The following is a 67852-nucleotide window of genomic DNA, read 5'->3' as shown; positions in this document are numbered from 1 at the left end:
CAGAAGAAGAATCCAATTTCACCTGTCAGAAGTGTAGACTAGTGGCCCTTTTAGAAGAAAAGGTGCGGGGTCTGGAAGAAAGAATAGCAACTTTGAAACTCATCAAAGAGAATGAAGACTTTCTAGACAGAACAGAAGCATCTCTACTGGTCACAGAAGGTGCAAAAAGTGTCAGAGAACCTCCAAAAGCAGATGAGTGGAAGCATGTGACCAAAAGAAGCAAGAAGACCATGGAGAAATCACCAACCACACAACTGAAGAACCGATATCAAATCTTTGTAGAGGATGAAGATGGCACACCTAAGAATGAAGCAATACCAGCAAGCAAAAAAGAAAAGGGCACACAGCAACAAGTGACAGCAAAAAGTACAGCCAAGAAGCAACGAAGAGTGGTGGTGGTGGGAGACTCACTACTGAGAGGCACAGAAGCAGCCATCTGCAGACCGGACATAACTGCAAGAGAAGTATGCTGCCTTCCAGGTGCGATGATCAAGGATGTGACCGATAGGATACCAAAGCTCTTCAGCTCCAAGGACGTCCACCCATTTCTTCTGATACATGTTGGCACCAATGACACGGCAAGGAAGGACCTACCGACAATCTGCAAGGACTTTGAAGAGTTGGGGAAGAAAGTAAAGGAACTGGATGCACAGGTAGTTTTTTCTTCTATCCTTCCAGTAGACGGGCATGGCACCAGGAGATGGAACAGGATCCTTGATGCAAACAACTGGCTAAGACGATGGTGCAGACAACAAGGATTTGGATTCCTGGACCACGGTGTGAATTACTGGTATGATGGACTCCTCGCCAGAGACGGACTACACCTCAACAAACCTGGGAAACACACATTCGCCAGAAGACTCGCTACACTCATCAGGAGGGCGTTAAACTAGAAGAAGAGGGGACGGGAAGAAAAACATTAGACTCGAACAAAGACGACCCAGGAAAACATACTCAGAAGGGAGGTAAGAACATTTCTAAAACAATCCACAGTGAGGAGATTGGAACAAAACAAAATCCTCTAAACTGCATGCTCGCAAACGCCAGAAGCCTGACAAACAAGATGGAAGAACTAGAAGCAGAAATATCTACAGGTAACTTTGACATAGTGGGAATAACCGAGACATGGTTAGATGAAAGCTATGACTGGGCAGTTAACTTACAGGGTTACAGTCTGTTTAGAAAGGATCGTAAAAATCGGAGAGGAGGAGGGGTTTGTCTCTATGTAAAGTCTTGTCTAAAGTCCACTTTAAGGGAGGATATTAGCGAAGGGAATGAGGATGTCGAGTCCATATGGGTTGAAATTCATGGAGGGAAAAATGGTAACAAAATTCTCATTGGGGTCTGTTACAAACCCCCAAATATAACAGAAAGCATGGAAAGTCTACTTCTAAAGCAGATAGATGAAGCTGCAACCCATAATGAGGTCCTGGTTATGGGGGACTTTAACTACCCGGATATTAACTGGGAAACAGAAACCTGTGAAACCCATAAAGGCAACAGGTTTCTGCTAATAACCAAGAAAAATTATCTTTCACAATTGGTGCAGAATCCAACCAGAGGAGCAGCACTTTTAGACCTAATACTATCTAATAGACCTGACAGAATAACAAATCTGCAGGTGGTTGGGCATTTAGGAAATAGCGACCACAATATTGTGCAGTTTCACCTGTCTTTCACTAGGGGGACTTGTCAGGGAGTCACAAAAACACTGAACTTTAGGAAGGCAAAGTTTGACCAGCTTAGAGATGCCCTTAATCTGGTAGACTGGGACAATATCCTCAGAAATAAGAATACAGATAATAAATGGGAAATGTTTAAGAACATCCTAAATAGGCAGTGTAAGCGGTTTATACCTTGTGGGAATAAAAGGACTAGAAATAGGAAAAACCCAATGTGGCTAAACAAAGAAGTAAGACAGGCAATTAACAGTAAAAAGAAAGCATTTGCACTACTAAAGCAGGATGGCACCATTGAAGCTCTAAAAAACTATAGGGAGAAAAATACTTTATCTAAAAAACTAATTAAAGCTGCCAAAAAGGAAACAGAGAAGCACATTGCTAAGGAGAGTAAAACTAATCCCAAACTGTTCTTCAACTATATCAATAGTAAAAGAATAAAAACTGAAAATGTAGGCCCCTTAAAAAATAGTGAGGAAAGAATGGTTGTAGATGACGAGGAAAAAGCTAACATATTAAACACCTTCTTCTCCACGGTATTCACGGTGGAAAATGAAATGCTAGGTGAAATCCCAAGAAACAATGAAAACCCTATATTAAGGGTCACCAATCTAACCCAAGAAGAGGTGCGAAACCGGCTAAATAAGATTAAAATAGATAAATCTCCGGGTCCGGATGGCATACACCCACGAGTACTAAGAGAACTAAGTAATGTAATAGATAAACCATTATTTCTTATTTTTAGTGACTCTATAGCGACAGGGTCTGTTCCGCAGGACTGGCGCATAGCAAATGTGGTGCCAATATTCAAAAAGGGCTCTAAAAGTGAACCTGGAAATTATAGGCCAGTAAGTCTAACCTCTATTGTTGGTAAAATATTTGAAGGGTTTCTGAGGGATGTTATTCTGGATTATCTCAATGAGAATAACTGTTTAACTCCATATCAGCATGGGTTTATGAGAAATCGCTCCTGTCAAACCAATCTAATCAGTTTTTATGAAGAGGTAAGCTATAGACTGGACCACGGTGAGTCATTGGACGTGGTATATCTCGATTTTTCCAAAGCGTTTGATACCGTGCCGCACAAGAGGTTGGTACACAAAATGAGAATGCTTGGTCTGGGGGAAAATGTGTGTAAATGGGTTAGTAACTGGCTTAGTGATAGAAAGCAGAGGGTGGTTATAAATGGTATAGTCTCTAACTGGGTCGCTGTGACCAGTGGGGTACCGCAGGGGTCAGTATTGGGACCTGTTCTCTTCAACATATTCATTAATGATCTGGTAGAAGGTTTACACAGTAAAATATCGATATTTGCAGATGATACAAAACTATGTAAAGCAGTTAATACAAGAGAAGATAGTATTCTGCTACAGATGGATCTGGATAAGTTGGAAACTTGGGCTGAAAGGTGGCAGATGAGGTTTAACAATGATAAATGTAAGGTTATACACATGGGAAGAGGGAATCAATATCACCATTACACACTGAACGGGAAACCACTGGGTAAATCTGACAGGGAGAAGGACTTGGGGATCCTAGTTAATGATAAACTTACCTGGAGCAGCCAGTGCCAGGCAGCAGCTGCCAAGGCAAACAGGATCATGGGGTGCATTAAAAGAGGTCTGGATACACATGATGAGAGCATTATACTGCCTCTGTACAAATCCCTAGTTAGACCGCACATGGAGTACTGTGTCCAGTTTTGGGCAGCGGTGCTCAGGAAGGATATAATGGAACTAGAGAGAGTACAAAGGAGGGCAACAAAATTAATAAAGGGGATGGGAGAACTACAATACCCAGATAGATTAGCGAAATTAGGATTATTTAGTCTAGAAAAAAGACGACTGAGGGGCGATCTAATAACCATGTATAAGTATATAAGGGGACAATACAAATATCTCGCTGAGGATCTGTTTATACCAAGGAAGGTGACGGGCACAAGGGGGCATTCTTTGCGTCTGGAGGAGAGAAGGTTTTTCCACCAACATAGAAGAGGATTCTTTACTGTTAGGGCAGTGAGAATCTGGAATTGCTTGCCTGAGGAGGTGGTGATGGCGAACTCAGTCGAGGGGTTCAAGAGAGGCCTGGATGTCTTCCTGGAGCAGAACAATATTGTATCATACAATTATTAGGTTCTGTAGAAGGACGTAGATCTGGGTATTTATTATGATGGAATATAGGCTGAACTGGATGGACAAATGTCTTTTTTCGGCCTTACTAACTATGTTACTATGTTACTATGTTACTATGTTAGTCTGATTTGGGAAGATTTATTTTGCAAGTATGTGGTCATTAACAAAAGTTCATCTCAATATTTTGTTATCTATCCTTTGTTGGCAAAGACAGAGGTGAAACGTTTTCTGTAAGTCTTCTCAAGGTTGCCACACACTGTTGGTGGTATGTTGGCCCATTCCTCCATGCAGGTCTCCTCTAGCGCAGTGATGTTTTGGGCCTGTCACTGGGCAACACGGACTTTCAACTCCTTCCAATGATTTTCTTTGGGGTTGAGAGCTGGAGACTGGGTAGGCCACTCTAGGACCTTCATATGCTTTTTACGAAGCCACGCCTTCATTGGCCTGGTGGTGTGCTTGGGGGTCATGATGCTGAAAGACCCATCCACGTTTCATCTTCAATGCCCTTGCTGATGGAAGGAGGTTTGCTCTCAAAATCTCAATACATGGCCCCATTCATTCTTTCATATACACGGATTAGTCATCCTGGTCCCTTTGCAGAGAAAGAGCCCCAAAGCATGATGTTGCCACCCCCATGCTTCACAGTAGGTATGATGTTCTTTGGATGCAACTCTGCATTCTGTCTCCTCCAAACATGACGAGTTTTGTTTCTACCAAACAGTTCTACTTTGGTTTTTATCAGACCATATGACATTCTCCCAATACTCTAATGGATAGTCCAAATGCTCTCTAGAAAACTTCAGACTGGCCTGGACATGTACCGGCTTAAGCTGGGGGACACGTCTGGCACTGCAGGATGCAGTTCGCACGTGCGCAATGCGATCTTGCCTAGCAAACGCACAGTATGCTTTGCCCAACTGTGGGCAAAGCCGAAAAGCATTTCTGTGCATGCTCCAGCGCACTATGTCCCGGAACACCGTGAAATACTTCTGGGACCTAGCGTGCTGGCACATGCGCAGTAATGCTTTTTGGCTTTGCCCGCAGTTGGGCAAAGCATACTGCGTGAGGCAACATTGCATTGCGCATGCGCAAACTATGGAGGACACCTACTCAAATACCTGAAAATATTGCGGACAGCGGGGAAGGATGGGGTAGAGGAAAGAAGACGAAACACCGTCCATCAGACCGGACACAGGGCACTTACATAGCCCGCCAATTTGAGGTGACAGATTCCCTTTAGAGAAGAAGTTACAGGTCTGTGAGAGCCAGAAATCTTGCATGTTTTTAGGTGACTAAATACTTATTTTCCATCATAATTTGCAAAATAAATCTTCCCAAATCAGACAAGGTGATTTTTCTGGAATTGTTTTCTCATTTTGTCTCATTTGTGGTCTACCTATGATGTCAATCACAGGACTCTAATCTTTTTAAGTGGGAAAACTTGCACAATTGGCGGCTGACTAATTACTCCCCCCCCCCCCTTACTGTTTGTGTGTGTGTATATATAAATACATATACACACTGCTTAAAACAATAAAGGGAACACTTAAACAATATAAGGCTATGTGTCCACGTTGCAGATTCGTGTGTGGATTTATCAGCTCAGATTTTGAAAAATCCGCAGGTAAAACACACTGCATTTTACCTGCGATTTTTGTGCGGATTTCACCTGCGTTTTAACACCTGCGGATTCCTATTGAGGAGCAGGTGTAAAACGCTGTGTAATCCACACAAAGAATTGACATGCTGTGGAAAATAAACTGCAGCGTTTCTGTGCGGTAATTTCCGCCACATGTGCACTGCGGATTTTGTTTTCCTTAGGTTTACATGGTACTGGAAAACTGCTGCGAATCTGCAGTGCCCAATCTGCTGCGGATCTGCAGGCAAATCTGCAACGTGTGCACTTACCCTAACTCCAAGTAAATCAAACTTCTGTGAAGTCAAACTGTCCACTTAGGAAGCAACACTGTTTGACAATCAATTTCACTTGCTGTTGTACAAATCGATTAGACAACAGGTGGAAATTATTGGCAATTATCAAGACCCCCTCAATAAAGGAGTGGTTCTGCAGGTGGGGACCACGGACCACATCTCAGTACCAATGCTTTCTGGCTGATGTTTTGGTCACTTTTGAATGTTGGTCATGCTTTCACACTTGTGGTAGCATGAGACGGTCTCTATAACCCACACAAGTGGCTCAGGAAGTGCAGCTCATCCAGGATGGCACATCAATGCAAGCTGTGGCAAGAAGGTTTGCTGTGTCTGTCAGCGTAGTGGCCAGAGGCTGGAGGTGCTACCAGGAGACAGGCCAGTACTCAGGAGACGTGCAGGGGGCCGTAGGAGGGCAACAACCCAGCAGCAGGACCGCTACCTCAGCCTTTGTGCGAGGAGGAACAGGAGAAGCTCTGCCAGAGCCCTGCAAAATGACCTCCAGCAGGCCACAAATGTGCATGTGTCTGCACAAACGGTTAGAAACCGACTCCATGAGGATGGTCTTAGTGCCCAATGTCCACAGATGGAGGTTGTGCTCACAGCCCAACACCGTGCAGGACGCTTGGCATTTGCCACAGAACATCAGGATTGGCAAATTAGCCACTGGCACCCTGTGCTCTTCACAGATGAAAGCAGGTTCATACTGAGCACATGTGACAGACGTGACAGAGTCTGGAGACGCCGTGGAGAGCGATCTGCTGCCTGCAACATCCTTCAGCATGACCGGTTTGGCAGTGGGTCAGTAATGGTGTGGGGTGGCATTTCTGTGGAGGGCCGCACAGCCCTCCATGTGCTCGCCAGAGGTAGCCTGACTGCCATTAGGTACCGAGATGAGATCCTCAGACCCTTTGTGAGACCATATGCTGGTGCAGGTGTCCCTGGGTTCCTCCTAATGCAGGACAATGCTCGACCTCATGTGGGTGGAGTGTGTACGCAGTTCCTGCAAGATGAAGGCATTGAAGCTATGGACTGGCCCGCCCGTTCCCCAGACTTGAATCCAATTGAGCACATCTGGGACATCATGTCTCGCTCCGTCCACCAACGTCACGCTGCACCACAGATTGTCCAGGAGTTGGCGGATGCTTTAGTCCAGGTCAGGGAGGAGATCCCTCAGGAGACCATCCGCCACCTCATCAGGAGCATGCCCAGGCATTGTAGGGAGGTGATACAGGCACGTGGAGGCCACACACACTACTGAGCATCATTTCCATGTCTTGAGGCATTTCCACTGAAGTTGGATCAGCCTGTAATTTCATTTTCCACTTTGATTTTGAGCATTATTCCAACTCCAGACCTCCTTGGGATATTAGTTGTGATTCACGTTGATCATTTTTATGCTTTATTGTTATCAATACACTCCACTATGTAATGAATACAGATTTACAACTGGAGCATTTCATTCAGTGATATCTGGGATGTGGGATTGTAGTGTCCCTTTTATTTTTTTGAGCAATATATAAATATTTTATTTATTATATTCCCGGACTGGTGGTGTACATACCGGCCTCAATGCAGAGTGCCCCCATAACCAGTATGTGACAGGGCAGCCTCTTCGGCAACTATTTATCCTAGGTACAATTCCCTGAATGACCTGAGGGTAAGGTGGGCAACAGCGAGCTGTGACTGTGTACGCTCCGTCACAGATTGGAGACAGCAGGGGGATATCCGTAACCCCTGTCTTTTTCATGTGGGTTTTCCTTGCAGCCAGTATGGGGGGGCGACTCTGTGCGCCAGTATTGGGGGGCCACTGTGTGCTGGTATGGGGGGGTGACTCCATGCCCTGAGATGTCCGATATGATCTTACAGCACTGCAGCCTTGTACTCTCGCATCCTGAAGTATATAACCCTCCCCGCGTCCTGTGACCAGCGTGGTGTGTCCGGCGTCCCTCTCCTCCCTTCACATCCTGCTCTGGATCTGCGCAGGATGTCCGCCTTCCTGTCCTCCATCTGTGATGCTGGTCATGTCTGCAGAAGGTGAGTCTTTCATGTCTGCCATGATGTGTATATGATCTGTCTTACTGTATATATGGTAGATCTTCACTCCGTGTCCTGTGATCTATGGGAAGTCAGTAATGGTGTGTGTGTGTGTGTGTGTGTCACACCCCATGTGTGTGTAGTGTTTATATTGTGTGTGTGTATGTATATTGTATGTATGTATATTGAATGTATGTATAGTGTATATTGTGTATGTATTGTGTGTGTATACTGTATATTGTGTGTATAGTGTGTATGCATGGTGTGTATGTATAGTTTGTATGTATAGTATATGTATATTGTGTGTGTATATTCTATGTATGTATATTGTGTGTATGTATACTGTGTATGTATTGTGTATACTGTGTATTGTGTTTATAGTGTGTATGTATAGTTTGTATGTATAGTATATGTATATTGTGTGTATATTCTATGTATGTATATTGTGTGTATACTGTGTATTGTGTGTATAGTGTGTATGTATAGTTTGTATATTGTGTATGTATGGTGTGTATGTATAGTTTGTATGTATATTGTGTGTATAGTGTGTATATTGTGTATGTAGTTTGTATATGGTGTGTGTATATAGTGTGAATGTATAGTTTGTACGTTTAGTGTGTGTATATTGTGTGGATGGTGTGTGTGTGTGTGTGTGTATAGTGTGTATGTTTATGCTGGGACAAGTGGTTGTTGTGTTTACTAATAAGGGTGGCTTATAGGGTTAGTCAAAGAGCTGGGCAGGAATTGGCTAACCACACATGCACCGCCCATCCATGGGGGCGGTTACAACCATATAATGTGACTGAGGTCTGGTCAGATGAACAGAGTGTTTGGACCTGAATGGTCTGTGTTGTAGATCCTGAAAGAGGTCAGGTCTGTGTTGGAAGCTCTGGCGAGTGGAGACTTCCTGAAGAGCACATGGCGAGACCGTGGACCTGGATGGTCGCTGTTGGAAGCTCCTGTGAGTGGAGACTTCCTGGAAGCACCTGGTGTGACCATGTACTTGCAGAGCCTGGGACGGCCTCTGTGTTGGCGAAGCCAGGACTGGCAAGGCGTCAGCCTGTGGAGCAGGAGCTCCTGAGAGGTAACCCCGGGTATGTGGAAAGGACTATGTGCACTGACAAAGGACCGTTACGGGTGACTGGAGAGATACAGGCATGACTAGTGAATGCTTTGTAAAGCCATACGTGATGAAGTAATGGACTGTGTAAGCTGGTGATGTGCAGCCTGGCTTCCGGTGCGGTTTGACGCTAAATAAACCGTATTGACTGTTTTGTGTTGAATAACCGTGCCTGACTACGTTAATCCACTGCCAAGCGAGTGTTCCCCAACACAAACAGTAGGTGCAACGCCACATTATGTATAGTGTGTATATTGTATGTATGTATAGTGTGTATATTGTGTGTATGTATAGTGTGTATGTATAGTGTGTCACGATAATGTAAAAATGTCATAATATGAGATTAGTTCTGGAAAGTACCATGGTACAGACATGCTGTGGGTCATTCTGACCCCCCTCTTTTTACTCTGCCTACTGCTATGTGTGTAATTCAAAATCCTCACTAGAATCACTGAAGTTTTATGGCTAAACGCTGCAAATTCCAGTCTCCCTAGACTCCTCATTCTCCCCTCCCATCAAATACTGGCCAAAACTGGTATAGCCACTTCCATCCTGCAGGCATTTCTTTGTTCAATTAATGGGATATCTTGGGGCACTAATCTGGGCTAGAAGTATAAGAATTAAATATTCCGGATGTCCATCGATAGATCTATCACTCACTGAAAGCGCTAGCAGCTAAATGCAACAAGGGCAAAGTGCGGATTTCTCAGTAAGCGGTTCATGTAATTACTTTGGGTTTACACTTAAAAGTATTGCCCCGACGTGGTGCACCTCGGGAACCTGGTGTATTTCATATACGAGATTCATACCACGAGCTAGGCATAAAAATAGTTTTTCTAAGTAAAGGGGAGGTTTCATCCCCTAAGTGATATCACCAACAGGGGGAGTGCCTGTGCTAGAGGCTAGGAAATATCTGTGTGAACCAGGAGGCTTCAGCGTCTTTGTGTCCGGAGGGGGTCCTGCTGCTATATAGATGTGACATGTATCTAGATGTGTGCATCCTACAAAGCCCACAGGCCAGCCATGAGGATATGAAATGATCTGAAAAACCTGTAAGTGTTATTTTCAATTTTAATCTTTCTTTTATTTGTAATTGTAATGTACACATGATTTTGTATTCTTTATAATATCCTTTTATGCTTTGTAACCACACAAAAAAATTATTTACATCAAAATATAGAACTGGAAGCCATATGCCATAAAATAGTAAAAATTTTATTAGTACAATATTATAACATTTTTAAAGATAATAAAAAATGATTGACAAGGGGACAACAATATACAAAAAAAAAACAACCCAAAATGGTACAGAATAGTGAGGGCAAATACCCATCTATAAGAATAGAGCTACTATCAAGTAAAAGGTAGAAAGCACATGTTCAAAAACCTAAGTTGTGGCGTAAGTACCTCCAATAAAGGTGTACCATATGCCGTATAGTAGTCAACATAATGGGCTTATCAGCAACACTGTTATATATATCCCATCATCAACAACAAGATAATAATAATGACCTATGTGTAATTAAAGTGCTAGTGCTATGAAAAAAGTCCTCAACTGAAGCCTATTAGCAGCACCTACACACACATATATATATATATATATATATATATATATATATATATATATATATATATATACTAGATGGCAGCCCGATTCTAAAGAATCGGGAGTCTAGAATCCATATATACTTTATTTATTCAAATGTAAGAATAATACAATTAATAAATAATAGTAAGAAAGAACAAAAAATGGCTGCACTCACCAGCTCTTGACAATTCTTGTTATTTAAGGTACAGTTACACAGGATCCATGAACATGCTTATGAGGGGAGGGATGAAAGACATCAGATGACAACTTTTGCGTGTATCCTCTGTACTCTTGTTAGCACGCTGTTTGCGCTTACGTGCGGCATCGGCATCTTTTTGCTCTGCATTATTAGTATACTTTCTATCAGACCTAATCTTACGTGCGCCATCAGCAGCTTTGGGCTCTGTGTCATTAGTATCCTTACTATTAGAGCTCATGTTGGCTAAGCTAAACAGCTTTAAGCGTGGTGGTGGCAAACAACAGGTTAATAAGAGGCAGTGTCAGGTAGTAGGAAAATAGCCAGTTAATAATAGGCAATAGTTCTTTGCAGGAATGCAGATATTAATAAATAGGCAGTTTATATTGCAGAGAAATTGCTGGGCAATAATGGACAATGTCCTTATGTGGCAAATAATAGAGCAATATACCCAATGTGGCAAAGAAGAGGTTAATAAACGGCAGTCTCTCAGTATAACAGTCAGTGAATAATAGGCAGTATATGGAGAAAACACCAAACAAAAGTTCAAAATTGGTGTGAAAATGTCACTGAACCACTTCACAACTAAATATATATAGTTTTGGTAAATGGTATTATCATTTTTTTGACGAAATTCGGCAGGAGCTTGAAGAGCAACGTCACTGGGCCGCCTCCACGCAGTAGAAACTTGCTGTGAGGTAAAAATTCAAAAATCACACCAAAATGGCGGGCGGAGTGTGTCACAGTACGGCACGTTTCTGATTGGTCGCTCGCAGCAGGCGGCAACCAATCAGACACTGGACACTGTTGACGTCACTTATCTCCGGACATTAGCTCCGGACATTAGCTCCGCACATTATCTCCGGACATTAGCTCCGGACATTAGCTCCGGACATTAGCTCCGGACATTAGCTCCGCACATTGGCTCCGCACATTATCTCCGGACATTATCTCCGGACATTAGCTCCGCACATTAGCTCCGCACATTAGCTCCGCACATTAGCTCCGGACATTAGCTCCGCACATTGGCTCCGCACATTATCTCCGGACATTAGCTCCGGACATTAGCTCCGCACATTGGCTCCGCACATTAGCTCCGGACATTAGCTCCGCACATTGGCTCCGCACATTAGCTCCGGACATTAGCTCCGGACATTAGCTCCGGACATTAGCTCCGCACATTAGCTCCGGAAGTTGGCACAAATTGCAGGAAGTAGTATTCTAGGCAATTAATCTCCGGACATTAGCTCCGGACATTAGCTCCGCACATTAGCTCCGGACATTAGCTCCGCACATTAGCTCCGGAAGTTGGCACAAATTGCAGGAAGTAGTATTCTAGGCAATTAATCTCCGGACATTAGCTCCGGACATTAGCTCCGGACATTAGCTCCGGGCATTAGCTCCGGGCATTAGCTCCGGACATTAGCTCCGCACATTAGCTCCGGACATTAGCTCCGGACATTAGCTCCGGACATTAGCTCCAGACATTAGCTCCGAAAGTTGGCACAAATTGCAGGAAGTAGTATTTTAGGCAATTAATCTCCGGACATTAGCTCCGGACATTAGCTCCGGACAAAGCCACGGAAGTTGGCACAAATTGCAGGAAGTAGTATTCTAGTCAATTATATATTAGATATAGATATATATAGATATAGATATATATATATATATATATGTACATATATATATATATATATATATATATATATATATATATATATATATATATATATATATATATATATATATATATATATATATATATATATATATATATATATATTTTGATATATAATTTATTGGCTTGTCACTCCCTGCTCTATAATGTACGGTCACGTGGTCTGAAGAGAATTACGCTACTGATTTGGGTTGGCTCCGGACCCTTCAATACTTTGAAAATCGGAGCTGGTGGCAGCATACTTTGTCCTGTGTGACTGGGAGGCTCTGTAGTGACCGGCGGAGTTGATAATTTATTGTTCCCGCCTGAGTGGGAGTAGTTATATCACCCTTGCTGCAGCGTGCCCAATAGACAGTACATAGCAGGCAGCCTTTCTGGTGACTAATTATCCTAGGTGCAGTACCCTGACTGACCTGAGGGTAAGGGGGCGCCAGAGAGCTGCAAGTTCCAAACCGGAGCTGGGAAGTTGGATATAGATAAATCCCCTTCAGAAAGAACCAGGGGCAACCAAACAACCTCGGTTCATGACAAATTGGTGTGAGTGGTGGGGATGATAAAGATATCTTCCCCATGAACCGTGAAATATTGGTGGGATTCCTGACATAGTGTGTATATTGTGTTTGTATGTATATTGTGTGTATGTATAGTGTATATTGTGTGTATGTATAGTGTATATTGTATGTATATGTAGTGTGTGTATGTATATTGTGTATATTGTGTGTGTGTATATTGTGTGTATGTAGTGTGTGTATGTATAGTGTGTATGTATAGTGTGTACATTGTATGTGTATGTAGTGTGTATATTGTGTGTGTATGTATAGTGTGTATATTGTATGTGTATATTGTGTATAGTGTGTGTATATTGTTTGTATTTAGCGTGTGTATATTGTATGTGTATGTATAGTATGTATGATTAGTGTGTATGTAGTGTGTGTATATTGTGTTTGTTTAGTGTATATGTATAGTGTGTGTTCATAACCCCGCCTGGTCCATCCCATGTTGTGTGATACAGATGAGATTTCGGCCCTGGAGAAGGCAGAGCATTTGGCACGAGGGGCAGCACTGAAATGGGCCTCGGGTATCTTCTGTCGTCCTGACCAGCTGATCCACCTCGCCCAGTACCGGAGGCGGGAGGCCCAGCGGAATAACTCCATACAGTCCCGGCTGAAGGTAAGAACTCTGCTTGTTTTTCTACAGAAGGTGCACACAGATTCCCCACCATGTTCATACAGAATGTCAGACCAGGGCTCCAATCATTACCAGCAAAGATCAAGAAAATGGCCCAAAGACACAAAGTTCCCCCTGAGAGTCCCACAAAGTCCTCCAGCTTTACCACAATCTGTGTGTATACAGGTTTTTTTTGCAGCTTTTTCACCACATCAGAATAAAACATTTGTAAAGTAACTTTGTATTTTGTTCAATTATCAATGCAAAGTGAATGAAGAGAAATGTAAATCCCATCAGAATCTGGTGACCGCCCGTCGCCTCCATCATCAGTATCTGGTGACCGCCCGTCGCCTCCATCATCAGTATCTGGTGACCGCCCGTCACCTCCATCATCAGTATCTGGTGACCGTCCGTCTCCTCCATCATCAGTATCTGGTGACCGCCTGTCTCCTCCATCATCAGTATCTGGTGACCGCCCGTCTCCTCCATCATCAGTATCTGGTGACCGCCCGTCTCCTCCATCATCAGTATCTGGTGACCGCCCGTCTCCTCCATCATCAGTATCTGGTGATCGCCCGTCTCCTCCATCATCAGTATCTGGTGACCGCCCGTCGCCTCCATCATCAGTATCTGGTGACCGCCCGTCGCTTCCATCATCAGTATCTGGTGACCGCCCGTCGCCTCCATCATCAGTATCTGGTGACCGCCCGTCGCCTCCATCATCAGTATCTGGTGACCGCCCGTCACCTCCATCATCAGTATCTGGTGACCGTCCGTCTCCTCCATCATCAGTATCTGGTGACCGCCTGTCTCCTCCATCATCAGTATCTGGTGACCGCCCGTCTCCTCCATCATCAGTATCTGGTGACCGCCCGTCTCCTCCATCATCAGTATCTGGTGACCGCCCGTCTCCTCCATCATCAGTATCTGGTGACCGCCCGTCTCCTCCATCATCAGTATCTGGTGACCGCCCGTCTCCTCCATCATCAGTATCTGGTGACCGCCCGTCTCCTCCATCATCAGTATCTGGTGACCGCCCGTCACCTCCATCATCAGTATCTGGTGACCGCCCGTCTCCTCCATCAGTATCTGGTGACCGCCCGTCTCCTCCATCATCAGTATCTGGTGACCTCCCGTCTCCTCCATCATCAGTATCTGGTGACCACCCATCACCTCTGTGATGAGGGAGCAGCCGCCATCTTGGGACAGGCATACTACAGATTGGCGTGACTCCATTTTGTCTCCTGGTCAGGTAGGCAGCCAGGAGTGCTCCTGGCCCCCACCTTTGCTAATGAATAGAGTTCCTATTAGTATGCTAACGGGCTGAGCTCAGTGTAAACTGTAGACGGTATTTTAAAAGCTCACTGAGGAAACCACGCCAGCAGGGGGCTTGGAAATGCTTGGGGACTTAATTAAAACACGCATGCCAAGTGGCCACTGGATACACATCTATTATGGCAGCCCAGCCGAACCGTCTCCAACATGGAATTGTGAATTATGGACGCATCGTCCGAGGTACAGGCTCATAAAAAATATTCTCCTTACCCTAAATAAATTGTGCATCCAACAGTGTGACTCCTGTGACGGTGGAAGGTCTGAAACCCGAGATATAGGGATCAGCCTCCCACAGGGACCGAATGGGTCCAGGTTTGATCCCAGTACGACCGGCAGAACAAACCACAGGCGCTGGTACTGCCCGTGTGCTGATCCGATCATCCTGAGAGAAGTTATCCCATTTATTAGATATTGGAATAAATCTTGCAGGGAGACAGAGGGGGTGGAGATTGCTAAGCCCCCCAGCTGCAGGCAGGGGGGCTCAGCCAGGTATAAGAAGACGCTGAGGTCACTGGGAGGGTCTCACTCCACAGAAGAAGATGATGATGATGACATCTTAAAGGCCCCTTCACATTAAGCGACGCTGCAGCGATACCGACAACGATCCGGATCGCTGCAGCGTCGCTGTTTGGTCGCTGGAGAGCTGTCACACAGACCGCTCTCCAGCGACCAACGATGCCGGTAACCAGGGTAAACATCGGGTAACTAAGCGCAGGGACGCGCTTAGTAACCCGATGTTTACCCTGGTTACCATGCTAAAAGTAAAAAAAACAAACACTACATACTTACCTACAGCGGTCTGTCCTCCAGCGCTGCGCTCTGCTTCTCTGCACTCCTCCTGTACTGTCTGGGAGCCGGAAAGCAGAGCAGTGACGTCACCGCTCTGCTTTCCGGCTCACAGCCAGTACAGGAGGAGTGCAGAGCACAGCGCTGGAGGACAGACAGCGGTAGGTAAGTATGTAGTGTTTGTTTTTTTTTACTTTTAGCATGGTAACCAGGGTAAACATCGGGTTACTAAGCGCGGCCCTGCGCTTAGTTACCCGATGTTTACCCTGGTTACCAGTGAAGACATCGCTGGATCGGTGTCACACACGCCGATCCAGCGATGTCTTCAGGGAGTCCAGCGACGAAATAAAGTTCTGGACTTTATTCAGCGACCAACGATCTCCCAGCAGGGGCCTGATCGTTGGTCGCTGTCACACATAACGATTTCATTAACGATATCGTTGCTACGTCACAAATAGCAACGATATCGTTAACAATATCGTTATGTGTGAAGGTACCTTTAGGAACAGGGTATGCCAGCCAGGGAGGAGCAAGCACATGCTTTCTGGGGGCTGCCCGGCAACTAAGTTTTTGGACCTGCGGAATGCTATGCCCCCCGGCTTCCACAAGCGACCTTCGACCTGGTAAATGGACCTCCAGCTTTATACCTTTAAGCCTTGTATTATTGTTGTTATATTGTACTCTGACTGTAACTCTTCATATATTGTGATTGTATATTTCTTGTAATTATCTAGTGCGCCCTTAAGGCAATTAAATCATAAATTAATTTTGGGCTGATCCTTTTACTCTGATTGCGAATCTTAGAATACCCAGGGTGGGTAACAGGGCAGTCTCCCCGGCGGCCATTTGCTCTAGGTGCAGTCCCTTTACTGACCTGAGAGACAAAGGGGGCGCCGGAGAGCTGGACCTGTGTAGTGACGTCACGGATTGGTGACGTGGGAGGAAGGGGTAATCCTTCACAACCTCCATCATCAGTATCTGGTGACCGCCCGTCTCCTCCATCATCAGTATCTGGTGACCGCCCGTCACCTCCATCATCAGTATCTGGTGACCGCCCGTCCCCTCCATCATCAGTATCTGGTGACCGCCCGTCCCCTCCATCATCAGTATCTGGTGACCACCCATCTCCTCCATCATCAGTATCTGGTGACCGCCCGTCTCCTCCATCATCAGTATCTGGTGACCTCCCGTCTCCTCCATCATCAGTATCTGGTGACCGCCCGTCTCCTCCATCATCAGTATCTGGTGACCGCCCGTCTCCTCCATCAGTATCTGGTGACCTCCCGTCTCCTCCATCATCAGTATCTGGTGACCGCCCGTCTCCTCCATCATCAGTATCTGGTGACCGCCCGTCTCCTCCATCATCAGTATCTGGTGACCGCCCGTCTCCTCCATCATCAGTATCTGGTGACCGCCCGTCTCCTCCATCATCAGTATCTGGTGACCGCCCATCACCTTCAACACTTTTTCTCGTCACTTGTGCACAGGTTATGGAGGATCTCAGCAGGTTGTGCCAAACATCTTGGAGAACTTCCCCAGATCTTCTGTGAATGAGTCTTGTGCGGATCCTTCTGTCTTGTCATGTGATCCCAGACAGATGTTGTGGAGATACAGGGTTAATGGGTGTTCTCGTCTGCTGGCCCGGCTGTCTTTAGAAAGACTGCATGGACCAGTGCACATACCACTGAACGCCCGATCTATCTCCCTGTGGGCAGAACACTACTCAGACAACACAGGGTGAGGGTAACACAGTGTGGCAATAGTTTATTGACCCACGACGACACAACGGCAAACAGAACACTCCCAGCAAATATCGAAGATGGTGCAAATTACCGGGTCTCACCCTTCCCCTGTCATGCTGGGATTAGAGGTGCTTCCGGGGTCCAGTACCCCCACCAGTGGCTCCCTGTGTTTGGTGGGCCCCCACAGTGAGGAGGTAACCACAAGCTTAGGAAGCGGACACTCCATTAGTGTATGAGGCCAGGTGACCGATTGTCCCAACCTGGGTTCTCTAAAGGTCTTTGAGGGTTCAGTGATGGTCAGTGAGGCAGCTCTGTATTTCTTCAGTTGGAGCCATGATGCCATGACTTCTGTAATGTAGAGTCTCTCTGAAAACAGGCAGATCCTCCTTTATATAGGTCACAACTTCTCATTCAGTCATTCCACCACCAGCCTGGGGGAAGATGGAGGCCGTCCCTCACTGCTGGAGTGTGCAAGCAACTACATAGATTGTCCTTCATATTGCAGAGCACCAATGGGGCATCAACATATTAACAACATTCACACATTGTGCCTTTTACATTTCTCTTTTCTTCAGTTTGCATTTTCTTAATAGATATTTTTTCTAGAGAGCTTCTATTTCTGGAATCTCTTTACTTTGCCACATTTTTTCCTGCTTCTTCATTTTCATATTAATAATTTATATTTTGTTCTGTTCTCATTTATTATTGAATGTACAGGCCCGACCCCTCTGTGTATGGGGAGAACTGCGATTATGGGGATTGCCCTCTTCTCACTTGTGGTATACACTGCTGTTACCCCACGCTTCACTGTACACTGAATATATGTGCAGTGTTGGGATCATATGAGCAGACGGGGGCTTCTCACAAAATTACAATATCATCAAAAAGTATCTCCTATATTCTATAGAGTCATTACACACAGAGTGATCTATTTCACGTGTTTATTTCTGTTAATGTTGATGATTATGGCTTACAGCCAAAGAAAACCCAAAAGTCATTATCTCAGTACATTAGAATAACTAACAATAAACCCCTGTAAAGGCTCCTAAGCGTTTATAAAGGTCCCTTAGTCTATTTCAGTAGCTCCACAATCATGGGGAAGACTGCTGACCTGACAGATGTCCAGAAGGCGTCACTGACACACTCCACAAGGAGGGAAGCCACTAAAGGTCATAAAGAAGCCGACTGTTCAGAGTGCTGTATCCAAGAATATTAATGGAGAGTGGAGTGGAAGGAGAAAGAGTGGTATATAAAAAGGTGCAGAAGCAACCGGGATAACCGCAGCCTGGAAAGGATTGTTAAGAAAAGCCCATTCAGTAATGTGGGGGAGATTCACAAGGAGTGGACCGCTGCTGGAGTCATTGCTTCACCACACGCAGACGTCTCCAGGACATGGGCTACAAGTGTCACATCCCTTGTGTCCGGCCACTCATGACCAATAGACAACGCCAGAAGCATCTTACCTGGGCCAAGGAGAAGAAGAACCGGACTGTTGTCAGGGATCCAAGGTCCCAGAGTCTGGAGGAAGAGTGGAGAGGCCACAATCCAAGCTGCTGGAGGTCTAGTGTGAAGTCTCCACAATCAGTGATGGTTTGTGGGCCATGTCATCTGCTGGTGTAGGTCCACTGTGTTTTATCAAGACCAAAGTCAGCACAGCCATCTACCAGGACATTATAGAGCTCTTCTGCCGACAAGCTTTCTGGAGATGGAAATGTAATTCTCCAGCAGGACTTGGCCCCTGTCCACACTGCCAAAAGTACCAATACCTGGAGTAAAAACAACAGTATCACTGGGCTTGATTGGCAGCAAACTCGCCTGACCTTAACCCCATAGAGAATCTATGTGTATTGTCAAGAGGAAGATGAGACACCAGACCCAACAATGCAGACGAGCTGAAGGCTGCTATCAAAGCAACCTGGGCTTCCATAACCCCTCAGCAGCGCCACAGGCTGATCGCCTCCATGCCACGCTGCAATGATGCAGTAATGCAGTAATTGGTTAAAAAGGAGCCGCGACCAAGTATTGAGTGCATTTACTGAACATACATTTCAGATTTTACAATCATTTTTCAAGCTGGTGTTATAAAGTATTACTGAGATAATGACTTTTGGGATAATCATCAACATTAACAAAAATAAACATGTGAAATAGATCACTCTGTAATTACTCTATAAAATATTCAGTTTTTGTATTGAAGAACTGAAATAAATTCACTTTTTGATGATATTCTAATTTTGTGAGATGTACTTGTATATGCAGTGTAGGCATGGCCTGGGTACATGCGCAGCGTGGGTATGGCCTGGATACACGTGCAGCGTGGGTATGGTCTGGATACATGTGCAGAGTGGGCATGGTTTGGGTACACGTGCAGCGTGGGTATGGTCTGGATACATGTGCAGAGTGGGTGTGGTTTGGGTACACGCGCAGCGTGGGTATATCATCTGCCCACTGCATACATCGCCCTCTTGTGGCCGCCTCGCTCCCCTGCCCAGCAGTAATATATCTTCTATCCATCATGTGCTTCTAGTCTTCGCTGCAGTCGTACCTAGAAGGTGTGGGCCATGGCTTGGCTCAGCTGCACGTGGCACTCTCGGACGTCCGTCATGTCCAGCAGGCCCTAAGTGAGGTGCGGGACATCTGGCAGGAGAATGCTTGTCCCCTCACCAAGCTACAACCCATCCGCCAGCTGGTGATGGAGCACGTCCAGCTGTCGGTGGTGATACAGAGCCTGCCGTACCTCCATGCCGGTAAGTGCAGCACTCCGTCAGGCCGAGGGGTTGGAGGAGATGCTGGCGGTGGCATACACCTTCTCCTAATGTTGAGCCTTTGTGTTTTTCTGATTGTTCCCCGTGTCCATCTAGTGCCAACGCTGATTGCCCAGTCTCGAGATCTGATTGAGAAGCGGCATCTTCTGGAGGCTCACGTCGCCCTCCGGGACCTGGAGAGCCTCAGGGATGGCATCCTGTACAGGTTACAGAAGGCTGGGGCTTCGCCAGACTCCACTGATGTCCACATTGATGATGAAGGAGCAGATTTAGTGCAGCAATTTTTTGCAGGCGTGCAGGAAGTGAGTGAGGAGCTGGGTGCCATACTGTTCTCTCTGGCCAAATCGGCAGTAGGAGTCGCCCGCTCAGACCCTTCTCTTCTAGTCTCTGCCATCCGTATTATTGAACGAGAAGAATTCCTGGATGCCGAGGAGACAAGAGGCTCCATGCAGCAGCTCTGGAGGCCCCCGGGGCGCCCCAAACACTGGAAAGCGCTCTTCTTAAAAGCTTTGGAGAAAGGTGTTTGTGATCGAGTAATGGCACCGGAGCCGCTGTGCGAAAATCTCAGCTCAGCTGATCTGGCCAAGCGTCTAAAGGCTCTGCAGGGTGGAGTGGTGGAGGAGCTGCAGAGTGTGGTCTCTGTCCTGGTGCCGTGTGTTCCACCACACTATGATCTCGCCCGTGGTGTGGCCTTCATGTGCCACCATGGCATTGCTCGTCATCTCCGAGAGATCCTTAGCCATGACCTTCCTCACCCGGCCTTGTATCATGTACTCCATTGGGTGACAACGGTATACCCCAGGTACGACCCGACCGTCAGAGCACGGCCATTGTTATGTAGTGCACTTTCTGCCATTAACCTCTTCACTCACCACAATTTCAGTGCAGACATGATGGGACACCCCAACTTCTCATCAGAGATTGATGTTTCAGAGCTGGGACCCCCCATTCCACCTGAAATGTTGGAGGAGCAGCTGATTCGTTACACGCGGTGTATTCGGGTGAGTTGTTATATTTTCATTTGGGGTGGCGATTACAGCCCCAACGCGAGAATAAGACGTCCTGGAAGCCATGTCTGCTCCCAGCATGTCCACCCTCGCTGCCTGCCCATGTTTACACCTCTCCATGTCCTCCCATACTACAGGCTTGCCTCCGTCAGTGGATACACAAAGCATTGGAGGTGGAGGCTTCGGACTGGATGAGGGAGCAGGAGCCCGACAAGGACCAGGACGGCTTCTATCTGTCCGGCTTCCAGCACGTCGTAATGCAGGTGAGAATGGAGGCATCGGACCCTCCGGGAGATGTCCAGATCAGGCCCGGAGAGAGGGAGCAAGGCCCTGTAGTAATGGAGAAATGGTAACGGTGCGCGTAATGTGTTCTGGTAGAGGTGAAAGCGTCCCACCACGACACGGTGCACCCAATCAGGACGGAACTACTCTTGTGGTTATGTCACTGTGATGCGGCTAGGTCCCGTGCCCATTGGGTACACCTTGTATCATTACTATTCCTTTCTTTACTGCAGGGGACTGGCTCATTTTATTTTTATTTTAACTTCTGTCTTATAAATGGCCACAGTGTGAATCCTATGTACTGCTCCGGGACCAACCAACGTGTGCAGGACCTATGTGCGGTCGCTCAGCTTTATTTGTTTTAGAAAATGATTGGACCAATATTTTATACCATATACGTCCCGCATCCTGTGCACATATCCCCCGTTATACCACCCACCTCCTGTACACATACCCAATTATACCCCCCTCCTGCTGTACACATACCCCGTTATACCCCTCACCTCCTGTGCACATATCCCCCGTTATACCACCCACCTCCTGTACACATACCCCTGTTATACCCCCCACCTCCTGTACACATACCCCATTATACCCCCCACCTCCTGTACACATACCCTATTATACCCCCACCTCCTGTACACATACATCGTTATACCCCTCACCTCCTGTGCACATATCCCCCGTTATACCACCCACCTCCTGTACACATACCCCTGTTATACCCCCCACCTCCTGTACACATACCCCATTATACCCCCCACCTCCTGTACACATACCCCATTATACCCCCAACCTCCTGTACACATACCCCATTATACCCCCCACCTCCTGTACACATACCCCATTATACCCCCCACCTCCTGTACACATACATCGTTATACCCCCCACCTCCTGTACACATACCCCTGTTGTACCCCTCACCTCCTGTATACATACCCCATTATACCCCCACCACTTGTACCCATACCCAATTATACCCCCACCTCCTGTACACATACCCCATTATACCCCCCACCTCCTGTACACATACCCCATTATACCCCCCACCTCCTGTACACATACCCCATTATACCCCCCACCTCCTGTACACATACCCCATTATACCCCCCACCTCCTGTACACATACCCCGTTGTACCCCCACCTCCTGTACACATACCCCGTTGTACCCCCCACCTCCTGTACACATACCCCTGTTGTACCCCCCACCTACTGTACACATACCCCATCATACCCCCACCTCCTGTACACATACCCCATTATACCCCCCACCTCTTGTACACATACCCCATTATACCCCCGCCTCCTGTACACATACCCCATTATACCCCCCACCTCCTGTACACATACCCCATTATACCCCCCACCTCCTGTACACATACCCCATTATACCCCCCACCTCTTGTACACATACCCCATTATACCCCCCACCTCCTGTACACATACCCCATTATACCCCCCACCTCCTGTACACATACCCCTGTTGTACCCCTCACCTCCTGTATACATACCCCATTATACCCCCCACCACTTGTACCCATACCCCATTATACCCCCCACCTCCTGTACACATACCCCATTATACCCCCCACCTCCTGTACACATACCCCATTATACCCCCCACCTCCTGTACACATACCCCTGATGTACCCCTCACCTCCTGTATACATACCCCATTATACCCCCCACCACTTGTACCCATACCCCATTATACCCCCACCTCCTGTACACATACCCCATTATACCCCCCACCTCCTGTACACATACCTCATTATACCCCCACCTCGTGTACACATACCCCATTATACCCCCACCTCTTGTACACATACCCCATTATACCCCCACCTCCTGTACACATACCCCATTATACCCCCCACCTCCTGTACACATACCCCATTATACCCCCACCTCGTGTACACATACCCCATTATACCCCCACCTCGTGTACACATACCCCATTATACCCCCACCTCCTGTACATACCCCATTATATCCCCACCTCGTGTACACATACCCCATTATACCCCCACCTCTTGTACACATACCCCATTATACCCCCACCTCTTGTACACATACCCCATTATACCCCCACCTCTTGTACACATACCCCATTATACCCCCACCTCTTGTACACATACCCCATTATACCCCCACCTCTTGTACACATACCCCTGTTGTATCCCCTGCCTCCTGTACACATACCTCGTTATACCCCCTATCCCCTGCCTCCTGTACACATACCCCTGTTGTATGCCCTGTACACATACCCCTGTTGTACCCCCTATCCCCTGTACACATACCCCTGTTGTATCCCCCACCTCCTGTCCACATACCCCTGTTGTACCCCCTATCCCCTGTACACATACCCCTGTGGTATCCCCCACCTCCTGTCCACATACCCCTGTTGTACCCCCTATCCCCTGTAAACATACCCCTGTTGTATCCCCTATGCCCTGTACACATACCCCTGTTGTACCCCCTATCCCCTGTACACATACCCCTGTTGTATCCCCCACCTCCTGTCCACATACCCCTGATGTACCCCCTATCCCCTGCCTCCTGTACACATACCCCTGTTGTATCCCCTATGCCCTGTACACATACCCCTGTTGTACCCCCTATCCCCTGTACACATACCCCTGTTGTACCCCCTATCCCCTGTACACATACCCCTGTTGTACCCCCTATCCCCTGTACACATACCCCTGTTGTATCCCCCACCTCCTGTCCACATACCCCTGTTGTACCCCCTATCCCCTGTACACATACCCCTGTTGTACCCCCTATCCCCTGTACACATACCCCTGTTGTACCCCCTATCCCCTGTACACATACCCCTGTTGTATCCCCTATGCCCTGTACACATACCCCTGTTGTACCCCCTATCCCCTGTACACATACCCCTGTTGTATCCCCCACCTCCTGTCCACATACCCCTGATGTACCCCCTATCCCCTGTACACATACCCCTGTTGTACCCCCTATCCCCTGTACACATACCCCTGTTGTACCCCCTATCCCCTGTACACATACCCCTGTTGTACCCCCTATGCCCTGTACACATACCCCTGTTGTACCCCCTATCCCCTGTACACTTACCCCTGTTGTATCCCCTATGCCCTGTACACATACCCCTGATGTACCCCCTATCCCCTGTACACATACCCCTGTTGTACCCCCTATCCCCTGTACACATACCCCTGTTGTATCCCCTATGCCCTGTACACATACCCCTGTTGTACCCCCTATCCCCTGTACACATACCCCTGTTGTACCCCCTATCCCCTGTACACATACCCCTGTTGTATCCCCTATGCCCTGTACACATACCCCTGTTGTACCCCCTATCCCCTGTACACATACCCCTGTTGTATCCCCCACCTCCTGTCCACATACCCCTGATGTACCCCCTATCCCCTGTACACATACCCCTGTTGTATCCCCCACCTCCTGTCCACATACCCCTGATGTACCCCCTATCCCCTGTACACATACCCCTGTTGTACCCCCTATCCCCTGTACACATACCCCTGTTGTACCCCCTATGCCCTGTACACATACCCCTGTTGTACCCCCTATCCCCTGTACACATACCCCTGTTGTATCCCCTATGCCCTGTACACATACCCCTGATGTACCCCCTATCCCCTGTACACATACCCCTGTTGTACCCCCTATCCCCTGTACACATACCCCTGTTGTATCCCCTATGCCCTGTACACATACCCCTGTTGTACCCCCTATCCCCTGTACACATACCCCTGTTGTACCCCCTATCCCCTGTACACATACCCCTGTTGTATCCCCTATGCCCTGTACACATACCCCTGTTGTACCCCCTATCCCCTGTACACATACCCCTGTTGTATCCCCCACCTCCTGTCCACATACCCCTGATGTACCCCCTATCCCCTGTACACATACCCCTGTTGTATCCCCCACCTCCTGTACACATACCCCTGATGTACCCCCTATCCCCTGTACACATACCCCTGTTGTATCCCCCACCTCCTGTCCACATACCCCTGATGTACCCCCTATCCCCTGCCTCCTGTACACATACCTCCATTGTACCTAATGTTTCTCATACAGTGATTGTGTATAAAGTCGTCCTTCTTGTGACAGATGCTGATGGAGAACGTGCAGCTGGCGGCAGCACTGGGTGAGGGCATGGAGAACAGGTTACGAAGTGCCGCGCTCTGTGAGATGGAAAACTGTCTGGTTTGGTGAGTGGCGGCACATATGGTGGAGGAAAGGTGACGGTATTTTTCAGTTGTCATCACACTGTCTCACCTGTAAGTAAGTGGCTGGGATTTATGTGCACAACGCTCCTCTGCAGCAGGCGACAATGGAGGCCTGGGAAATGTTATTTTTTCATTAGTGTAAAATCATCTGTTGAGACACGGCATTGTATCTTCATTAACTAGACCTCTATTATCAGCAAACCAAGAAGAATAGACTGTTATCTATATTTTGACTTTGGAATTTGTGTGATTCTTTCTGGTTGGTGAAGAAAACAGCAACTTTTGCTTGTTTAAGCCTGTAATATTGACTTGTACGTTGTCATGGAGCCTCTGAGGAGTAGATCATCAATGTATCTGCCAGTGAATGTGACACATGAAAAAATGTTCTTCCTCCTGGACTTCTGTAATTTTGGACTGGTAGTAAAAAATCCAGCACCAAGAGGTTGCACTCCAATAAGCTTTATTCCAAAATCTTCATATAAAAGCATATACAACCGACAATAGAAAACATGGCACAAATAGCAGGGGTCCCAGACACCGGTTTACACGTTTCTGGGCCAAATATGCCCCTTAGTCATAACCTAGTGTCACACCAGTGAGTCAGGGATTTATATTGACCAAGGATTCAAAAAAAACAAAAAAAACACCCGCCCCATCACTGGTTGTTACTTCACACCCATAACATTAGTACAAAAATACAAACTTCAACCCAACAATATGATACTGTCATTAAACAGCGTGAAAAGCTCAGTGCCCAATATTAATGGAAGAATATTCTATCTGCGCTTGTGTAAACCGGTGGGACGGGCGGTCTCCATCATCAGGATCCAGTGGAGAGTTTGTCGCCCCTTCTGAGCTTACTGACACTATCCATTCCGGAAACCGCTCAGATCACCGCTGTGCATTCGATAAAAATGTCTGGATCCATTAGAGAGATTAGGTCTCTGGTCACTGGATCCCTGAGGAGCTCACTGAGGCTGCCGGAGATCTCGCGTTGTGCAGCCTGTAGAGGAGAGATCTCAGATACTGCAGGTAACCATGTATATCACACACGTACTACTGCTAGTCACAAACTCACCAATAACCATTGTTTCAGGCCTCACTTTCTGGATATTTGATGCTCCACATCTGCCCCCGGAGCTGAAGAAACCTTTAGTGGACAACCAAGTCGTTCTACCAGGACCATCCATCACAGATTAGGAAGGAGCTCTCCTGGTGGAGAATATACCCCCTCCTGGTGGAGAATAAACCCCCTCCTGGTGGAGAATAAACCCCCTCCTGGTGGAGAATAAACCCCCTCCTGGTGGAGAATAAACCCCCTCCTGGTGGAGAATAAACCCCTTCCTGGTGGAGAATAAACCCCCTCCTGGTGGAGAATAAACCCCCTCCTGGTGGAGAATAAACCCCTTCCTGGTGGAGAATAAACCCCCTCCTGGTGGAGAATAAACCCCCTCCTGGTGGAGAATAAACCCCCTCCTGGTGGAGAATAAACCCCCTCCTGGTGGAGAATAAACCCCCTCCTGGTGGAGAATAAACCCCCTCCTGGTGGAGAATAAACCCCCTCCTGGTGGAGAATAAACCCCTTCCTGGTGGAGAATAAACCCCTTCCTGGTGGAGAATAAACCCCCTCCTGGTGGAGAATAAACCCCCTCCTGGTGGAGAATAAACCCCCTCCTGGTGGAGAATAAACCCCCTCCTGGTGGAGAATAAACCCCCTCCTGGTGGAGAATAAACCCCCTCCTGGTGGAGAATAAACCCCCTCCTGGTGGAGAATAAACCCCTTCCTGGTGGAGAATAAACCCCCTCCTGGTGGAGAATAAACCCCCTCCTGGTGGAGAATAAACCCCCTCCTGGTGGAGAATAATCCCTTCCTGGTGGAGAATAAACCCCTTCCTGGTGGAGAATAAACCCCCTCCTGGTGGAGAATAATCCCTTCCTGGTGGAGAATAAACCCCTTCCTGGTGGAGAATAAACCCCCTCCTGGTGGAGAATAAACCCCCTCCTGGTGGAGAATAAACCCCCTCCTGGTGGAGAATAAACCCCCTCCTGGTGGAGAATAAACCCCCTCCTGGTGGAGAATAAACCCCCTCCTGGTGGAGAATAAACCCCCTCCTGGTGGAGAATAAACCCCCTCCTGGACAATACTTTCCAGAGCAGGATCGCTCCTGAGCATTGCCGAGGATTTATTGAGGATCGTCTTTATCTGGATGTATTCTCTGCTATGGCTGGTGACAAATATGGGTTTTTGATCCTCCTGTTTTTTTGGTCTTTTTTAATGGATTTTTACCAGGTCGGTTCTGGCAATTTTTTCCAGTTTTTTTTTGCATCTTCCAAAGCTTAATTCTGATAACCTCTTTCCCTCCAGACTGCACAGATTTCTTCTCTCTCTTGAATATAGGATTAATGGTCACTGTGGCATCTTTTAGAGCTATTTAATTGTCCCCTAGGAATATTAACCCTCACATGTCTGGTGATGACCGGAATCCGCTCTCAGAATGGTGTTACCCAGAGTTCCAATGAGATTTATAAAGATGACTGCCTGAAGAGAACATGCAAATCTCCACAGTCATTGATGATATGGGGCTGGATGTCAGGTGAAGGCACTGGGGAGATGGCTGCCATTACATCTTCAATAAATGCACAAGTTTATGTTGATATTTTGGACACTTTTCTTATCCCATCAATTGAAAGGATGTTTGGGGAAGATGAAATCATTTTTCAAGATGATATTGCATCCTGCCATAGAGGAAAAACTGCGCAAACATTCCTGGAAAAAAGACACATAAGGTCAATGTCATGGGCTGCCAATAGTCCGGACTCAATCCAATTTCCACCAAAGAGTTTCAATTGAAGAAAATGGTCCATGACAAGGCTCCAACCTGCAAAGCTGATCTGGGGACAGCAATCAGAGAAAGTTGGAGGCAGATTGATGAAGAGTCCTGTGTGACCCTCATTAAGTCCAGGCCTCAGAGACGGCAAGCTGTTAGAAAAGCCAGAGATGGTGCAACAAAATACTAGTGATGGGTTGGAAGGGTTTTTATTTGTTTTGTTTTTCATGATTCCATAATTTTTTCCTCAAAATTGAGTGACTCCATAATTTTTCCCCTATGCTTGGTTAAAAAAGTAACCATCACTGACTACCACATTGTTTGTTCTTGATTTCTTTTAGTGTTTCTTAAAGCCAGAAAGTTGCCATTTGAATTGACTTTAGTTTTGTCCCATGTCTGTGATCGGCTTATTTCTACAAAATTAAACAACTGAATGAACATCCTCCAAGGCCGGTGATTCCATAATTTTTGCCAGTTGTTGTATACTGTAGAAACATGTGTTCTTTGGGGTTTTTTTTTATGGGACGATCCCTTAAATCCATGGACTTGCCCAGCTCAGAGTCCAAATATTGTGTCTTCCACAGGCTGCGAGAGGCTCTGGTGAAATATGGCATTGAGCACATGAAGGATCGGACGTGTCCCACCTATTACACACAATACTTACTGGCAATCATCAATGGATGCAGTGCCTTAAGGTAATACATCAGAAGGATGCATTAATGGGGCTCATCAAGTGGTTGTATAGCTTACTGAGGAAACCACCTAAACCTCGCTCCCCTTATATTCTATCCTACACCCGTCTCCCCACTCTGCTCCATCGTACACCCATCTCCCCACTCTGCTCCATCGTACGCCCGTCTCCCCACTCTGCTCTGTCCTACACCCATCTCCCCACTCTGCTCCATCGTACGCCCGTCTCCCCACTCTGCTCCATCGTACGCCCGTCTCCCCACTCTGCACCATCGTACACCCGTCTCCCCACTCTGCTCCATCGCACACCCGTGTCCCCCACTCTGCTCCGTCCTACACCCGTCTCCCCACTCTGCTCCATCCTACACCCGTCTCCCCACTCTGCTCCATCGTACACCCGTCTCCCCACTCTGCTCCATCGCACACCCGTGTCCCCCACTCTGCTCCGTCCTACACCCGTCTCCCCACTCTGCTCCATCCTACACCCGTCTCCCCACTCTGCTCCATCGTACACCCGTCTCCCCACTCTGCTCCATCGTACGCCCGTCTCCCCACTCTGCTCCATCGTACGCCCGTCTCCCCACTCTGCTCCATCGTACGCCCGTCTCCCCACTCTGCTCCATCGTACGCCCGTCTCCCCACTCTGCTCCATCGTACGCCCGTCTCCCCACTCTGCTCCATCGTACGCCCGTCTCCCCACTCTGCTCCATCGTACGCCCGTCTCCCCACTCTGCTCCATCGTACGCCCGTCTCCCCACTCTGCTCCATCGTACGCCCGTCTCCCCACTCTGCTCCATCGTACGCCCGTCTCCCCACTCTGCTCCATCGTACGCCCGTCTCCCCACTCTGCTCCATCGCACGCCCGTGTCCCCCACTCTGCTCCGTCCTACACCCATCTCCCCACTCTGCTCCATCGTACGCCCATCTCCCCACTCTGCTCCATCGTACGCCCGTCTCCCCACTCTGCTCCATCGTACGCCCATCTCCCCACTCTGCTCCGTCGTACGCCCATCTCCCCACTCTGCTCCGTCCTACACCCATCTCCCCACTCTGCTCCATCGTACGCCCGTCTCCCCACTCTGCTCCATCGTATGCCCGTCTCCCCACTCTGCTCCATCGTATGCCCGTCTCCCCACTCTGCTCCATCGCACGCCCGTCTCCCCACTCTGCTCCATCGTACGCCCGTCTCCCCACTCTGCTCCATCGTACGCCCGTCTCCCCACTCTGCTCCATCGTACGCCCGTCTCCCCACTCTGCTCCATCGTACGCCCGTCTCCCCACTCTGCTCCATCGTACGCCCGTCTCCCCACTCTGCTCCATCGTACGCCCGTCTCCCCACTCTGCTCCATCGTACGCCCGTCTCCTCCACTCTGCTCCGTCATATGCCTGTCTTCCCCCACCCCCATTCTACTTCATCCAGTTTGGGGGGTGTCAGATCCAGAAGAGTGATCTCATGAAGCAGAACCTTTTCAGTACCAGGAGGGTAATCTACAAGCGAGGGGAGTGCTGTGAGGGGGGAGAGTGCAATGAGGCCATTGTATTTGGACAGGTCCCCATTAATCCTTCCTATCCCAGTTTATGGGCACTATATTATATGTGGCTCAGTTAACCCTCTGCTGTCTGCAGCGCTACAATCTCAAACCTGCACCCTGAAGAGTCTGGGACTGCTATGTGCAGAAGAGCGGCCCCCTGCTTGCAGACTTCCCTGGACAAGACCCAAAAGAAGGCCTGCCACCTGGTCCTGGACGAGCTGCAAACAGAGCTCCAGGTGACGAGTTTGGGGTGGTGAGTGGATGGCACACAGATACCGGTCACATCACCATCAGGTATCTGGGTGTTGTCAGTGGTGGGTAATGGGAGGAATCTCTGAAGGAAGCTGATCACAGCAATAAGGTCACTGTGCCCATCGTCCACTCCTGTCCCCCACACTCGGTCACCGCACCCATCCTCCACTCCTGTCCCCCACACTCGGTCACCGCACCCATCCTCCACTCCTGTCCCCCACACTCGGTTACCGCACCAATCCTCCACTCCTGTCCCCCACACTCAGTCACGGCACCCATCCTCCACTCCTGTCCCCCACACTCGGTCACTGCACCCATCCTCCACTCCTGTCCCCCACACTCGGTCACTGCACCCATCCTCCACTCCTGTCCCCCACACTCGGTCACCGCACCCATCCTCCACTCCTGTCCCCCACACTCGGTCACTGCACCCATCCTCCACTCCTGTCCCCCACACTCGGTCACCGCACCCATCCTCCACTCCTGTCCCCCACACTCGGTCACTGCACCCATCCTCCACTCCTGTCCCCCACACTCGGTCACTGCACCCATCCTCCACTCCTGTCCCCCACACTCGGTCACCGCACCCATCCTCCACTCCTGTCCCCCACACTCGGTCACCGCACCCATCCTCCACTCCTGTCCCCCACACTCGGTCACCGCACCCATCCTCCACTCCTGTCCCCCACACTCGGTCACCGCACCCATCCTCCACTCCTGTCCCCCACACTCGGTCACCGCACCCATCCTCCACTCCTGTCCCCCACACTCGGTCACCGCACCCATCCTCCACTCCTGTCCCCCACACTCGGTCACCGCACCCATCCTCCACTCCTGTCCCCCACACTCGGTCACCGCACCCATCCTCCACTCCTGTCCCCCACACTCGGTCACCGCACCCATCCTCCACTCCTGTCCCCCACACTCGGTCACCGCACCCATCCTCCACTCCTGTCCCCCACACTCGGTCACCGCACCCATCCTCCACTCCTGTCCCCCACACTCGGTCACCGCACCCATCCTCCACTCCTGTCCCCCACACTCGGTCACCGCACCCATCCTCCACTCCTGTCCCCCACACTCGGTCACCGCACCCATCCTCCACTCCTGTCCCCCACACTCGGTCACCGCACCCATCCTCCACTCCTGTCCCCCACACTCGGTCACCGCGCCAATCCTCCACTCCTGTCCCCGACACTTGGTCACGGCACCCATCCTCCACTCCTGTCCCCCACACTCAGGTTTTATGGTGTGCACAGTTGTTTACACACAGAAACATCCCCCCCCCCCCCCCAATGATCAGCCTTATTTAGACATGCACTCTGATTTATGATGGTGGAGTAATTTTCCCTGGATACCCAATGGACAGTTGTGTGTGTGTGTGTTGTGTGTGTGTATCAATTAATCGTTCGTAGGAGGGTGAAGGCCTCTTATCTGTTTCTGCAGCCTTTATTTAAGGACATCCCTTCTCGGCCATGGCTATCAGGCTCTAATAACGTGCGATACATTTGTGAAAGGATGGAGGACTTCAGCCAATACCTGAGCAAGGCTAGAGCTCCAGTGTGCCAGGTGAGCGGACCACCTCCCTTGTTCATGAACCCCACATAGAGGTACCTCTATCAGCTCGTGTATTCTTAGATCCAGAGTCATTAGGTGAGTGGACAGAGGCTGAACAATATAGCAAATGCATCGCTGGACTGTAGTTCCGGGGTCAGGAAGAGCTGGCACGTCGCTGACCTCCAGCCATAGATCCGGGGTCTGGGAGAGCTGGCACGTGGCTGACCTCCAGCCATAGATCCGGGGTCTGGGAGAGCTGGCACGTCGCTGACCTCCAGCCATAGATCCGGGGTCTGGGAGAGTGGGAACGTCGCTGACCTCCTGCCATAGATCCGGGGTCTGGGAGAGTGGGAACGTCGCTGACCTCCAGCCATAGATCCGGGGTCTGGGAGAGCTGGCACGTGGCTGACCTCCAGTCATAGATCCGGGGTCTGGGAGAGCTGGCACGTCGCTGACCTCCAGCCATAGATCCGGGGTCTGGGAGAGTGGGAACGTCGCTGACCTCCTGCCATAGATCCGGGGTCTGGGAGAGTGGGAACGTCGCTGACCTCCTGCCATAGATCCGGGGTCTGGGAGAGCTGGCACGTGGCTGACCTCCTGCCATAGATCCGGGGTCTGGGAGAGCTGGCACGTGGCTGACCTCCACCCATAGATCCGGGGTCTGGGAGAGTGGGAACGTCGCTGACCTCCTGCCATAGATCCGGGGTCTGGGAGAGCTGGCACGTGGCTGACCTCCTGCCATAGATCCGGGGTCTGGGAGAGCGAGCACATAGCTAACCTCCAGCCATAGATCCGGGGTCTGGGAGAGCTGGCACGTGGCTGACCTCCAGCCATAGATCCGGGGTCTGGGAGAGCTGTCACGTCGCTGACCTCCAGCCATAGATCCGGGGTCTGGGAGAGCTGGCACGTGGCTGACCTCCAGCCATAGATCCGGGGTCTGGGAGAGCTGTCACGTCGCTGACCTCCAGCCATAGATCCGGGGTCTAGGAGAGCTGTCACGTGGCTGACCTCCAGCCATAGATCCGGGGTCTGGGAGAGCTGGCACGTAGCTGACCTCCTGCCATAGATCCGGGGTCTGGGAGAGCTGTCACGTCGCTGACCTCCAGCCATAGATCCGGGGTCTGGGAGAGCTGTCACGTGGCTGACCTCCAGCCATAGATCCTGGGTCAGGAAGAGCTGGCACTTTTCTGACCTCCAGCCATAGATCCGGGGTCTGGGAGAGCTGGCACGTGGCTGACCTCCAGCCATAGATCCTGGGTCAGGAAGAGCTGGCACGTGGCTGACCTCCAGTCATAGATCCGGGGTCTGGGCGAGCTGGCACGTGGCTGACCTCCAGCCATAGATCCTGGGTCTGGGAGAGTGGGAACGTCGCTTATTTCCACCCATAGATCCGGGGTCTGGGAGAGCTGGCACGTGGCTGATCTTCAACCATAGATGCGGGGTCGGGGAGAGTGGGCACATCATTGATCTTCAACCATAGATCCGGGGTCGGGGAGAGCGGGCGTGTCGCTGATCTCCAGCCATAGATCCGGGGTCTGGGAGAGCTGGCACGTGGCTGATCTTCAACCATAGATGCGGGGTCGGGGAGAGTGGGCACATCATTGATCTTCAACCATAGATCCGGGGTCGGGGAGAGCGGGCGTGTCGCTGACCTCCAGCCATAGATCCGGGGTCTGGGAGAGCTGGCACGTGGCTGATCTTCAACCATAGATCCGGGGTCGGGGAGAGTGGGCACATCATTGATCTTCAACCATAGATCCGGGGTCTGGGAGAGCTGGCACGTAGCTGACCTCCAGCCATAGATCCGGGGTCTGGGAGAGCTGGCACGTGGCTGACCTCCAGCCATAGATCCGGGGTCTGGGAGAGCTGGCACGTAGCTGACCTCCTGCCATAGATCCGGGGTCTGGGAGAGCTGTCACGTCGCTGACCTCCAGCCATAGATCCGGGGTCTGGGAGAGCTGTCACGTGGCTGACCTCCAGCCATAGATCCTGGGTCAGGAAGAGCTGGCACTTTTCTGACCTCCAGCCATAGATCCGGGGTCTGGGAGAGCTGGCACGTGGCTGACCTCCAGCCATAGATCCTGGGTCAGGAAGAGTTGGCACTTTTCTGACCTCCAGCCATAGATCCTGGGTCTGGGAGAGTGGGAACGTCGCTTATCTCCACCCATAGATCCAGGGTCTGGGAGAGCGAGCACATAGCTGACCTCCAGCCATAGATCCGGGGTCTGGGAGAGTGGGAACGTCGCTGACCTCCAACCATAGATCCCGGGTCTGGGAGACCTGTCACGTCGCTGACCTCCAGCCATAGATCCTGGGTCAGGAAGAGCTGGCACTTTTCTGACCTCCAGCCATAGATCCGGGGTCTGGGAGAGCTGGCACGTGGCTGACCTCCAGCCATAGATCCTGGGTCAGGAAGAGCTGGCACTTTTCTGACCTCCAGCCATAGATCCTGGGTCTGGGAGAGTGGGAACGTCGCTTATCTCCACCCATAGATCCGGGGTCTGGGAGAGCGAGCACATAGCTGACCTCCAGCCATAGATCCTGGGTCTGGGAGAGTGGGAACGTCGCTGACCTCCAACCATAGATCCCGGGTCTGAGAGAGCGGGCACGTCGCTGACCTCAAGTCATAGATCCGGGGTCTGGGCGAGCTGGCACGTGGCTGACCTCCAGCCATAGATCCTGGGTCTGGGAGAGTGGGAACGTCGCTTATCTCCACCCATAGATCCGGGGTCTGGGAGAGCTGTCACGTAGCTGACCTCCAGCCATAGATCCGGGGTCTGGGCGAGCTGGCACGTGGCTGACCTCCAGCCATAGATCCTGGGTCTGGGAGAGTGGGAACGTCGCTTATCTCCACCCATAGATCCGGGGTCTGGGAGAGCGAGCACATAGCTGACCTCCAGCCATAGATCCGGGGTCTGGGAGAGTGGGAACGTCGCTGACCTCCAGTCATAGATCCGGGGTCTGGGCGAGCTGGCACGTGGCTGACCTCCAGCCATAGATCCTGGGTCTGGGAGAGTGGGAACGTCGCTTATCTCCACCCATAGATCCGGGGTCTGGGAGAGCGAGCACATAGCTGACCTCCAGCCATAGATCCGGGGTCTGGGAGAGTGGGAACGTCGCTGACCTCCAGTCATAGATCCTGGGTCAGGAAGAGCTGGCACGTGGCTGACCTCCAGCCATAGATCCTGGGTCTGGGAGAGTGGGAACGTCGCTTATCTCCACCCATAGATCCGGGGTCTGGGAGAGCGAGCACATAGCTGACCTCCAACCATAGATCCCGGGTCTGAGAGAGCGGGCACGTCGCTGACCTCCAGTCATAGATCCTGGGTCAGGGAGAGTGGGAACGTCGCTGACCTCCAGTCATAGATCCTGGGTCAGGAAGAGCTGGCACGTCGCTGACCTCCAGCCATAGATCCTGGGTCTGGGAGAGTGGGAACGTCGCTTATCTCCACCCATAGATCCGGGGTCTGGAAGAGCGAGCACATAGCTGACCTCCAGCCATAGATCCGGGGTCTGGGAGAGCGAGCACATAGCTGACCTCCAGCCATAGATCCGGGGTCTGGGAGAGTGGGAACGTCGCTGACCTCCAGCCATAGATCCGGGGTCTGGGCGAGCTGGCACGTGGCTGACCTCCAGTCATAGATCCTGGGTCAGGGAGAGTGGGAACGTCGCTGACCTCCAGTCATAGATCCGGGGTCTGGGAGAGCGAGCACATAGCTGACCTCCAGCCATAGATCCGGGGTCTGGGAGAGTGGGAACGTCGCTGACCTCCAGTCATAGATCCTGGGTCAGGAAGAGCTGGCACGTCGCTGACCTCCAGCCATAGATCCTGGGTCTGGGAGAGTGGGAACGTCGCTTATCTCCACCTATAGATCCGGGGTCTGGGAGAGCGAGCACATAGCTGACCTCCAACCATAGATCCCGGGTCTGAGAGAGCGGGCACGTCGCTGACCTCCAGTCATAGATCCTGGGTCAGGGAGAGTGGGAACGTCGCTGACCTCCAGTCATAGATCCGGGGTCTGGGAGAGCGAGCACATAGCTGACCTCCAGCCATAGATCCGGGGTCTGGGAGAGTGGGAACGTCGCTGACCTCCAGCCATAGATCCGGGGTCTGGGAGAGCGGGCGTGTCGCTGACCTCCAGCCATAGATCCGGGGTCTGGGAGAGTGGGAACGTCGCTGACCTCCAGCCATAGATCCGGGGTCTGGGAGAGCGGGCGTGTCGCTGACCTCCAACCATAGATCCCGGGTCTGAGAGAGTGGGAACGTCGCTGACCTCCAGCCATAGATCCGGGGTCTGGGAGAGCGAGCACATAGCTGACCTCCAGCCATAGATCCCGGGTCTGGGAGAGCGGGCGTGTCGCTGACCTCCAGCCATAGATCCGGGGTCGGGGAGAGCAGGTGCATCACTGACTTCTGTTCTTTGGCCATCGCTGAGCTCCTCTGGTGGGGTGCTGACTGTCCAGCAGAGTCCTCATGGCTGCGCCCGATCCTTTTTCTCACCTATGACCTGTCCTGTCTGTAGTTTCTGCTGGCACAGGCAGAGCGGATGGTGACCATTGAGTACGTTCGTTCCCTCATACACAGCAAGTTTGTGTGCAGAAGTCCCGGGGAGAGGCAGCAGATGGCGCATAGGATGGCCCTGGACACTGAGGAGCTGAGCATGACGCTGAACACCATGGTGAGGAGAGACACAGCCATGTAGTGTAGCTATTAGATACAATAGAGCACAAGGGATGGATGTACACGGCCTATAGGGGGCGCAAGATGTGTGGACTACAGCCCACAGTGTAATAAGCAGGAGGAGCACGATGTGGTGTATTAAACGGATCAGGTGCAGAGGGTGAGAGGGATGAGGTGCGGAGGGTGAGAGTGATGCGGTGCAGAGGGTGAGAGTGATGCGGTGCGGAGGGTGGGAGGGAGGGATGAGGTGCGGAGGGTGGGAGGGATGAGGTGCGGAGGGTGGGAGGGAGGGATGAGGTGCGGAGGGTGGGAGGGAGGGTTTGAGGTGCAGAGGCTGAGAGGGATGAGGTGCAGAGGGTGGGAGGGATGAGGTGCGGAGGGAGGGTGGGAGGGATGAGGTGCAGAGGGATGAGGTGCAGAGGGTGGGAGGGATGAGGTGCAGAGGGTGGGAGGGATGAGGTGCAGAGGGTGGGAGGGATGAGGTGCGGAGGGTGGGAGGGAGGGATGAGGTGCAGAGGGTGAGAGGGATGAGGTGCGGAGGGTGGGAGGGATGAGGTGCGGAGGGTGGGAGGGATGAGGTGCGGAGGGTGGGAGGGAGGGATGAGGTGCGGAGGGTGGGAGGGAGGGATGAGGTGCGGAGGGTGGGAGGGAGGGATGAGGTGCGGAGGGTGGGAGGGAGGGATGAGGTGCGGAGGGTGGGAGGGAGGGATGAGGTGCGGAGGGTGGGAGGGAGGGTTTGAGGTGCAGAGGCTGAGAGGGATGAGGTGCAGAGGGTGGGAGGGATGAGGTGCGGAGGGAGGGTGGGAGGGATGAGGTGCAGAGGGATGAGGTGCAGAGGGTGGGAGGGATGAGGTGCAGAGGGTGGGAGGGATGAGGTGCGGAGGGTGGGAGGGATGAGGTGCGGAGGGTGGGAGGGAGGGATGAGGTGCGGAGGGTGGGAGGGAGGGATGAGGTGCAGAGGGTGAGAGGGATGAGGTGCGGAGGGTGGGAGGGATGAGGTGCGGAGGGTGGGAGGGATGAGGTGCGGAGGGTGGGAGGGAGGGATGAGGTGCGGAGGGTGGGAGGGAGGGATGAGGTGCGGAGGGTGGGAGGGAGGGATGAGGTGCGGAGGGTGGGAGGGAGGGATGAGGTGCGGAGGGTGGGAGGGAGGGATGAGGTGCGGAGGGTGGGAGGGAGGGATGAGGTGCGGAGGGTGAGAGGGATGAGGTGCGGAGGGTGGGAGGGAGGGATGAGGTGCGGAGGGTGGGAGGGAGGGATGAGGTGCAGAGGGTGAGAGGGATGAGGTGCGGAGGGAGGGTGGGAGGGATGAGGTGCGGAGGGTGAGAGGGATGAGGTGCGGAGGGTGAGAGGGATGAGGTGCGGAGGGTGGGAGGGATGAGGTGCGGAGGGTGGGAGGGATGAGGTGCGGAGGGAGGGTGGGAGGGATGAGGTGCAGAGGGATGAGGTGCAGAGGGTGGGAGGGATGAGGTGCAGAGGGTGGGAGGGATGAGGTGCGGAGGGTGGGAGGGAGGGATGAGGTGCGGAGGGTGGGAGGGAGGGATGAGGTGCGGAGGGTGGGAGGGAGGGATGAGGTGCGGAGGGTGGGAGGGAGGGTTTGAGGTGCAGAGGCTGAGAGGGATGAGGTGCAGAGGGTGGGAGGGATGAGGTGCGGAGGGAGGGTGGGAGGGATGAGGTGCAGAGGGATGAGGTGCAGAGGGTGGGAGGGATGAGGTGCAGAGGGTGGGAGGGATGAGGTGCAGAGGGTGGGAGGGATGAGGTGCGGAGGGTGGGAGGGAGGGATGAGGTGCAGAGGGTGAGAGGGATGAGGTGCAGAGGGTGGGAGGGATGAGGTGCGGAGGGAGGGTGGGAGGGATGAGGTGCAGAGGGTGAGAGGGATGAGGTGCAGAGGGAAGGTGGGAGGGATGAGGTGCGGAGGGTGGGAGGGATGAGGTGCGGAGGGAGGGTGGGAGGGATGAGGTGCAGAGGGTGAGAGGGATGAGGTGCGGAGGGTGGGAGGGATGAGGTGCGGAGGGAGGGTGGGAGGGATGAGGTGCAGAGGGATGAGGTGCGGAGGGTGGGAGGGATGAGGTGCGGAGGGTGGGAGGGAGGGATGAGGTGCGGAGGGTGGGAGGGAGGGATGAGGTGCGGAGGGTGGGAGGGAGGGATGAGGTGCAGAGGGTGAGAGGGATGAGGTGCAGAGGAATGCAGTGCAGGAGGTGCAGAGGGTGAGAGGGATGCAGTGCAGCATCTACTGGCCACCATTGGTGGGACCCTGTGTGGGATGTGAACTATGACTTGGTGCTGATGTTTTTTCTGCCATTCTTTCAGGGTATGGAGGAGTCCACACTCTGTGTCCCCCTCATTCGCTCCCTCCAGGAACTCTTTGCCTTGAAGGACCCCTCACTACTCAGCTTGGAGGTATCTGGACTTATGGCAACGTTCCCAGATATCAGGTGAATGTAGTCCTACTGGTGGAGGAAAAACACACCGTGCTGCCAATACTAGGTCACGGGTCCCACCAATGTGTCAGGGATCCCGGGGAGGATATCTTTATCGTCCCCACCGCTCACACCAATTTGTCATGAACCGGGGTTGTTTGGTTGCCCCTGGTTCCTTCTGAAGAGAATTTATCTATATCCCACTTCCCAGTCCGGTTTGGAACTTGCAGCTCTATGGCCCCCCCTTACCCTCAGGTCAGTCAGAGTACTGCACCTAGGGTAATTAGTCACCAGAAAGGCTTCCTGCTATGTACTGGCTACTGAGCACGCTGCAGGGAGGGCGATATAACTACTTCCACTCAGGCGGGAACAATAATTATCAATGCCGCTGTTGCTGCAAAGATTCCCAATCACACAGAACAAAGTATGCTGCTACCAGCTCCGATTCCACAAGGGTTAACGGGTCCGGAGCCAACCCAAATCAGTAGTGCAATTTACTTCAGAGGACACAGTTCGTTATAGAGCAGAAGAGACAAGCTAGTAATTAAATATTTTACTCCATGAATAATTAGGCAATGTTTACAAAGTATAAAAATATATTAGAAAGGAGACAATTCGTATATACATTACAGATTACACAATAAAATAGGATTATCATTGAAAAGAGCACTTACAGGTTTTGTCATGGTATCATGGCTTAAGAGGATAAATACATCTAGATGCATTGGAAACAGCTGGAAGAGCTGTTAGATCACTTCCCGGGCCAAGACTGAAGGCTGGACTAAGAGTATAGTGACTTATACTTCTGAGCTTGTGACATCACTTAAAGGGCTGGTTAATGATATGCACTGATCTGATAGTTATTTACATTTTTCCAAAGTCTCAGACAAAGGCATTCCTGAGTCAGAGGGGAGGGACAACGGGTGGCTTTGCCGGATTGGTCACCTGCACTTTAAAGCCACACCCTGCCCATCATTATTATCAGGTTACCCAGTGTCGCTGCTCGAGGCTTTGCCTTTGGATGGAGGAATGCAGAGGGGGGGAGAAAAGGGGGTCGCAGCTCCATTGTGTGTGTGTAGAAAGCCATGTCCTTCTAAAACTAAACTCACAATATAAGATGGCATTTTTGGCATTATCGTGACACCTTTCATCATGGACCTGGTGATGGCAATGCACACGCGGGATTGGGGCCAGCAGTAATGGCTTCTCTTTTTTTCCCCCAGTGAGGACCATGTGTTGGCGCTGTTAGAGCTGCGCGGTGATGTGACGCGGGATCTCCGTTACACGATTGTTACCACCATGCATCAACAGGCTCTGACTCTTCCAGAAGACTACCGGCACATTTTTATAAGTGTTCCTGTTCCTGTACGAGCACCACCATTCTGCCTTCACCCAAGTTCTTGTGCCTGAGGTGCAGAGGAAAGAACCAGCTTTATTGGGGGTAACCTGCTGACCGCTCGAGTCCCATGACTGGGAAGATCAGCCAAGCCATAGACGAGCACCTGGACAGCTGTTGGGAGGTGTGAGGCATCTTCTAGGCATCCAGGTGGGAGAATGGAGACCACCTATATCCCACTTGCCACCAATGCAATACCCCAGAGTCTACAGTTTGTGGCTCTGGCTTGGCTGATGGGCCTGGCTATATTGCACTGGACAGACATTGGCGGGGTACTACCTGCCATGGATGACTCCTGAGGGGTTATTTTTCCTCTGACAGGAAATAGTGAGGGGGGGCCTGCCGCTGCCGCCCATCCTCGCCTCCCTCCAGTGCTAGCTATGTCCTGAGTCCCCCTTCCAGACTGTCCTCGGCATGTTCCCCACGCTGGGATCTCAGACGTCCTCCTGTGATAAGAGATGAAAGCTGAAATAAAGATGTTTCATTGTATCGTTGCCTGTTTCACAGTTTTATAACTATTACTAATAATTCAATATCTCTACTTACTGTGAGTGATTGGAAACGAAGTTCAGTGAGAAGTCATCATGGGGGCTTAAACTACCCCGATTATAAAGTGTTAGCAGAAACCTGCAGGTCCAGCAAAGGAGACAGACAACAATGGATGAGATTGACGTTTCACAACTGGTGCAGGACCCAACAAATGTCTTCCAGGCGGGCATCGCACTGGCCAAGCAAAGCAGCAAGAAGTGTGGATGTGAAAAGCGGCTGGGCCGAGCACATCGCCGGCTTATACCCATGGGTCAGTGTGAGCAGTGGAGTCCTTCACCGTAGCATCCAAGGCAGCGAGAGGGCGATGGAGAGAAGATGTGCACAACCGCCAGTGGGGTTCACCAGGAGCCCGCTCCAGATGGATATGGCCCCGGGCGCTGAAGACCTCCAGTCCCACTCTCCACCCATATAAATGGAATATTCCTCTATGGAGGCTTGGAGCAGAATGTATGTGTTGGCCTCCAAGATCACAAACTGTGCAGAAAACAAGAACGGTAATGGAAATCTCTGATGACATATATTAAAGTTTCTTATTTTTACTCATACAATTAATTAATGAAATAAAGAGTAGCCATCATTTAAATTTTTAAGCACCGCACAACAATTAACTCTTAAGGTAGAAGCACAGCACACATGGAAAAATAGGTCAACAGTAGGGATGGCACAAACTCACCTCTCCACAACAGGCTCTAGTGAAGACCATGTAGTCACCTAGTTACGCCCTTCCAGGGTAAACTCAGCCTGTGGCACAGTGGATCCACACCCACTGCTGTCACACTTGGAGGCCATGGCTATCACCATCGCTGGTCTGCTCTGATATGAGGCTTTCATCAATGATGGCCTGATATCTGGAGTCTGGGGACCATGACCGTCGCCATCGCTGCTCTCCTGTGTGAGGCTATGTAGCAATGACGGCCAGATCTCTGGATGCAATAGACATCACCATCACTGGTCTCCTCCTGTGTGAGGCTTTGTAGCAATGATGGCTGGAGGCCATGGACATCACCATCACTGGTCTCCTCCGGTGTGAGACTTTGCATCAATGATGGCCTGAATTCTGGGGGCCATGGATGGCACCATCGCTGGTCTCTGGTGTGAAGCTTTGCAGCAATGACAGCCGGAAGTCTGGAGGCCATGGATATCGCCATCACTGGTCTCCTCCTGTGTGAGGCTTTGTAGCAATGATGGCCCGATGTCTGGAGGCGATGGACATCACAATCACTGGTCTTCTCCAGTGTGAGGCTTTGCAGCAATGATGGCCTGAATTCTGGGGGCCATGGACGTCACCATCGCTGGTCTCCGGAGTGAGGCTTTTCAGCTATGATGGCCTGATGTCTGGAGGCAATGTATGTCTCCATCGCTGGTCTCATCCGTGAGGCTTTTCAGCAATGATGAACACTATAGAAGAAAAAATGCTAGGACTAGTATCATCACAAGGAGTAAAATTAATAAACTTTATTAAAATAAAACTTTAAAAAAATCCAACAACATAGCCATAAAATGGTGGGTGAGAAGACAGGTTTGTTGCATTAATCCGGTATACTAAATATCCTAATTTATGCACATAATGCTAATACAGGATTTTTCATAAGAGCGGGATAGACAAATCTATAAGTGCACAATCACAGGAATACTAACAACTGGTCAATATACCCACAGATCAATGCACACAATCCAAAAGTCATAGAGTTAAATATATTAATGTCAATGGTAGATCATAATATGATCAGGCTATATGAAGGAATCAGTCAGGACCATGCACATGAAGAGAGAAGCAGATCTCCGGATAAAAACACGTGTTCACATATAGTATGTAGGAGTCGTTTACTCACCCACCGAGGACCCAATGCACATTTTGCAGATGCTTCATACATTCTGCACCTCATCTTGACTACAAAAATTTCTACATTTTGTTTTTCCAAATTTATTAGAAAAGAAAAACTGAAATATCACATGTTCATAAGTATTCAGACCCATTGCTCAGACACTCATATGTAAGTCTCATGCTGTCCATTTCCTTGTGATCCTCCTTGAGATGGTTCTACTCCTTCATTGGAGTCCAGCTGTGTGTAATTACACTGATAGGACTTGATTTGGAAAGGCACACACCTGTCTATATAAGACTTCACAGCTTAAAGTGCATGTCAGATCAAATGAGAATTGTGATGAGGGAGCAGCCGCTATCTTGGATACGGGCATACTAACAGAGATTGGCGTGACTTCATTTTGTCTCCTAGTCACAGTTCCGCAGAGATGAGCGCTCCTGGCCCCCCACCTTTTCTCATGAATAAAGTTCCTTTTAGCATGGTAATAGAATTAAGCTCAGTGTAGCAGGCAGAAGGTACTTCAAAGCTCAATGAGGAAGCCACATCAGCAGGGGGCATGGAGATGCCTGGGGGCTCAATTAAAGCATGCATGTCAAGTGGTCACAGGATACACGTCTATTGTGGCCTTCCAGTCGAACCGTCTCCAACATGGAATCGTGAATTATGGAAGCATCGTCCGAGGTACAGGCTCATAAAAAATATCCCACTAGCCCTATAGAAATTGTGCATCTGACAGTGCAACTCCCGGGTCTGTGGGAGTTCTGGAACCTGAGATATGGAGATCAGCCTTCCATAGCGACCAAATGGGTCCGGGTTTGGTCCCTTGGCGACCGGCAGAACAAACCTTGTGCGCTGGTACCACCCGTGTGCTGGTCCGATCATCCTGAGAGAAGTTATCCCATTTATTAGATATTGGATACAGATCTTGCAGGGAAGCTGAGGGGTGGAGATTCTTAGCCTGTCCAGGTGCAGGGGGGAGGGACACAGCAGGGTTAAGAGCTGGGACCCTTGGGCAGAACAGAGGAAGATGACTAACTAAGGAACTAAGGGAGAGGGTAGGCCAGCCAGTGGGGAGCAAGCACACGCTTTCTGAGGTCTACCCGGCAACAAAGTCTTGGACCTGCGGAACCCTGAGCCCCCCGGCTTCCACAAGCGACCTTCCCCCTGGTAAATTGACCTCCAGCTTTATACCTTTAAGCCTTGTATTATTGTTACATTTTACTCTGACTGTAACTCTTGATATATTTTGACTGTATATCTCTTGTAATTACCTAGTGGCCCTTAAGGCAATTAAATCATAAATTAATTTTGGGCTGATCCTTTTACTCTGATTGTGAATGTTAGAATACCCAGCGTGGGTAACAGGGCAATCTCACCAGCGGTCATTTGCTCTAGGTGCAGTTCCCTTATTGACCTGAGAGACAAAGGGGGCGCCGGAGAGCTGTGCCTGTGAAGTTACGTCACGGATTGGTGACGTGGGAGGAACTGAGTTTCCTTCACATCTACACCTCATCTTGACTGAAAAAACAAATGTAGAAATGTTTGCAAATTTATTAGAAAAGAAAAACTGAAATATCACATGGTCATAAGTATTCAGACCCTTTGGTCAGATTCTCATATTTAAGTCACATGCGGTCCATTTCCTTGTGATCCTCCTTGAGATGGGTCTACTTCTTCATTGGAGGCCAGCTATGTAAAATTAAACTAATAGGACTTGATTTGGAAAGGCACACACCGGTCTATATAAGACTTCACAGCTCAAAGTCAAATCATGAGGTCAAAGGAACTGGCCAAGGAGCTCAGAGACAGAAATGTGGCAAGGCGCAGATCTGGCCAAGGTTACAAAAGAATTTCTGCAGTACTCCAGGTTCCTAAGAGCACAGTGGCCTCCATAATCCTTAAATGGAAGAAGTTTGGGACCACCAGAAGTCTTCCTAGACCTGGCCGTCCAGCCAAACTGAGCAATCGTGGGAGAAGAGCCTTGGTGAGAAGGTAAAGAAGAACCCCAAGATCACTGTGGCTGAGCTACAGAGATGCAGTAGGGAGATGGGAGAAAGTTCCACAAAGTCAATTATCACTGCAGCCTCCACCAGTCAGGCCTTTATGGCAAAGTGGCCTGATGGAAGCCTCTCCTCAGTGCAAGACATATGAAAGCCGCATAGAGTTTACTAAAAAAACATGAAGGACTCCCAGACTATGAGAAATAAGATTCTCTGGTCTGATGAGATTTATATAGACTATTCTGGTGATAATTCTAAGCGGTATGTGTGGAGAAAACCAGGCTCTGCTCATCACCTGCCCAATACAATCCCCACAGTGAAGCATGGTGGTGGCAGCATCATGCTATGGGGGTGTTTGTCAGCTGCAGGGACAGGACAACTGGTTGTCATTGAAGGAAACATGAATACGGCCAAGTACAGAGATATCCTGGATGTAAACCTCTTCCAGAGTGCTCTGGACCTCAGACTTGGCCGAAGGTTCACCTCCCAACAAGACAATGACCCTAAGCACACAGCTAAAATAACAAAGGAGCGGATTCAGAACAACTGTGTGACCATTCGTGACTGGACCAGCCAGAGCCCTGATCTAAACCCTATTGAGCATCTCTGGAGAGACCTGAAAATGGCGTCCACCAACGTTCACCATCCAACCTGACGGAACTGGAGAGGATCTGAAAGGAAGAATGGCCGAGGATCCCCCAATCCAGGGGTGAAAAACTTGCATCATTCCCAAGAAGACTCCTGGCTGTACGAGCTCAAAAGGGGCTTCTACTCAATACTGAGCAAAGGGGCTGAAGACTTATGACCTTGTGAGATTTCAGTTTTTCTTTAATAAATTTGCAAAAATTTCTATATTTCTGTTTTTTTTTCAGTGAAGATGTGGTGCAGAGTGTACATTAGGGTGTTTTATTTTTCCGAAGTTATTATTTTCATATGACTTTGCTTGAATCCTTGGTCTAAGTCATCTAAAAGATCCATGTAAAAAATGTTAGTGAAATCGATTAATATTTAGGGGTTGCACACTTTGATCACTTTTATCTGAAAGTACTGAAATTCATGAAAACGTATCACTGACATCGCACTAATGTGTATGTTGTATTTCTATTATGTTTTGCAGGTAGTTAAACTGAAAATCAGTACTAGAAGGGGAATTTGGTTACTTGAAAAGGTGCCTGGTGGTGATTTTTTGGGAGCTCAACTCCCTTCCAAGGAACAAATGCTTTTAGTTTTTATTTACCATCACAAGGAAATGAAAGAAACTCATGTGCTGCTAAATCCACCAGTATTAAACTACAGGAAGTGTGGAAGAAAGCAAGTATCCCTGTCATGACAGAGGAGAATATCCGAACAAGGAATATCAACATCTGGGTAAAGAGAAATCCAGAAACACTGACAGTAAATATGAAGCCGCAGATTTGGAAAGGTGATCTTGTGGAGCTATTGATATTGCCAGGCAAAATGTGATGTCCATGAATAGCGTAATATTAGACGATAAAGCATTCCTTATGTCACAAAGAGAGGATCGCATGAGTTCATCAAAGAGTGGTGTAGATAAGGGTCTTGCCTCACAAATTAAAAAGAAGAAAATAAATACAGAAAAAAGGAGGCATACAAGACAAAACATTGTAAAGAAATCGCCAAAATGAACAAGACAGTTATGGTGGAACACTAAATCTCATCTCCATCATCATCAATTCATGAAGAGGATGAATTTTCTGCACCACCAGTGAAAAAATCTTTTGCAGGTCGTAGATTAAAACCTCATGATCGCACACTCACGGCTTCTTGGGATCGAGAACAACTCTCCATTCGAAAAGCAAGTACTTCATTTATTGCAACTGCAAAAAGCCTTGGTCACGATGTTTCATGCATTTCCATATCTCCATCTACCGTTTTCCAAGTTCGGGCGATTGACAGATGGCTGAGAACATGGAAAAGTCACTGTTTCAAAATACTCCTCATTTAGTCTTACATTGGGATAGTAAATTGTTGCCCTCGGTTGCCTGTGGGATTATCAAAACTCTAGAAGATAGTTGCTGTTCTTGTCACTGGAAAAGATTTTTGAGCATTTGCTTGGTGTACCTGTTGCCCAGAAAGGTGCTGTCGAGCTAATGGCTGAAGTTGTTGTTCAGGATGTAGACCGATTCGCGCTACGTGACTGTATCATTGGTATATCTTTTGATAAAACTGCATCTAATCCAGGAAAGATCCAAGGAGCATGTATCAGAATTGAAACTGAATTTGGGCGACCATTGTTGTGGTTGGCTTGCAGCCACCACACCCACAAATTAATCTTAAAAAGAGTGATTGGTAACTGTTGTAACATACCATCAAGTGGTCCTGACATCCAGACTTTCCGAAAGTTCCAAAATCAGTGGAATTCAGTTGATAAGAAGTCCTATTCCACAATGGTTTTTTTTTAGGTTTTCTAGAAGAACAACGTGTGAAAATGGACTACCTCAACAATGTCTTGAAAGATGGCAGTCATCCAAGAGAAGATTACAAAGAGCTATTACAACTATCACTTCTATATCTTGGAGGTTGGGATGAAAACAATTTCGAATTTAGGGTTCCAGGGGCTCTGACTGAAGCAAAGGCCATTTATGTACTCAAAATTGTGCTATTCACTAACAATTGCATATTTCTAGTACCAAATTGAAAAGAATAAGAAAAGTAGCACGTTTTGTCTGTCTAATACATGTCCGCTTTTGACACGAGGCAGTTGTAAGTTGATAGGCTCCAAAGAATGATTTGGAGAAGCTACAGCTTTTGCAATATTATCCAGATAAAGATGTCAGAGAAAGTGCCCTCACAGTGGCTAAGAGGCACATTTGGTATCTGTCAGAAACTAACATAGGATTGGCAGTTTTGGATGAATGTATCGGTCAAGCTGAGAATAAGAGGTTTGAAAATTTAAGAATGAAACCTGCAAAGAAAAAGGAACTGAAATGGTTGGAAGGTAAAAACCTAGTTTTTGAAGGAAAAGACTTAAGCGATTTTGTTACAAGTAAAACAAAGACATTCTTTGAATTGTTTGGGATCCATGACGTAGAAGAATATTGCAGTGATACACTAAGAAGCTCCATCAATGCTCTTAAGGTGGTGAGTGACACCGCGGAAAGGGGCATTGCTCTGATAAAGAAATGTAATAATTCAATCAGAGATAAACAACAGAAACAGCTCTTAAGAGTTGTCGAGTATCATAGAAAAGACTTTGTCACGTCGCTGCCGCTTCCCGAGCCCTGCCATACTTGCCTTTCTTCAGCGTCCCGGCACGCTCCCGCAGCAGCTGTTCCCTGCCTGCCGTCGGCTCCTCAGCGCTCGCAGACGGCTTTTGCTCCACGTCGGGTGCGCATGCGCGATGGGTTCAGCGCTGCATGTGCAAAGTTCTGAGTCTGGTCCCGGCCACTCTTTCTGCCTGCTCTATTTCCCTGGAGGACCTCAACCTAGTAGTAGTGCGGTGCACTTCACTTATTAGGCAGCGTCTTCCTCCTGGCTTTGCCTGATGCTCGTTTGTGATCCGCAAGTGATTCTGGCCCCACGTCTGTCCTGTGTTCTTCTCTGCCTCTCTTGTTTGCTGTGTACTTCTCGCTGCTGTGCCCCTTGTTCTAATCCTGGTCCTCTCCTTTGTTCTCTCCTAGTGCCTGCCAGTCCGTGTTCCCGCGTCTTGCCTGCCTGTGTCCTTTGTCCAGTCCGTGTTCCTGCGTCCTGCCTGCCTGTGTCCTTTGTTCAGTCCGTGTTCCTGCGTCCTGCCTGCCTGTGTCCTTCGTCCAGTCTGTGTTCCCGCACCTTGCCTGCCTGCCTGTGTCCTTCGTCCAGTCCGTGTTCCCGCGTCTTGCCTGCCTGTGTCCTTTGTCCAGTCCGTGTTCCTGCGTCCTGCCTGCCTGTGTCCTTTGTCCAGTCCGTGTTCCTGCGTCCTGCCTGCCTGTGTCCTTCGTCCAGTCTGTGTTCCCGCACCTTGCCTGCCTGTGTCCTTCGTCCAGTCCGTGTTCCCGCGTCTTGCCTGCCTGTGTCCTTTGTCCAGTCCGTGTTCCCGCGCCCTGCCTGCCTCCCTGTGTCCTTCGTCCAGTCCGTGTTCCCGCGTCTTCCCTGTTTCAGTCTCTCCGCCAGTCATTACTGACCCCTGTTTGTTACCCTTCTTGTCCGTTCTTTCTTACCAGCTGCCGTGGCGATAGTCTCCCTCGGGTTTGCCCCTAATGCTCCCTGTATAGGGGGTGGTTCACCTGGTCAGCTCGCCCGTGGGAGGTTCGTTGTCACGACCCACCCTATAGTCTCCACAGTATAGTCCTCACAGCCATCAGCAAGCGAAGAAGAAAAGTTGCATCTTTCACAGCACATTAGTGTAAATCATTTAATAAGTATGATACTGCCTATCAATGTTACTGTTTGATTTCACTATTATTCTAAGTTTTTAATTGTTTGATTTTGTAATAAAAAACAGATTTTCAATGTTAAGTATTTTTTGCGTACTTTTATAAAACTGATAAAAGTGTGCAACCTCTAAATATTGGTTACTAAACCAGGCAACATAATAGATACACGAGGGGAATTTAAAGCACTAAATAGTGCAGAACAACCCCTCACCAAACGCAAGAACCAACTCCAAAGAACTTATGAGAAAAGGAGTACACCAGGATCATATAGGTACTAGAAAGTAGTAGCAATACTTTATTAAGACACATATGTTAATACAAAAGTGTGACCGATATCTTCAAAACAGTATCACAAAATATATAATTACAAGGATGATAAAAACATGAGTGGGTATCCCCCCGGTGCATACTAACTATGGGGCCGATATAGCAGTTGAAGTATAAACACGTGCTGCTGTAAGCTTAACTGTGTCAGGTATATAGTAATAGATCAACAACACCCAGTGGTATGACAATCCAAGAGTTAGCCAGAGCAGCGCTTACCAATATAGGGTCCCAGAGCCAGGCGCACCGGGAGCGATCCACCAACAGAACCCCCGACGCGCGTTTCGCCCACGAGTTTACTAGCTTTATAAATATTGTTTGATCGTCTTGAAATTTGGCATATATACTTTTTACATTAGTGAGGCTCGGGGCGTAAGCAAAGTCTGCAAAAATGTGACATTTTAATTTTTACCATACACAATTAAATAAGCTAGTGTACATTAATGAGAAAAAAATGAACTTTTTAGAATTACCAAATGGCTGGAATGAAAGAGTGAAAAATTTAAAGGGGTCTGAATACTTTCCATGCTCACTGTAATATTCACTTTATTGATATAAACTTAGGATCATTATAATGTATTTTACTGGTATATACAGTACAGACCAAAAGTTTGGACACACCTTCTCATTTCAAGATTTTTCTGTATTTTCATGACTATGAAAATTGTACATTCACACTGAAGGCATCAAAACTAGGAATTCACATGTGGAATTATATACTTAACAACAAAAGTGTGAAATAACTGAAATTATGTCTTATATTCAAGGTTCTTCAAAGTAGCCACCTTTTGCTTTGATGACTGCTTTGCACACTCTTGGCATTCTCTTGATGAGCTTCAAGAGGTAGTCACCGGGAATGGTCTTCCAACAATCTTGAAGGAGTTCCCAGAGATGCTTAGCACTTGTTGGCCCTTTTGCCTTCACTCTGCGGTCCAGCTCACCCCAAACCATCTCGATTGGGTTCAGGTCTGGTGACTGTGGAGGCCAGGTCATCTGGTGTAGACCCCATCACTCTCCTTCTTGGTCAAATAGCCCTTACACAGCCTGGAGGTGTTTGGGGTCATTGTCCTGTTGAAAAATAAATGATGATCCAACTAAACGCAAACCGGATGGAATAGCATGCCGCTGCAAGATGCTGTGGTAGCCATGCTGGTTCAGTATGCCTTCAATTTTGAGTAAATCCCCAACAGTGTCACCAGCAAAGCCCCCCCCCCACACCATCACACCTCCTCCTCCATGCTTCACGGTGGGAACCAGGCATGTAGAGTCCATCCGTTCACCTTTTCTGCGTCGCACAAAGACACGGTGGTTGGAACCAAAGATCTCAAATTTGGACTCATAAGACCAAAGCTCAGATTTCCACTGGTGTAATGTCCATTCCTTGTGTTCTTTAGCCCAAACAAGTCTCTCCTCTTGTTGCCGGTCCTTAGCACTGGTTTCCTAGCAGCTATTTTACCATGAAGGCCTGCTGCACAAAGCCTCCTCTTAACAGTTGTTGTAGAGTTCTGTCTGCTGCTAGAACTCTGGGTGGCATTGAGCTGGTCTCTAATCTGAGCTGCTGTTAACCTGCGATTTCTGAGGCTGGTGACTCGGATAAACTTATCCTCAGAAGCAGAGGTGACTCTTGGTCTTCCTTTCCTGGGGCGGTCCTCATGTGAGCCAGGTTCTTTGTAGCGCTTGATGGTTTTTGCCACTGCACTTGGGGACACTTTCAAAGTTTTCCCAATTTTTCAGACTGACTGACCTTCATTTCTTAAAGTAATGATGGCCACTCGTTTTTCTTTACTTAGCTGCTTCTTTCTTGCCATAATACAAATACTATCAGCTGTGTATCCACCAGACTTCTGCTCCACACAACTGATGGTCCCAACCCCATTTATAAGGCAAGAAATCCCACTTATTAAACCTGACAGGGCACACCTGTGAGGTGAAACCATTCCCGGTGACTACCTCTTGAAGCTCATCAAGAGAATGCCAAGAGTGAGCAAAGCAGTCATCAAAGCAAAAGGTGGCTACTTTGAAGAGCCTAGAATATAAGACATAACTTCAGTTGTTTCACACTTTTTTGTTAAGTATATAATTCCACATGTGATAATTCATAGTTTTGATGCCTTCAGTGTGAATGTACAATTTTCGTAGTCATGAAAATACAGAAAAATCTTTAAATGAGGTGTGTCCAAACTTTTGGTCTGTACTGTAATATATATATTTCCCCATGCTCTATGCAATCCATCTAAAGCGATTTTTCTCCACATATATTCCATATTACATTAACACACTTGTGCACATCTACTATATAATTGTCTAAGGGTCACTTCCATCTGTCTGTCTGTCTTTCTGTCTGTCTGTCACGGATATTCATTGGTCGCAGCCTCTGTCTATTATGGAAATACAAGTCGCTGATTAGTCGTGGCAAAACAGCCACGACGATTGCCACGACCAATCAGCGACGGGCGCAGTCCGGTGGCAACATGTCCGCTCCTTCCTCCCCGCAGTCAGTGCCCGCTCCATACTCCCCTCCAGTCAGCGCTCACACAGGGTTAATGGCAGCGCTCATGGACCGCGTTATGCCACGGTGCAACGCACTCCATTAACGCTGCTATCAACCCTGTGTGACCAACTTTTTTTTACTATTGATGCTGCCTATGCGGCATCAATAGTAAAAAGATCTAATGTTAAAAATAATAATAAAAAAAAAAAAAATCATCATATACTCACCTTCCGGTGCCTTTTCCGCTCCTCGCGACGCTCTGGTGACCGGTCCATGCATTGCGATCTCGCGAGATGATGACGTAGCTGTCTCGCAAGGCCGCTATGTCATCATCTAACGAGACCACAATGCACTCTTGAGACCGGAGCGCGCGAGGAGCGTCGGATAACACTTCCTGGATCCAGGGGCCAACGGAAGGTGAGTATATAACAATTTTTTATTTTAATTCTTTTTTTTTTTTAACAGGGATATGATGCCCACATTGCTATATACTACGCGGGCTGTGCAATATACTACATGGGCTGTGCAATATACTACGCGGGCTGTGCAATATACTACGCGGGCTGTGCAATATACTACATGGGCTGTGCAATATACTACGCGGGCTGTGCAATATACTACGCGGGCTGTGCAATATACTACGCGGGCTGTGCAATATACTACGCGGGCTGTGCAATATACTACGCGGGCTGTGCAATATACTACGCGGGCTGTGCAATATACTACGCGGGCTGTGCAATATACTACGCGGGCTGTGCAATATACTACGCGGGCTGGGCAATATACTACGCGGGCTGGGCAATATACTACGCGGGCTGTGCAATATACTACGCGGGCTGTGCAATATACTACGCGGGCTGTGCAATATACTACGCGGGCTGTGCAATATACTACGCGGGCTGTGCAATATACTACGCGGGCTGTGCAATATACTACGCGGGCTGTGCAATATACTACGCGGGCTGTGCAATATACTACGCGGGCTGTGCAATATACTACGCGGGCTGGGCAATATACTACGCGGGCTGTGCAATATACTACGCGGGCTGGGCAATATACTACCCGGGCTGTGCAATATACTACGCGGGCTGTGCAATATACTACGCGGGCTGTGCAACATACTGCGCGGGCTGTGCAACATACTGCGCGGGCTGTGCAATATACTACGCGGGCTGTGCAACATACTACGCGGGCTGTGCAACATACTGCGCGGGCTGTGCAATATACTACGCGGGCTGGGCAATATACTACGTGGCTGTGCAACATACTACGCGGGCTGTGCAACATACTACGCGGGCTGGGCAATATACTACGCGGGCTGTGCAATATACTACGCGGGCTGTGCAATATACTACGCGGGCTGTGCAACATACTATGCGGGCTGTGCAATATACTACGCGGGCTGTGCAATACACTACGCGGGCTGTGCAATACACTACGCGGGCTGCGCAATACACTACGCGGGCTGCGCAACATACTACGCGGGCTGCGCAATATACTACACGGGCTGTGCAATATACTACGCGGGCTGTGCAATACACTACCCGGGCTGTGCAATATACTACGTGACTGGCCAATATACTACGTGACTGTGCTATATACTACGTGGCTCTGTGCTGTATACTACATAGCTGGGCAATATACTATATCGCTGGGCAATATACTACGTGGCTGTGCAATATACTACGTGACTGGGCAATATACTACGTGGCCGGGCAATATACTACGTGACCGGGCAATATACTACGTGGCTGGGCAATATACTACGTAACTGGGCAATATACTACGTGGCTGGGCAATATACTACGCGGGCGGTGCAATATACTACGTGGCTGGGCAATATATTACGTGGCTGTGCAATACACTACGCGGGCTGTGCAATACACTACGCGGGCTGTGCAATATACTACGCGGGCTGTGCAATATACTACGCGGGCTGTGCAATACACTATGCGGGCTGTGCAATACACTACGTGACTGGCCAATATACTACATGCCTGTGCTGTATACTACGTAGCTGGGCAATATACTACGTCGCTGGGCAATATACTACGTGACTGGGCAATATACTACGTAACTGGGCATTATACTACGTGGGCTGGGCAATATACTATGTGGCCGGGCAATATACTATGTGCGCTGTGCAATATACTACGTGGCTGGGCAATATACTACGTGAATGGGCAATATACTACACGGGCTGTGCAATATACTACGTGACTGGGCAATATACTACGTGACTGGGCAATATACTACGTGACTGGGCAATATACTACGTAACTGGGTATACTACATGGCTGGGCAATATACTAGGTGACTGGGCAATATACTACGTAACTGGGTAATATACTACGTGGCTGGGCAATATATTATGTGACTGGGCAATATACTACGTGACTGGGCAATATGCTACGCGACTGGGCAATATACTATGCAACTGGGCAATATACTACGCAGCTGGGCAATATACTACGCGGCTGGGCAATATACTACGTGGCTGGGCAATATACTACGTGACTGGGTCATATACTACGTGGCCGGGCAATATACTACGTGGCCGGGCAATATACTACGTGGCTGGGCAATATACTACGTGACTGGGCAATATACTACGTGACTGGGTCATATACTACGGGGCCGGGCAATATACTACGTGGCCGGGCAATATACTACGTGGCCGGGCAATATACTACGTGGCCGGGCAATATACTACGTGGCCGGGCAATATACTACGTGGCCGGGCAATATACTACGTGGCCGGGCAATATACTACGTGGCCGGGCAATATACTACGTGGCCGGGCAATATACTACGTGACCGGGCAATATACTACGTGGCCGGGCAATATACTACGTGGCCGGGCAATATACTACGTGGCCGGGCAATATACTACGTGACCGGGCCATATACTACGTGGCCGGGCAATATACTACGTGGCCGGGCAATATACTACGTGGCTGGGCAATATACTATGTGGCCGGGCAATATACTACGCGGGCTGTGCAATATACTACGCGGGCTGTGCAATATACTACGCGGGCTGTGCAATACACTATGCGGGCTGTGCAATACACTACGTGACTGGCCAATATACTACATGCCTGTGCTGTATACTACGTAGCTGGGCAATATACTACGTCGCTGGGCAATATACTACGTGACTGGGCAATATACTACGTAACTGGGCATTATACTACGTGGGCTGGGCAATATACTATGTGGCCGGGCAATATACTATGTGCGCTGTGCAATATACTACGTGGCTGGGCAATATACTACGTGAATGGGCAATATACTACACGGGCTGTGCAATATACTACGTGACTGGGCAATATACTACGTGACTGGGCAATATACTACGTGACTTGGCAATATACTACGTAACTGGGTATACTACATGGCTGGGCAATATACTACGCAACTGGGCAATATACTACGCAGCTGGGCAATATACTACGCGGCTGGGCAATATACTACGTGGCTGGGCAATATACTACGTGACTGGGTCATATACTACGTGGCCGGGCAATATACTACGTGGCCGGGCAATATACTACGTGGCTGGGCAATATACTACGTGGCTGGGCAATATACTACGTGACTGGGCAATATACTACGTGACTGGGTCATATACTACGTGGCCGGGCAATATACTACGTGGCCGGGCAATATACTACGTGGCCGGGCAATATACTACGTGGCCGGGCAATATACTACGTGGCCGGGCAATATACTACGTGGCCGGGCAATATACTACGTGGCCGGGCAATATACTACGTGGCCGGGCAATATACTACGTGGCCGGGCAATATACCACGTGGCCGGGCAATATACCACGTGGCCGGGCAATATACCACGTGGCCGGGCAATATACCACGTGGCCGGGCAATATACCACGTGGCCGGGCAATATACCACGTGGCCGGGCCATATACCACGTGGCCGGGCAATATACCACGTGGCCGGGCAATATACCACGTGGCCGGGCAATATACCACGTGGCCGGGCAATATACCACGTGGCCGGGCAATATACCACGTGACCGGGCAATATACTATGTGGCGCTCCATACCTTTTCTCTATGATCCTGGGAAGACTCTGACCCGGAAGTCCTTCAGCACATCTTGTATGTAAGGTAATTCCTTCCTCTGCTCTTTGCCTGTTTGTCAATTGTCCTCATTTGACCCAGGTCCTCTATACCTTCCTCCGACCTATGTCTCTGCCAATCCCTGCCAGTCCTGGGCGTCCGCCATATCCAGTCCATCCTGTGTCTCTGCCAATCCCTGCCTGTCCTGGTCGTCAGCCATATCCAGTCCACTCTGTGTTTCAGTTACTGTCACTCAGTCCTGTGTCTCTGCCTTAGCCACTTCCGCGTCCTTCCTCTCCTGCTTTCTGTTCCCCGGTATCAGCTTCCGCGGCAATAGTCTCCCTCGGGCCTGCCCCTAATGCTCCCTGTATAGGGGGTGGTCCATCTGGTAAGCTCACCCTTGGGAGGTTCGTTGTCGTGGTACTGTGGGTTAACTCTTGGGGTTCGGAAGTTCTGAGAAGTTTTTTATATACAGTATCCTTGTGAAGATCTGAGGTTGTGGGTTATAAAAATCACCTAGGCAGGTTAATGATGCCACTATTTGTATTCCATACATCCACGGTTGTACAACAAATCCATGCAGATGGCCAATATACAATGTCCTCAGTCCACAAGCTCCCAATCTGAGATCAGTAGTTCCACTCGCCCCGTACCAGGTGATACCCACTGTGGGGAAATGAGGGGTCGGCGGGCGCCTATGTCTGCTTGCCCAAACCACATGGACCAGGGATTAAATGTGGGCATAACGCTACTGTCAGGATTCCCTGACCGCTGCCACCAATTTGTCACGATTCAAACCGTGACCGTTACCCCTACGTCTCGGGTCGGGGTGATTTTAGGCCAACAGACGGCTATCACATGTGCAGGGGGGCTTATCTTAATTATCCCTCCACTCCACAATGTGATGAAACAACACACACAAGGATATTGACTCCTTAGTTTACAGCAGGGGCTTATTCTAGGTATCCCACTGCTCTTCAATATACCACGAACTGCAGGGATTTATGTATATCCCGCTTACAGTTCCACTCAACACTTGCAGCTCTCTGGCGCCCCCCTTACTCTCAGGTCAGATTAGGTAATGCACCCTGGGTAATTGGTCGCCCGACAGGCTGCCTGCTATGTACTGGCTATTGGGCACGCTGCAGCAACACGATTAAGTACTCCCACTCAGGCAGGAACAATAATTATCAACACCGCAGTCGCTACAACATAACCCAAAAGTCTGCACACGGTCGCTGCCACCAGCTTCGATTAAACGGGTCTGAATCTAACCCAACACAGTAGCGTAATTCCCTTCAGAAGACTTAGGGTATGTTTAGAGCATGGAGAATGAACTAATATTAAATATTATATCCCATAAAAATTAGGCAGTGCTTTATCAAAAATATTTTATAAAGATGTCTTTATATGTCCTGGATCTCATCATACCTAACAGACCGGACATTCAGCGTCTCCCACTCACACACCACCTCCTCACCTCGCCCTCTATCTGTCGGAGTCCCACAAGGTTCAGTCCTTGGGCCCTTGCTCTTCTCCATTTACACCTTTGGCCTGTGACAGCTCATAGAATCTCATGGCTTTCAGTATCACCTCTATGCTGACGACACACAGATCTACATCTCTGGACCAGATATCACCTCCCTTCTAACCAGAATCCCTCAATGTCTGTCCACTATTTCATCCTTCTTCTCCGCTAGATTTTTGAAACTTAACATGGACAAAACAGAATTCATCATCTTTCCCCCATCTCACGCGACCCCCCCAACGAACCTATCAATTACAGTAAATGGCTGCCCACTCTCCCCAGTCCCACAAGCTCGCTGCCTCGGGGTAATCCTTGACGCTGATCTCTCCTTCAAACCACATATCCAAGCCCTTTCCACTTCCTGCAGACTGCAACTCAAAAATATTTCACGAATCCGTTCATTCCTCAACCATGAATCTGCAAAAACCCTAGTCCATGCCCTCATCATCTCTCGCCTTGACTACTGCAACCTCCTGCTCTGTGGCCTCCCCGCTAACACTCTCGCACCCCTCCAATCTATTCTAAACTCTGCTGCCCGACTAATCCACCTGTCCCCCCGCTATTCCCCGGCCTCTCCCCTCTGTCAATCCCTTCACTGGCTCCCCATTGCCCAGAGACTCCACTACAAAACCCTAACCATGACGTACAAAGCCATCCACAACCTGTCTCCTCCATACATCTGTGACCTCGTCTCCCGGTACTTACCTACCCGCAACCTCCGATCCTCACAAGATCTCCTACTCTACTCCCCTCTTATCTCCTCTTCCCACAATCGTATACAAGATTTCTCTCGCGTATCACCCCTACTCTGGAACCCTCTACCACAACACATCAGACTCTCGCCTACCATCGAAACCTTCAAAAAGAACCTGAAGACCCACCTCTTCAGACAAGCCTACAACCTGCAGCTACCACCGATCGACCAAACCGCTGCATGACCATCTCTACCCTCACCTACTGTATTCTCACCCATCCCTTGTAGATTGTGAGCCCTCGCGGGCAGGGTCCTCATTCCTCCTGTACCAGTTATGACTTGTATTGTTTAAGATTATTGTACTTGTTTTCATTATGTATACCCCTCCTCACATGTAAAGCGCCATGGAATAAATGGCGCTATAACAATAAATAATAATAATAATAATAATAATGTCACAAATGAGACAATTGCAAATATGTACAAGGGTAATTATAAAATAAACAGGGATTAAATGAGAAAAGGTAACACTCACATGTTCTCAATTCATTGCATGGCAGGCAACCATACGTCCCAGCTCATTGGACGTGCTCAGGGCTTTCCAGAAGAAGACAAGAAGTCAAGAAGAACTGCCTGCTGAGAGCCTGCCACAAACTTAAGACCTGCAGCCTGTGACATCACAGAAAGGCTGGCTTATCCAGACCCTCCTCTCTCTACATTCTGAGTACTTCCAATCTTAAATTTATCTACTTTCTATAACTTCGCTACAAAACATGTCATAGTCATAACAAACCCAGAATTCCTCTCGGATTAACGTGGGCATTGTAATGAGATCAAATATGTCCTATCTGGGATACATATTTACACAGAAATACCTACTTCTTTACTAGATGGAATTAGAAGCTCAGGTTTACCGTGGTGGATAGACCCACTGAGGGATGTAAAGAATATATATTTTCGTGTTTTTTAACGTAAATGGTTTGCGTAATATCTTACAAAAACAAAACAAAGAACTTCCATGAATTTTGGAGCTATTTTTCCAGTTCCAGCTAGTGCAGGTGGGAGGGGCGAGTGACTTTAGTCGAGCCTGGAATTTATGACCCCAGGGCAATAAAACCCCCTTCTAGCATACAGTCCGTAGCCCAGAGAGAAACAAGGAGAGTCAGCTAGAGAAGGGGGGGGGGGGGGTTTAGCCCACCTCATGAGCTGACGAGCAACTAAACTTATATGATATTTCATACCATATCGTGAGAGCTACTCAGACAACACTGGGTGAGGGTAAAATAGTGTGGAAATGCTTTATTGAACCACCAAACAGGCAGATAACACAGAACAGTCCCAGCACAGTACCCAAGATGGTGCACATTACAGTCTCACCCATACGCTGACCCGCCGGGGTAATGGTAGATGTTACATCAGAGCTCCAAGGGTCGCTACCCCACCTGTGATACATATAGAGGAGGTAACGACAAACATAGGGAGATGACAGTTGATAGCGTCCATACAGGGTCCAAGGCTAGTTGACACGAGAGTCACCCCCTGGCTAATCTGAACATTTCCATGGAGCCAGGCAACCAGCGGGTCCCAAACATGGCTTTATCCAAACGTATCCATGGTTCAGAGATGGTCAATGGAGCAGATCTGTATCCTTCCAACCTGAGCCCAAAACTACTAGGTTGTTTCCTATAGAATGGTAGATCCATGTCCCTCGTGATAGTGCCATGATGGATTGGCTGCAGTCCTGTCTCTCGTCCACTGGGTGTTTTGCAGAATGTCTAGTGTGTGGCTCTCTCCCTCCTCATCTCTCTGCCTCTGAGTCTCTTTATACCTGAGGCATGTAATCTATTTTTAGGTTTACCTAGTGTCCTTCAGTCCAGCATCAGGATAAGGGAAAACAATGGTGATGAGACTGAGTACCACTACTTGACCATTTAATCTATTTGCACAGTCTTCCCCTCTCTGCTTTTGAAGTCAGCAAACTGGTTCCATAATACAATGCACAATTCGCATATCAGCAAACATCAATAGTCATCAAAGATAAGCGCACACTGTGTTAAGGTACTTTTACACTAAACGACTTACCAACAATCACGACCAGCGATACGACCTGGCCGTGATCGTTGGTAAGTCGTTGTGTGGTCGCTGGGGAGCTGTCACACAGACAGCTCTCTCCAGCGACCAACGATCAGGGGAACGACTTCGGCATCGTTGAAACTGTCTTCAACGATGCCTAAGTCCCCCTGCAGCACCCGGGTAACCAGGGTAAACATCGGGTTACTAAGCGCAGGGCCGCGCTTAGTAACCCGATATTTACCCTGGTTACCATTGTAAAAGTTAAAAAAAAACAAAAACACTGCATACTCACATTTCGATATCTGTCACGTCCCCCGGCGTCAGCTTCCCGCACTGACTGTGTCAGCGGCGCCGACCGTAAAGCTGAGCCAGAGCACAGCGGTGACGTCACCGCTGTGCTCTGCTTTCCGGCCGGCACTGACAGTCAGTGCAGGGAAGCTGACGCCGGGGGACGTGACAGACATCAGAATGTGAGTATGTAGTGTTTTATTTTTTTAACTTTTACAATGGTAACCAGGGTAAATATCGGGTTACTAAGCGCAGCCCTGCACTTAGTAACCCGATATTTACCCTGGTTACAAGTGCCATGGAGTGGCACATCGAACACATCGCTGGATCGGCGTCACACACGCCGATCCAGCGATGACAGCGGGTGATCAGCGACCAAAAAAGGTCCTGATCATTCCCCACAACCCAGCAGGGGCCTGATCGTTGGTCGCTCTCACACATAACGAGATCGTTAGCGGGATCGTTGCTACGTCACAAAAAGTGTGACATTGCAACGATATCGTTAACAATATCGTTATGTGTGAAGGTACCTTTATATGGAATATCAGCTTACAAGTCACTATTACAGGTTTACCCAAACAAAAGATAAAAAGTAAATTCTTCTTGGTTTGCAAATCATAGTCATCTGGGTAATTAAGATATAATCTAGTTTCCTCAAACCCACTGTCTCCCAACTTTTGGTTGGCCCACACCTTTTGGTATCTCCAGCTGGTATAGTGTGCCATCACAGCTTATGTTCCTCCAGACAATGGATACCACAACGATAACTCATAGTCTTTAGTGAGTCATTACACTGGTTACCCATCCACTCCAGAATCCAGTACAAAACTACTACCCTCATCCACAAAGCACTCCATGGCTCAGCACCACCCTACATCTCCTCTCTGGTCTCAGTCTACCACCCTACCCGTGCCCTCCGCTCCGCTAATGACCTCAGGTTAGCATCCTCAATAATCAGAACCTCCCACTCCCGTCTCCAAGACTTTACACGTGCTGCGCCGATTCTTTGGAATGCACTTCCCGGGTTAATACGATTAATCCCCACAGTTTTAAGCATGCCCTAAAAACTCATTTGTTCAGACTGGCCTACCACCTCAACGCATTAACCTAACTATCCCTGTGTGGCCCATTCAATATCTTTTACCATAATCAGGTTCCTCGCATCATGTTCTCATACACTTTATGCAGTTAATAGCCCTCTGTGTCTGTACTGCTACATACTTAGTGCAGTCTCACACGTCCAGATAATTCCGGTACCGGAAAAATCGGTACCGGAATTATCAGTTTCTGTGGCACACGTGTGCCACCCGTGTGCCCACTGGGTACCACACGCACCGTGCAGGAGACAGCGCTAGAGATAAGCGCTGTCCCCCCCACTGGTGCTGAATCCGCCATTCATATCTTCTCTGCAGCAGCGTTTGCTGTAGAGAAGATATGAAAAATCCTTTTTTTTTTGTTTGTTCGTGTTTAACATAAAGATCCCTGTCCCCACCCCCCTCCCACTCCCTGTGCGCCCGCTGTTATTAAAATACTCACCCGGCTCCCTCGCAGTGTCCTGTCCTCGCCACACCTTCTACTGTATGAGCGATCACGTGGGGCCGCTCATTTACAGTAATGAATATGCGGCTCCACCCTTATGGGAGGTGGAGCTGCATATTCATGACTGTAATCGGCGGCCCCACTTGACCGCTCATACAGTAGGAGGTGCGCCCAGGACAGGAAGCAGCGCCAGCGAGGGAGCCGGGTATTTTAATAACAGTGGGCGCACAGGGGGTGGGAGGGGGGTGGGTACATGGATCTTTATGTTAAACACGAGAAGAATATTCATATCTTCTCTACAGCAAACGCTGCTGCAGAGAAGATATGAATCGCGGCTTCAGCACCAGTGGGGGGGACAGTGCTTACTGTAGCGCTGTCTCCTGCACAGCGCACGGACTGCACACGGACAACGTCCGTGTGCGGTACGTGTTTTACACGGACCCATTGACTTTAATGGTTCCGTGTAATCTGTGCGCTCCCACGAACACTGACATGTCTCCGTGTTTTGCACACGGACACACGGTCCACGAAAACACGCTGACATGTGCACAGATGCATTGATTTCAATGTGTCTACGTGTGTCAGTGGCTCCGGTACGTGAGGAAACTGTCACCTCACGTACCGGAGCCACTAACGTGTGAAACCGGCCTTAGGCAGATAACTGCAGCTTTACATGAACACCCGAGCCTTACACTATGGCCGGTCCGAACAACGAAAGCAATTGTTACCATCCACCTCTCGTGTCTCCCCTTTTCCTCATAGTTTGTAGCTTGCGAGCAGCAGGGCCATCATTCCTGTTGGTATCCATTTTGAACTGTGATTTCTGTTATGCTGTAATGTCTATTGTCTGTGCAAGTCCCCTCTATAATTTGTAAAGCGCTGCGGAATATGTTGTCGCTATATAAATAAAATTATTATTAAGTGGCCATATTCTCACATTCCAATACCACTTTTTTCAGTATGGATACGAATGTAAGAGGTTTGACTTTCATGAGAACGAAATTTCATATCATCCAGTTTCTTTAAGGCATATTCCATGTCGTCCTTGTGAATAAACTCCACAATCCCCATTCCACCATTCCCAGCTTGTCTCATATGAACTTTCAGATCTTGCCAACTCCCCGATGGGGAAAGCCCTGAGACAAGGACAAGTATTTAGATAGCTGGGACAGGGGTCTGTTTTTTCCCGTGGAATCCTCCATATCCTCCCTCTGATCTGCGGATGGACCTGGGAAACACCACACATACCCAATGAGAACCAAACTTGTATCCAATTCCAGAGTGTTGACCCCCAGCTATGGGGATGGTCAATTGGCGGCTTGGTAAATAATGTTCTGAAAGGACAGTGTTTGTGCTGACCAGGGTGATGGTAGACCCACTGTCCCGAAGTCCCTGGGCCTCCTCCCTGATGTTATTAACCTCTCCAAGGTCACATTCCTTCATGGTAAGTCATTACATTACGACTGGCAGGGGAGTAGTCGGCATGTTTAGATTGCTGTGTTGCTTCTCGACTGACGCTGTGTGATCCGATCCTTTGCTTTGGGTTACGACATTGACCCAGTGGCACACCAACCCTGCTCCTAGGCTTTATCCCACCAACACAACCACTGATAGGTGCCGCTCTGCTCCTACGTCCACCATTCCATGACTGTGACCCCAGTCTAAATTAGTTGGGCCCTCTAATTGTTCAGAGATTCTTCTCAAGCTACGCTGACTAACATCCGGCTGCCGGGAACAATACACTGGTCCGGAACTAGATGTTCTTTGTCTGCCTCACTTTAGAAATTGATATCAATGAACATATTGGTTAGATGTGTTGGGCAGCTATGTCTATTTTTCCTGACCTTCCCATAAGTGTCATCAGTCATATTGATGATTTACCCAGATATTACGGCTTGGACAGCATGATGGCCCAGTGGTTACCACTGCTGCTGTCCAATGCTGGTGTTCTGGATTCAACTCTGACTGAGGACAATGAGATTCCTCCTCTCAGGTGTATTTTAGAAATTATAATCAGTGACTGCAAACGGGACCTGCTCTAGTTTTTCCTGATCTTCCCATTGGTGCAGGTAGTAATATCAATGATTTTGCCAAAAATTATCTTCCAAGCACTATGGTGGCTCAGTGGAAAGGACTGGTGCTTTGCAGCATGGGAGACCAGGGTTCAAGTCACACCATAAGAAATTGCAAATGGATCTTATCTAGTTTTTCCTGATTTTTCCCTTTGGTGCTTGTGCTAATAAGTCATTGATAAATGACTTTGCCAAAAATAGTTGTCTGAGCATCATTGTGTCCCAGTGGAAAGCACTGGTGCTTTACAACAGGGGATTTGGGGGTTCAAATCTCACCGTGAGAAAGTGCAAATGGACTTGCTCTAGTTTTTCCTTGATCTTCTCATTGGTACTGCGAGTCATATCAATGACTTTTCCAAAATGTTGCTTCTGCGCAGCACAGTAACCTAGTGGAAAGGACTGGTCCTTTAAAGTGTGGGCGTCCAGTGTTCAAATCTCAACATGATAAATTGCAATTAGACTTTCTCTAGCTTTTCCTTATCTTCCCATTGGTGCTGGTAGTAATATCGATGATTTTGCCAATGGCTAGCCTCCAAGCAGCATGGTGGCCCAGTGGAATCCCCTGATGCTTAACAGTATGTGAGTCCAGGGTTCAAATCCCACCATGAGAAAGTGCAATGGATCTCATCTAGTTTTTCCTGATCTTCCCATTGATGCTGGAGGTAATATCAATGATTTTGCCAAAAGGTATCTGAGGAGCAACATGGTGGCCCAATGGAAAGCGCAGGTACTTTGCATCCTGGGCGTCCAGAGATCAAATCCTAGCAAGAGAACTACAAGTTTTTACTGATCTTCCCATTGGTGCTGTTGGTAATATCAATGATTTTGCCAAAAGTTATTGTTAGAGCAGCGTGTTGGCCCAGTGAAAGGCACTGATTCTTTACAGCATGAGGAGACTTTGGTTCAAATCCCACCGTGAGATAAATGCAAATGGACCTGCTATAGTTTTTCCTCATCTTCCCATTGGTGCTGCGAGTCATATCAATGACTTTGCCATAAGTTTTCTTTCGAGCAGCATGGTGGCCCAGTGGAAAGCACTGGTCCTTTAAAACATGGGCGTCCAGGGTTCAAATCTCAACATGAGAAAAAGCAATTAGACCTGCTCTAACTTTTCCTGAACTTCCCATTGGTGCTGGTAGTAATATCAATGATTTTGCCAAAGGTTAAATTCCAAGCAGCATGGTGGCCCAGTGGAAAGCACTGGCTCTTTGCAGCATGGGAGTCCAGAGTTCAAATCCCACCATGAGAAATTTCAAATGGTCCTCATATAGTTTTTCCTTAACTTCCCATTGGTGCTTGTAGTAATATCAATGATTTTGCCAAAAGTTAACTTCCAAGCAGCATGGTGGCCCAGTGGAAAGCACTCGCTCTTTGCAGCATGGGAGTCCAGAGTTCAAATCCCACCATGAGAAATTTCAAATGGGCCTCATATAGTTTTTCCTTAACTTCCCATTGGTGCTTGTAGTAATATCAATGATTTTGCCAAAATTTATCTTCCGAGCAACAAGTTGGCCCAACGGAAAGCGCTGGTACTTTGATGCGTGGGACTCCAGAGTTCAAACCCCACCATGAAAACTAGCAACTGATCCACAAGTTTTTCCTGATCTTCCCATTGGTGCTGGTGGTAATATCAATAATTTTGCCAAAAGTTATCGTCTGAGCAGCTTGGTGGCCCAGTGAAAAGCAATGGTGCTTTATGGCATTGGAGTCTGAGGTTCAAATCCCACCATGAGACGCTGCAAATTGTCCTGCTCAAGTTTTTCCTGATCTTCCCATTGGTGCTGGTAGTAATATCAATGACTTTGCCAAAAGTGGTCGTCTGAGAAGCACGGTGGCCCAGTGGAAAGCCCTCGTCCTTTAAAGGATTGGTGTGTAGGGTTCAAATCTCAACATGAGAAGGAGCAATTAGCCCTGCTCTATCTTTTCCTGATCTTTCCATTGGTGGTGGTAGTAATATCAATGATTTTGCCAAAGGTTCTCTTACGAGCAGCATGGTGGCCTAGTGGCATGGACTGGTTCTTTGCAGCATGGGAGTCCACAGTTCAATCCCACCATGAAAAACTGCAAATGATACTCATCTATTTTTTCCTGATCTTTCCACTGGTGCTGGTAGTAATATCAATGACTTTGCTAATACTATCTTCTGAGCAGCACGATGGCTCAGTGGAAAGCATTAGTACGTTGTGACATGGTAGTCCAGGGCTCTAATCCCAACCATGAGAAATTTCAGAAGGACCTTCTCTTGTTTTTCATGACCTGTTAGTGGGCACTGATAGACATATTGATGACCTAGCCATCAAGTAATTTTCATCGAGCACTGTGGCTCGGTGGCAAGCACTGGTACTTTGCTGCATGGGAATCCAGTGTTCAAATTCCACCATGGAAAATTGCAAATGCACCTGCTTTAATTTTTCCTGATCTTTTCATTGGTATTGGTAGTAATATCAATGACTTTCCCAAAATTTACTTTCAGAGCAGTACGGTGGCACAGTGGAAATCATTGGAGCATGGGAGTCCATGGTTATAATCCCACCATGAAAAATTGCAAATGGACTTGTTCTTATGATCTTCTCACTGGTGCTGGTAGTAATATCAATGACTTTGCCAAAGCTCATCTCCCATGAAGCTCAGTGGAAAGCATTAGTGCTTTGTGGCATGAGAATCCAGGGTTCTAATCCAATTATGAGAAATTGCAAATGGACATTCTCTAGTTTTTCATGACCTGTTGGTGGGCACTGATAGACACATTGATGACCTAGCCATCAGGTGATCCTCAGGTAGCACGGTGGCTCAGTGGAAAGCACTGGTGCTTTGCAGCATGGGAGTCCAGTGTTCAATTCCCACCATGGGAAATTGCAAATGGATCAGCTTTAGTTTTCCCTGATCTTCCCATAGGTGCTGGTAGTAATATCAATGACTTTGCCAAAGTTTATTTCCAGAGCAGCACGGTGGCCCAGTGGAAATCAT

At 48.9% G+C, this 67852-nt stretch overlaps 1 protein-coding gene across 3 annotated transcripts; it reads left to right on the top strand.

The window, feature by feature from the left end:
- Positions 1-7546: 7546 nt before the first annotated feature.
- On the top strand, positions 7547-41536 carry EXOC3L1 (exocyst complex component 3 like 1). Of its 3 annotated transcripts, none has more exons than XR_011315293.1 (13): positions 7547-7777; positions 13372-13529; positions 19917-20136; positions 20251-20956; positions 21038-21155; positions 21299-21424; positions 25571-25671; positions 29102-29212; positions 30834-30975; positions 32438-32560; positions 37134-37227; positions 39537-39661; positions 40870-41536. XR_011315293.1 is itself a non-coding variant. In XM_069739648.1 (13 exons), exons 1-13 carry the CDS (start codon positions 7756-7758, stop codon positions 41054-41056), a joined length of 2295 nt encoding a protein of 764 aa, XP_069595749.1. In that variant the 5' UTR covers positions 7730-7755; the 3' UTR covers positions 41057-41536. The 3 variants fall into 3 exon arrangements, 2 of the variants coding, with proteins under 2 accessions (XP_069595747.1, XP_069595749.1); XM_069739648.1 differs by having other exon boundaries at positions 7730-7777; positions 37072-37227; XM_069739646.1 differs by lacking the exon at positions 37134-37227 and having other exon boundaries at positions 7669-7777.
- The last annotated feature ends 26316 nt before the right edge of the window (positions 41537-67852 follow it).

The sequence above is a fragment of the Ranitomeya imitator genome, chromosome 9 (genome assembly GCF_032444005.1).
Source record: "Ranitomeya imitator isolate aRanImi1 chromosome 9, aRanImi1.pri, whole genome shotgun sequence".
Lineage (NCBI taxonomy): Eukaryota > Metazoa > Chordata > Amphibia > Anura > Dendrobatidae > Ranitomeya > Ranitomeya imitator.
The sequence above is the reverse complement of the archived record's forward strand: the minus strand, read 5'-3'. Positions and strand labels throughout refer to the sequence as shown.

What these genes read in the sequence shown, in the direction of transcription:
- EXOC3L1 (XM_069739648.1), top strand. Translation starts at nt 7,756, where the DNA reads ATGCTGGTCATGTCTGCAGAAG. An exon ending in CCATACAGTCCCGGCTGAAG is followed by an intron (nt 13,530 to 19,916) that starts GTAAGAACTCTG and finishes ATGTGCTTCTAG; the next exon opens with TCTTCGCTGCAGTCGTACCT. An exon ending in TCCAGCACGTCGTAATGCAG is followed by an intron (nt 21,425 to 25,570) that starts GTGAGAATGGAG and finishes TTCTTGTGACAG; the next exon opens with ATGCTGATGGAGAACGTGCA.